Source organism: Dipodomys merriami, unplaced genomic scaffold (genome assembly GCF_024711535.1).
Source record: "Dipodomys merriami isolate MVZ:Mamm:240054 unplaced genomic scaffold, mDipMer1.0.p SCAF_576, whole genome shotgun sequence".
NCBI lineage: Eukaryota > Metazoa > Chordata > Mammalia > Rodentia > Heteromyidae > Dipodomys > Dipodomys merriami.
In genome coordinates this window covers 530,788-602,876 of record NW_027206153.1, presented here as the reverse complement: position 1 = coordinate 602,876, position 72,089 = coordinate 530,788, and positions in this window count along the sequence as shown.

Sequence of the window (72,089 nt, the reverse complement as noted above, 5' to 3'; positions counted from 1 at the left end):
TATGGCTGATGGAGGCATATTTTCATATTTAATTTAAATTTCTTAATTATATTTAATTTTAAATTACATATGTATATAATTTATACATAAATTTTATGTATACATTTACTTATATATTTATATAATTGTATATAATTTATGTATGCATATACATGAGCATATATTATATTATACATTATATTATACATATATTGCATTATAATTACATTAAATTATATAAATATATATGTATTTATACACAAATTATATACATATATGTAGAGGCAAGTCCACAGAAAATCAAGTTAGAATCATGTCTTTGTGGCTTAGCAAAGAATGACATTCACCTAAAGTAAGCTTCCAATATTCATGCAATCACCTAAGTAATACTCACAGGAAGGATTCAAATTGTGAAGATGGGATTTGTGCATTAAAGGGGAATTGGGGATGACCAATACCCACTATTTCTCTTTAGTGATGCATGTGTGCCAGAACTGGGACTTGAACTCGGGGCCTGGACCCTGACCCTGAGCTTTTGTGCTCAAGGCTAGCACTCTACGATGTGAGCCACAGCTCCACTTCTAGCTTTTTGGTGTTTAACAGGAGATAAGAGTTTCACGGACTTCTTTTCTGCCTGAGTTGGCATTGAACCATGATCCTCATATCTCCAGCCTCCTGAGTATCAAGGACTTACAGGTGTGAGTCACCAGTGCCCAGCTGACACACCCTTTTAAAGGTACAAAATTGAAATTATTGATTACTATACATACTCAATTATCCTTGAAAGAAGTATTTGATTCTGTAAACTTTTATTCAAAATGAAAAACTATCCAGGCACCGGTGGCTCATATATTTAATCCTAGAGACTCAGAAGGCTGAGATCTGAGGATCTTAATCTGAAGCAAGAAGAAGCTGGAAGCGGAGCTGTGTCTCAAGTGGTCAAACTAGCCTTGAGCAAAAGAAGCTCAGGGACAGCACCCAGGCCCTAAATTCAACCTCCAGGACAGGCACAAAAATATTTAAAACCATATTTAGATGCATGGAACTGAATGCCCTAAATTTAAGCCCAAGGAAAAGCACAAAATATATTTAAAAATACATTTAGATGCATGGAACTGAATATGGAGCTTATATATAAACCCCAACCCAGATGCCCCTCAGTAGATGAATGGATCAAGAAAATGTGGTATATATACACAATGGAATTCTATGCCTCCATCAGAAAGAATGACATTTCCCCATTTGTTAGGAAATGGAAAGGCTTGGAAAAAATTATATTAAGTGAAGTAAGCCAGGCCCAAAGAAGCATAGGTCCCATGGTTTCCCTTATTTGCAATATCTAGTATAGGTATGAGTCAAGCAGAAAAGGTCAGATAATGTGATGTTAGGAAAATGAACCCTTAAATATGTATTTTAATATTTTCGTTTCTTTCATGCATATGTTTCTAACGCATTTATAAGATTATTTCTTTGTTGCTTTGTATGTCCCTCCCCCACAGTGTAACCCCCGCTTTCACTATATTTGATGTCAGTATAACATGTGGAGGAGATGGGGGCAAACAAGTCGTTTAAGGACTCAGGTGGACCTGTTGCAACAATGAGAAGTACAAAATGTCATGTCAAAACCAGCTTTACAATGTCGGTGGGGGGAGGGAGGGGGGTATAATTGGGTGGGGGGAGGGGGGAGGCTGGGAAGGGAGGTGAAGGGTAAACAAAGGAGGAGGCTACAATGCTTGGTAAGAAATGTATGCATTATCCTGCCCATGTAATTGTAGCCCCTCTGTACAGTATGTTCTCAAATAAAATAAAATAACATTAAAAAAATAAATAAATAAATAAAATTAAAAAAAATAAAAAATAAATAAAAAAATAATCCCCACCATCTAGAGCCAAGTGATTTTTGACCATGCCCAGAAAAGACAGGCAGGTACTGGAAAAGGGACAATCTTTTTAATACATGAGACTGGAGAAATTACATATCTTGCGTGCAGATGAATAAAATCAGATCCCTACCTCTAGCAGTTTTAAAAGAAGAAATCAACTCAAATGGATCCATGATTTAAATAAAGTTTTGAAACTGTGTGATTATGATGTTTATATGTATTTCAATCAGGTAATACTTTATTTTCCTCACACATTTTCTTTTGAGACTAGGACTCAAATTTGGTATCTGATGTTTTTGCTCATTGGCTGGTAATCTATCACCTGAGGCATGCCTCCAACCCCAAAGACCATTGCTCTATGACAATTGTAAATTAGGGACAAGTACTTGGAAAAGCAGATTAGCACATTACTTACAGGAACTCACAAAGGATCAAGGCCATCACAGGCCAAGTCCCTATAGAATAATGAGATGGGATTGTTTTTACAAACAAATGACTCTCACACTCTTACCTTTCCTTCTGGCCTCCTCAATTAGAGCCAAGCAGCTTTTGGTTACATTCATATAGGTGGACTTTCTTCTCTAAAACCTTTTTTCTTATTAGACAACTTAAAAATAAAAATAATCCAGCTGCTGGTAGCTCACACCTGTAATCCTAGCTATTCAGGAGGCTGAGATATGAGGATTGAGGTCCAAAGCCAGCCCACGAAGGAATGTTTCCGAGACTCTTATCTCCAATAAACCATCAGAAAACTGGAAGTGGTATTGTGGCTCAAAGTGATAGATAGCTAACCTTAAGCTGAATAGCTCAGGGACAGTGCCCAGGCTCTGAGTTCAAGCCCCACGACTCACCAAAAAAAAAAAAAAAAAGCAAAAATACCTTTATGAGTACACAGATGAACAATAACACTTTCACTAAGCTCCCTTCAAAAAAAGGACAGAATACAAACATATATAGTAGCACAAAAGAATTTTTTAAATGAAGTTGTAAGTCATTTTTAGAGATAACAGGATATTCCTTCCACATACTAGAAAATGGGTTTTGCAAGATTGGCCAAAAGAAGGAAAATTGTAAGGAAAAAATAGTCTCATACAGTAGGATGCTTCAGAAGACAATATGGAAACAGCTATAACAAATTAAATCACATTTCTGAATCAGCAGTTTCTTCACTAAGCATTTAGCCTAAAGTATGCCAAGGAAATTGTAGAGCTGAATATAAAGCAACCAGAAAAGAAAAAAAAAAAACCCACAAGCATCTGTCAATATCAAACGGGGCTAGACACCTGTGGCTCACACCTGTAATTCCAGCTACTCTGGAAGCTGAGATAAGAAGATCAAAATTTGAAGCAAACCCAGTCAGGAATGTCTGTGAGATCTTATCTCCAATTAACCAACAAAAAGTAGAAGTGGAGCTATGGCTCAAGTGGTTGTGCTAGACCCCAGTACTGACACACACACACACAGAGCCATTGGGTTGCATCATTAAGTATTGCACATCCCTACAATATTATCCTGAACAATCTTTAAAAAGAATAAATTCAACATATCGCACTGGCACAGAAAAGCTTCTAAGATAAATGGTTTAGCTAAGAAAATCAAGGATCTACAAAGAACACCCTCATATTTTTTACGTGTCCCCAAACTGCTTTCCAGAAAGGAAAAGCTGTCACTTTGGAGAGAGGCTAGAGCTCAGGAGGAAGAACTTTGGTTGGCTGCTATTTGGTTTTGTGCTGTTGGATGAACTCCGGGTCTCATTTACATTAGACAAATGCTTTAGCATCAAGCTATACTTCCAGCCTTTGCTTGGTTTCTATGTCTTTTGAAAATTTTTTTTTTTGCGGGGGGGGGGTCCGGTCTGGAGCCTGAACTCTGGGCCTGGGCGCTGTCCCTCAGCTCTTCAGCTCAAGGCTAGCACTCTACCACTTGAGCCACAGCACCACTTCCGGCTTTTTTCTTTTTGCTTATGTGGTGCTGAGGAATCAAACTCAGGGCCTCATGCATGCAAGGCAAGCGCTCTACCACTGAGCCACATTCCCAGTCCCCTTCTAAGCCTTTTGAAAGGTTTAGTGGCCCACCATAACTAAGGATCATTTTTTTATTATTTTATTTTTTGGGGGGTGGGGTCCGGTCATGGGGCCTGAACTCTGGGGCCTGGGCACTGTCCCTCAGCTCTTCAGCTCAAGGCTAGCACTCTACCACTTGGGCCATAGCGCCACTTCCGACTTTTTTCTTTTTGCTTATGTGGTGCTGAGGAATCGAACCCAGGGCTTCAGGCATGCAAGGCAAGTGTTCTACCACTGAGCCAACTTCCCAGCCCTCATTTATTTATTTTTAAATCACCAATTGTAAAGAGAGAGATCATGCATGAAAAGCAATGGATTAGTTCTGACTCCAAGGATGAAAATGGCTTTCTGAACTTTTATTCAAAAATTAGCAAGAAGCTGTGTGCCGAGTCATGCCTATAATCCTAGCTACTCAGGAGGCTGAGATCTGAGAATCCTGGGCACACAAATCTGGGAGGCTGTTATTTCCAATTAAGAAGCACAAGAAAGTACAGGTATGGATAAAGTGGTAGAACACCAGCCTTGATCAACAAAGTTGAACAAGAGCAAGCAGAAGGTTCTAAGTTCAAGTTTCAGTACTGGCATGCAAGTGCGTGTGGGCGCGCATGTGCGCATGCACGCACACACACACACAGACACACACACACATACACACACACACACACACACACACACACACACACACACACACACACACACACACACACACACGGTTAGCAGCAATCTCGGAACTAAACTTTCAGACTCTTGCTGACTACCCTGGAGGAATGGTAGCACTTGTTTCTTCTCATCTTTTAGAAGAGGTCAAGGACTATTGGCTGCTACCAGTAGCTAGGCATCAGCAACTTGCTCAATACATGCATTAACAAATGGGAGTTGAATGAGTAAATGCCTGCCAAACGTGCCAGAAGGAGGTGACCGCCCTTCCCCGAGGGAGCTAAGGCCCTCTGTCCCCCAGAGAAGTGACACCTCACCCCTGAATCCTCATCTGGGACGAGGTGACTGTCGCACTGACTCCATTGTCTGGCATGATGGATGAGGAGGGTCGGAACATAAACAGAAGGCTTCTGCAGTGGTGGCTTCTACTGGCTTTCTGAACACATCGTGCAGCTGGCTGGCTGTCAGGTGCAGGGCCCAGCAATTTGTGAAAATCCCTAAGCAGAAGCAGCCTCTACAAGGCTGGTTTGGCAATAGCCCAGGGACCAGAGCCAAATTCTCACTCTCCTTGAAGCTGTAGCTCCTCCTGCACCAAAGCAGAAGAAGGAAGAGGCCCTAGAGTCTCTCTCTCTCATGGGACCTGAATATATCACTGTTGTTGAGACAATGTCCACCTGGGCGACCCAGATAGCTTCACCAGGCTCAGCCCTGCCAAGAGATACACAGGGATTTGCCACCCATCTCAAGATGCCATAATTCATGTTTCCAACAACCAGGCAGAGCTCTGCAGCTGATATGGCAGTCCAGGAAGAACAAGTATGACTGATGGAGCCCATGAGGCATGAGTCTATTCCCTAGGTTTGCTGTTTGTCAGTGAGTTAATCATGGACAAGCTGCTTAATCTGTGTCTCCATTTCTTAACTATAAATTGACAAGTGTGTGTGTGTGTGTGTGTGTGTGTGTGTATGTGCATGTGTGTGTATGTGTGTGTGCATCTGACAGTCTTAGAGCTTGAACTCTGGACCTAGGCACTGCTCCTGAGTTTTCTTGCAGATCAAGGTTGGTGCTGTACATAAAGCTCTTTATTTTTGGTGGTTAATTGGAGATAAGAGGCTCTCAGATTTGTCTGCCCAAGCTGGCTTCAAACCATGATCCTCAGATCTCAGCTAGAATTGTAAGTATAAGCCACTGGCCCACAGTTTGGCAATTTTTATAAAATACAACTGCTTTGATCATAGGCTTGCTGTGAGAAAGGAAGGAGATAGGCCATTTGTTGAGGCCACTGTGTAACAGGCAGTTCAGGAAGTAAAATGGGATCCTATTTATGATCAAAGAGATTGCATCTGGTGATCATATCACACATGGCTTTTTGAAAGGGTAAGGGATTGGGAAGAAGATGGCTAAAACATTCTTCACCAAATGGAGGTGGCCAGGAATGAACAAAAGGAACCACAGAAACAGGAGAAAAGGAAGAAGTGGTAACCATAGTCTGGCACCAGTGGCACATGTCTGTAATCCTAGCTACATGGGAGGCTGAGATCTGAGGAGAGTTCTGAGATCTGAGATCTCATCATTCAAGCTCAGCCTGGGCAGGAAAATGTATGAAACTCTTTTTGTCAATTAAGCACCAATCACATACACACACACACTCACACTCACTCTCTCTCTCTCTCTCTCTCTCTCTCTCTCTCTCTCTCTCTCTCTCTCTCTCTCTCTCTCTCTCTCTCTCTCTCTCTCACACACACACACACACACACACACACACCAGAGGTAGAGCTGTGGCTCAAGTTATAGACAGCACTCTGAGACAACATTCAGGCCCTGAGTTCAAGCCCCAAAACCAGCACCAAGAAGAAAAAAGAGAGAGAGAGAAACAGAACCATGCCCAGAGATTATGTGTGGTTTATGGGTCAGCAGGAAAACTATTGAATAGAGGACTAAGAAGATGCTTGTCTTAGAGTCTCTGAGTACCAGCAGAGCAATCCAACACTGCACTTCTGAAAAAGTCACTTGACAATACCTTGCTTAACACAGGGGGCAGAAGACGCTAACAGAGCTAAAAACAAGAAATCAACATCCCTGGCTCTTTCTCCCTCCTTTCTTCTCCAACCCTGCACTTTTAGCTAAGCCACCAGCTGCCCACAGAGGCTGATTCTCTAGAGAGATGCATGCATTCTATGGCTGTATCTAAAAAATTGTCCCCGGGTGTATTCATTTCTCCTGTCTCTGCATGGTGAGTGGGGAGCCAGACAGTTCTTTGCTTCCCAAAGTAACATGCGCTGCTACACTGGATTTGGCCACCAGGGGCGCTGTTCGCTGAGAGCCCTGCCCACAGAATTTCCACAGGCCACTCAAGTCCCTTCCCTGGGCCTTTGGCTTCCCTACCCCAAAAACTCAGCATGAAGGAATGATTGTCAGTCCACATTCTCTACAACCAGATGCTTTCACCATTATTCACCATATTCCACCCACCTCATCTATTAGGATCCCGTCCATCTTTCTACCATTTCTCTCACATATCTTTTTTTCTTTTTTGGCCCGGTCGTGGGGCCTGAACTCTGGGCCTAGGCGCTGTCCCTCAGCTCTTCAGCTCAAGGCTAGCACTCTACCACTTGAGCCACAGCGCCACTTCCGGCTTTTTCATTTGGCTTATGTGGTGCTGAGGAATCGAACCCAGGGCCTCAGGTATGCAAGGCAAGCACTCTACCACTGAGTCACCTTCCCAGCCCCTCACATTTCTATGACCTTTTTAATTACAAAGAAATCAATAGAAGAAAAATAAAGCCAAAACAAAGCATTACGAAACTCTGAATCCTTTCCATCTCTTTTCCACTTGGAGGAGTAACTGGTGGTGTTCAGGAGAAAGGAATTGAGGTTCTCATGAAACTACAAGAAGGAAAGAGGGCTGACAAGAGAAAGAAAACCATTCTCAAACATGAATGCAGGGCTTGAAATGCAGGACTTATTGGTAGAGTGCTTGCCTAGCATTCATGAAGCCCTGAGTTTGATTCCTCAGGACCATATACACAGAAAAAGCTAGATATGGGGCTGTGGCTCAAGTGGTAGAGTGCTATCCTTTAGCAAAAGGATCTCAGGGACAGTGCCCAGGTCTTGAGTTCAACACCCAGGTCTGACAAAAAAAAAAAAAAGAATCCAGCTAGGTGTCAGTGATACACACCTTGTAATCCTAGCTCCTCAGGAGGTTGAGATCTGAGAATCGCTGTGCAAAGTTTTATTCCTTTTGCCCAGGGACACTGACACACATTTATCTCAAGGAAAAGCAACAAAGACCTTTCAGTGATGCTGTAGGTCTCTAAGTTTGAAGCCTCCCCACCCCTACTTCTGAGGGACATGAAGGAGACACAAAGTACTGTGCAGATGGCATTATCTCTGAAGAATATCCGGCTATTGTGGGAAGGAGAGGCACAGGGGGTCAGGGATGGAGATGCTCTACAAAGCGCATTCTGTTGGAGATCAAAGAAGGATCGCTTCAGAGCAACTTCACATGTGGAGAATCCAAAAAAGAACTTATGTCAAGAAGGAGGAAACCCAGACTTCCCCTTTGTGGCCATCAAAGAGATGCCAGGATCTCTGCTGTGTGCTTTTCCATTTTATCACATACTGCCTGGTTCCTATAATAGCCCACACTATGTAACCTTCACCACTAAATGCCCATGAGAATTCACCTCATGTGAAGGTAAACTCTACTTTGTACTATGTGGGTTATGGACCTAAGCAGGATATAAATCCATCCAAGACATGCTTACAATCTGGATCAGAAGCAAAAACAAAAACAAAAAACAAAACAAAAAAACATGGCATGAATCTGAATGCTGGTGGCTCGTGCCTATAATCCTAGCTCTTCAGAAGGCTGAGATCTAAGTACCTCGGTTTGAAGCCAGTCTAGGCAGGAAAGTCTGTGAGAGCCTGATCACCAATCAACCAGCAAAGAATTGGGAACAGGGGCTGGGAAGGTGGCTTAGTGGTAGAGTGTTTGCCTAGCATGGCTAAAGCCCTGGGTTCAATTCCTCAGTGCCACATACACAGAAAAACCAGAAGTAGCACTGTAGCTCAAGTGGGAGAACGCTAGCCTTGAGCAAAAGAAGCTTAGGAACAGTGCCCAGGCCCTGAGATCAAGCCCCACGGGTTGGAAATGGAGCTGTGGTCGATATGGTAAAGTACAGTCTTAAGCAATAAAAGCCAAATGAGAGCTCCAGGCCCTGAGTCTAAGCCCTAGTACTAGCACAATTATAAATGTGCGTGCGTGCGTGCGTGCGCACGCGCGTGCGCATACACACACACACACACACACACACACACACACAAACACACACACACAAACACAAAGTTTAGAGGGAGGAAGAAATGAATTAGAAAAGGTTGAGAGACGGTTGAGATGATATGAATTCCTGCTGCTCTTGTCACCCCAGTGAGTCAGGCAAAAGTTCTATTTCCTTTCCAGCTATGCTGACTCACTTCTCTAGAGGTAGAGATAGGAGAACCATAGTTGAACGCTAGCCAAGACAAAATTTAGTGAGAACCTACCTAAAAAGGAGGAGGAAGAGGAGGAGGAGGAGGAGGAGGAGGAGGAGGAGGAGGAGGAGGAGGAGGAGGAGGAGGAGGAGGAGGAGGAGGAGGACGAGGAGGACGAGGACGAGGACGAGGACGAGGACGAGGAGGACGAGGAGGAGGACGAGCAGGACGAGGAGGAGGAAGAGGAGAGGAGGAGGAAGAGGAGAAGAAGAAAGGAGGAAGAAAAGAGGAGGAGGAGGAGGAGGAGGAGAAAAGGTGGAAGAGGAGGAAAAGGAGGAGGAGGAGGAAGAAAAGGAGGAGGAGGAGGAGGAGGAAAAGGAGGAGGAGGAGGAGGAGGAGGAGGAGGAGGAGGAAGAGGAAGGAAGGAAAAGACACTGGTGGCTCACATCTGCACTCCTAGCTATTCAGGAGGCTGAGATATGAAGATCAAATTCCCAGCCAGCCCAAACAGAAAATCCTCTGGGTCTAATATCCAACCACCCAGCAAAAGGCAAGAAGTAGAGGTGTGGCTCAAGGGGTAGAACGCCAGCCTTGAGCCTCAAAGCCCTGAATTCAAACTTTAATACAAATTCTTAAAAAAAAATCCAGACATGATAATGCATGACTATAATCCCAGCTACTCTGGAGGCAAAAGTAGAATGACTGTGGTCCAAGGTCAGTAGGAGTAAAAACATGAGACCCCTATCTGAGGGAAACAAAGAAAGAAAGAAAGAAACCCTAAAAGTAAACAGGACTGAGGGTATAGCTAACATAGTAGAATACTTGCCTGGTAAATGTGAGACTTTAAATTCAATCCCAAGGGCCACAAAATAATCAAGTTCTGTTTATGGTTTCTTAGGTATCTTTGGGAAGGTATGTGGAAAAGAGATTTCCCGAATAGAAAAGAGAACCCTCTGGACACTGGTGGCTCATGCCTGTAATCCTAGCTACTCAGAAGGCTGAGATCTGAGGATCACAGTTCAAAGCCAGCCAATGCAGGAATATCTGTAAGACTCATCTCCAATTAACCACCAGAAAACCAGAAGTGTGCTGCAACTCAAGTGGTAGGGCACTGAAGAGCTCAAGATCAGTACCCAGGCCCAGAGCTCAAGTCCCATGACTGAAAAATAAAAAGAAAGAAAAAGAAAGAAAAGGGAACCCTACCAGATTTTCCATGCCCCACTGTGATCCCTGAGGAACTGAGATTAACAATACAAGCTTGAAGTCATCCACAAAACCTCACACAAGTTAGCTGACAGTATCTTGCCTGTTGCCAGGAGTGGGAAAATTTGACGGCTTCTTACAAACAGAGAATTAGGGCCTTCGTAGGTGACCTTCATGTCTCTATGTGGGTTGGAGCCCCTTATTCACAAACCGGTCACCTGGATGAAGGGTTACCTAACAACTTCTCAATTATCCTTTGGTTGTTTTTCTTCATTTTGCTACTATTATGCAAGACTGGCACAGTGGATCTGGATTGGCAAAGGGGTTTTGTGATATGGAAGTCTGCTCCTCATGATCGTATTTAAGATAATCATTCCGGTCATAGATTTACCAAAAAAAGGCACTTTTTATTCCCACACCTATTTACTTCTCTGGAGCAGAAATCTTTACTCTACGTGTGGAAAAAAGAAAAAACGAAAGTGTTAGAAAGAAGGCAGGTCTGTGGGTTCTTGAAACAGTTTTTGATTCAACTTCTTGTGGTTATAATGATTTTTCCACAGATTATTATTATTATTTGTTGTTGTTGATGTGGGCCTTGAACTCTGGTCCTGGGCGCTGTCCCTCAGCTCTTCAGCTCAAGGCAAGCACTCTACCAGTTGAGCCATTGTGCCACTTCCAGTTTTGGTTTATTGGAGATAAGAGTCTCATGCACTTTCCTGCCCAGGCTGGCTTTGAACCAGGATCCTCAGATCTCAAGCCTCCTGAGTAGCTAGGTTGACAGGCGTGAGCCAGTAGCTAGGATTAAAGACTGTTTATTTTTTTTTTAGCCTGATTATACCCTCACTCCTAATTCCAGCTTAATTTTTTGAATCTATTTTCTAGCTTCCCTATCACCTTACCCTGCCTATATTATCCCAACTATGGATTCTTTTTTATTGTAATAGATGGCATAAAATGACAACCATTTAGTAGAAATCATATCTTGAATTTGTGGGTAAGGGGTTTGGAGGGTAAATTCATGCACACGTTTGCCAGTCCTGGGGCTTGAACTCAGGACTGAGCACTGTCCCTTGATGAAGGCTAACACTCTACCACTTGAGTCATAGCTTCCCTTCTGGCTTTTTGGTGGTTCATTGGAGATAAAAGTTTCATGGGCTTTCCTGCCTGGGTTGGCTTTGAACCACAATCCTCATATCTCAACCTCCTGAGTAGCTAGGTTGACAGGCGTGAGCCACCAGTACTTGGCTCATATCTTGAATTTTCAATGTGAATCTTTCCTCAGGCTGATGAATGGGATTTTCTCCTGCAAAGCTGAACAGAGATGGTACCTACAGTTCAGATCAGCCCAGCAATTCTGAGAGTTAATAACTAACCACTCTAGCACATTGTTGCTAGCCAAAGATATCCAGTAGCCAGGGTGAATTAAACACATTTTCCAACACACAATATTTTTTGCTTATAATCATCTTTTCACATACAGCTCCATTTCACATTAGGGAGCACCTGAGAAAACGCAAACAAGGCTGGGGAAAAGAATAAATAAAAAAACAATTACAATTCGGGCACTGATGGCTCACAACAGTAGTCCTAGCTACTCAGGAGACTAAGATTGAGGATCATGGTTCAAAGCCAGCCTAGTCTGGAGTGTCCCTATGACTTTTATCTCCAATGAACCACCAAAAAGCCAGAAGTGGAAGTGTGACACAAGTGGTAGAATACTAGCTTGAGTAGAAAAATTCAGAAACACTGCCCAGGTCCTGAGTTCAAGCCTCAGGACCAGAACATGCGCCCGTGTGTGCACACACACGTGTACACACACACACACACACACACACACACACACACACACACACACACACACACAATGGCTCACCATTTCCTTCCCAAGACACCTGGCTCCAGAAAGCACCACAGCATCACTGTTTGCAGTGCCCATGAGACAATCGGCATCCTATAAAAGACAAGCGATGTGTTTTGATGAAATGTTTGCTCTAGTATGTAAAGCATGGTTAGCTTGACAATGAAGGCCACCCGTATGAAGCACTAAGCACTGTCCTGTATGAAAAGTTTGCCATGTATGTCAATTCACTTCTTCCTAGCAGTAATTAGCTTGAAAGGAATGCCATGATACTCTTATTTAAGAGCAGAAAGTTGAGAATGAAGGAATACAGTAGCTCACTCATAAACAGTCCTTAAGATGGTGGCAAGCCTGTAACCTGGGTAACCTAGTTCTGAAATCATGTTCCAAAAGGAATGATCTCATCATAATGACCTCACATTTCTAGTTGACCAAGAATTCAGGGAGGGGCAACGATAAGTACCAGGGGCAGGCAGCCAATGTGATGATCTTGGTGATGGGCTGGACGTAATTGGTTGTGAAATAACCAAAAAACAACTTGGAACACATAGGAGTGAATTCACCAGGAGCATCTGCTCCATGTCTCAGCAGGAAACAAAATGCCCCATGGAAAGCCCAGTATTAGTAGCTCATGCCTGTCATCCTAGCTATTCAGGCAGCTGAGGTTTGAAGATCAAGATTTGAAGCCAGCCTGGGCAGAAATGTCTGTGAGACTCTGATCTCCAATTGACCAAAAAGCAGGAAGTAGAGCTGTGGCTCAAGGGGTAGAACACAATTCTTGAGTGGACTCAAAACAAGCAAAGAGACCCAAATCTAAGTACTTGCGTACACACACACACACACACACACACACACACACACACACACACACACACACACACACACACACACACACACACAAATTCCAACTGGAAGAAAGAAGTGATGGGTAGGAGGTTAAAGAATAAACAAGGGCCACTGAGCCATATGGAGATAGACAGCAAAAGAGAGCTGTGGATTCCCCAAGGCCAAAGGAGATGAAAGCTCAGAAGTGTTATCAGAGTCCACAGAGATTTGTGCACAAGGGACCGTCCATCAGGGACCACACAGATGGAAGCCATGATGATCACCAATGTCACACTGAATCAAGAAAGCAATAGAGAATGGCCTAGGCCTCCTTCCTGCCTCCCACTGACCCAGCCCATCAAAACACATCTAAGTGTGATATTTAACTGGCCCCTTTCCATGTGAGACCAACCAGCAAAACTCATCCAGGTGAAGTGTCCTAGAAGGACCAATCTCCCAGGAGAGAAAATGGGTCAGAAGAGCTTCAAAATAGTTGGAGAGAGCTGAAAACTCAATCACATAGAACAGCTTTGGCTGAGGAATGGTAACCAGTGGGAATAGAACCTTCAACGTACAACGTGAATGGTTGACACCCACAGAGAAAGGAGAGGTTCCCCTCTGCTCCACTGAGCAGCATCAAGCAGAGTTCTCGTGATTTGAATGAAGGTCAAGCACATCTCTACCAAATCTGTAGAAGAGTGTGCTGTAGCATACTGCTTTATTTTGTTTTTGTCTTCTCTGGAGGCTGGCACTGGGACATCAACTCAGGGTCTGGGAGTTGTCCCTGAATCTTTTTTGCTTTTTTTTTGTTTTGTTTTGCTCAGGGCTACCACTTTCCCACTTGGGCTACAGCTCCATTTCTAGCTGTCTGGGGAGATTAATTGGAGATAAAAATCTCATGATGGGCCTGGGGAGGTGGCTCAGTGGTAGAGGGCTTGTCTTGCATGCCTGAGGCCCTGGGTTCAATTCCTCAGCACCACATAAGCAAAAAGAAAAGAGCCAGAACTGGCACTGTGGCTCAAGTGGTAGAGTGCTAGCCTTGAGCTGAAGAGCTGAGGGAGAGCGCCCAGGCCCAGAGTTCAGGCCCCACATTCGCTCCCTCCCCCCAAAAAAATCTCATGATGGATTTTCCTACTAGGCTAGCTTTGAACCATGATCCTCAGATCTCAGTTTCTTAAATACTAGGATAACAGGTGTGAGCCACCAGTGCCCAGCTACAGGTGGAGGTTTTTGCAGGGGTAATTAAAGTTAACGGTATCATGGACCTTCTTTTGCAGGTTGGTTTTGAACTTCGATCCTCAGATCACAGTCTTCTGATTAGCCAGGATTACAGGTGTGAGCCACCAGCACCAGGCTATGCTGAGTTTCTCAGCCCACTGCTGAACTTTTATAAGAAAATCTTCCCTATAGCTATGGGTCCAAATGACATTTATAACATTTCCTAGTTTTGTAACTGTGCAATGTTTGCACAGGCCCAGCTGGTCTAATCTCACCAGAGATTGCTGAGCGAAATGTTGCCCAGAGCACCAGCCTCAGGTCTCTGCCAGTGTCATGGAGCTGAGCTCTTTTCTCACCTCTCCCTGACTTTGGAAGCAATGATTTACTTCCTGGCTACATTCAGCCTGACAGCTAGTATCTCATCACAATGCCAAACTTTGACCTCTCTGGAGGACACTGTCTCCTCCCAAGCCCAAAGATGGTATATTCAGAGGTCTGAGGATTCCTTCCTATGACATGTGAAATGAGAAATCTATCCCAGATGGAAAATTCCTGCTTTGAAAACTCGCCTTATTGGTGTTATTTAATTGGATGAGCAGTTGGCCCTATCTCTGCTGTTGGATGATTCTAGTGGTTCCAGGGCAGGGGGTTGTGTTTTGTCAGTCAATCTGCATCAGAGGTTGGCCCGGTAAATTCCTTAGCTTCTTTGAACCTCTGTTTCCTCTTCTACCAAGTGGGAGATGTTAATGCCAACAACTCAAAAGAATCCATTGAGAGAAGGTGTTGAAATCATCCTAAATTCTACTAAATAATGGCTGTTATGATCAATAAAGTTAATGATACACATTCTTTCTGGGAGAGGGGGTGAAATATCAGACAGACAGGAAAATATCAATCTGCTTTTACTTCCCCTTTTGGCTGGAAGAATGGAGCAAGGCTTGCTGTAGTTAGAACCCTCAGGAGAATCTGGATCATGCTAAGCAAATGATCTGCTCAGGGATGCAGGCAGCAAACTCCACTGAGCCATTTGGGTGAGTGGAGATGAAGTTCCAGGAAATGTACCACCCCCTTTCCCCTCCCCCCCAAATCACCTTTTTGGCCTTTCAAATGTTGCGAAGTTGGAGGCATAGAAATGGAGGGACAAAGGGTGAACCAATGCTGTAACAGTACTCAATGGACACTTTTAAATGAACTAGCCAACTTACTGGTGGAGATGGGAAGGTAGGGAACACTGCAAAAGACCATGGGAAGGGGTGACCACTGGCCAAGAAGAACTGTCCTCATGACTTTATTTATGGAACTGTAACCCCTCTGTGCATCATCTTTATAATAACAAAGAATTTTTTTCTTTTTCTGGCAGTCATGGGACTTGAACTCTGGGCCTGGGCGCTGTCCCTCAACTCTTCAGCTCAAGTCTAGCGCTCTAACACTTGAGCTACAGCGCCACTTCTGGATTTCTGGTGGTTTATTGGAGATAGGAGTCTCACAGACTTTTCTGCCTGGGCTTTCTTTGAACCGAGATCCTCATATCTCAGCCCCCTGAGTAGCTAGGATTACCGGAGTGAGCCACCAGCCCCCGGCTACAATGACATTTTTTAATGGTAGCAATTTTCAACTCCAGCTATCTGTTCCTCCAGATGCAGAATGAAACCATCTACTCTTTAAATGATGACAACTAATTTGTGTGTGGTAGTGGGCACTGAAACTTGAACTCAGGGTTTCATGCTCTTCTTTAGCTTTTTCTTAAAAAATCAAGATTGGTGCTCTACCAACTTGAGCCACACCTCTTCCTCTGGCTTTTTTGCTGATTAATTGGAGATAAGAGCCTCTCCAATTGGTCTGCTCAGGCTGGCTTTGAACCTTGATCCTCAGATCTCAGCCTCTTGAGTAGCTGGGATGACATGTGTGAACCAGAGGCACCAGACCTGACAAACTAATTTGAAAGTCTAAAATCTTCTGTGAGTCAAGCAAAACCATCGGTGGGTAACAATCTGGGGGATCTATAGCACAATATAATATCATAATATTGTCTCTTTTAAACACACACACACACACACACACACACACACACACACACACACACACACACATAAACACAAGCGAAGGCAGAGAGACCCATGTACCCAAACTTCCACAACCAGTTGGTATTTCTGTGGATGAAATAATCATGGAATTTTCTCCTTGATCTCTTTTCTACTCTACATTTGGCAATGGTCAAGGCTCCTACTCTAGTTGCCTATGTTCTGCATTTGTGTATTTTCTGTCCCGCTGAACTCTTCAAGAATCATTTCCAATGCAGTCTTCTGCCCAGTGTTTACTGGCAGTAATCATAGTTCAAAGTGATACATGCAGCTCAATTCTAACATGTTGAGGGAGCGACAGGCATGGGGTGACCAAACAACTCCAGCCCCCAGGCAGGACAGAAACCCAGTCTGAGCAACAACCTTTTGCTGATGACCTCTTTCTAAACAGCAAAAGCATATGATCATGCTTCTCTGCTTATGAAAATAGTACTGTTTGGGACTAAAATACACTTTCAGGTAGTTAAATGAATACACTGTATTGAGCACTGTTAGAGGCAGGGCCTAGACCAGAGACTTCCCATGAGATATCTTTGCAATCACCAAGTGAGGTAAACATTATCTTTGTTCCCCTTAGGTAGAGCAGAAAACTGAAGAACAGGAGTCGAGACAGAAGGAATAAGTCAGCCTGACGCAGAAACCAATGTGGTTCCCTATCCCACGTGTCTTCCATCTTTGGAGCAGCAAAAGAGACGTGTGGTCACACGATCACATGATCTTCTGGTCATATAATCATGTGGTCTCCTTCCTGAAGATGTGGAGGAGAGATCAGCAGAAAGCATCAGCTGACCTGTGCCATCTTTGTCTGTGAAACAAGATTAGGCAGGTGACCTATTCCAGGATTCAGGCAGCATGGATCCTGGAGCAAAATTCCATGGAAGGAATTTGGGGACTATATTTCTCAGTACTTGCCTCAGTCCTTGGTATTTCTTCATTTGACTCTCCTGGGAGTCTGGCCTCAAAGGGCATACCCAAATCCCCCCTATGGCAAGAAAGAAGGGACAGCATTGGACTTGTGCTTATGATATAACAGGATTATGAAAGAATTAATGCATTAGGGGATGAATGAAATGATATAAACACTTGGTAAATTGGTTCCAACTCTCCAGTGACATTTGATATACATAAGCAAAGATTTCAAAGAGAAGCTTTTCCATTTTAAGCTTAAAATAAAATCAGCAGAGCCAGGTGCCTGTGGCTTACCTCTGTCATCCTAACTACTCAGGAGGCTGAGATCTGAGGATCGCAGTTCAAAAACAGCTTGGGTAGGGCTGCCTATGAGACCCTTCTTTTTAATTAACTACCAAAAGAATCCACCAGGGCTGGGAAGGTGGCTCAGTGGTAGAGTGCTTGCCTTGAATGCCTGAGGCCCTGGGTTCAATTCCTAAGCACAACATAAGCAAAAAGAAAAAAGCCAGAAAGTGGGGCTGTGGCTCAAGTGGTAGAGCGCTAGCTTTGAGCTGAAGAGCTGAGGGACATCACCCAGGCCCAGAGTTCAGGCCCCAAGACCAGACCCTCCAAAAAAAAATTAAACAAAAGAAACCATCAGATGTGGAGATGTGACTCAAGTGGTAGAGTACAGGCTTGAGCAAAAAATAATTCAGGGACAATGTCCAGGACTGGTACAAAAAGAAAAAGCAAGAAAACAAACAAAAAAACAACCAATAATAAGCAGAAAGCCCACAAGGGTGAAAACAAAGGTGGGGTGAATAAATCTTTTCAATGCTAACAAAGCAAATGTTCCCAGAGAAGGATAAATGAGTAGATAAACCTATTGGGAGCTTCTATTCTGGATGCTTGGGTCTCTGCAGAGAACAGAAATTTTAGAAAAAGAAAAAGCAAAGAAAGATGGAAAAGGAAATAGGAGGCGAGCTTCACTCTGAAGCTTCACCTCTTCCTCTTCCTCCCTGTCACTCTAATACCTTCCTCCAAGTCCATTAATCCCCAGGACCTAGGTTTGCTCAGATAAAGGATTTGCAGAGAAAGAACTCTCCCTTTCTCTCCCCTGAAGAAGAAAAGTTCTTCCCACTTTCCTCTCTGCCAGTGTTCCCTATGTGATCTGCTTGACAAACAAAAATACACTGAATTTTTAAAAAGGGCAGTGGCAGCCCAAACAGCTATCTGTTCAACCCCAGAGAAATTTTCTCAGCCAGGGCTGGTTTTCTAAATCCCTCTTATCAATGATTGGCTCAGCAATTGGCCAGGTGACCATTTCTGGCCAATGAGGGAATGCATGTCAAGGGTGTAAAGGAGGAGGGGAGAAGTTTTCCGTCTCTGTGAAGCAGCGGCAGGCAATGTCTCCTAGAGCAAGGCCACCCATCTTATTCCCAAAGATGGACTTAATATGTTGAATAGATATGCCAAAATAAACCATGATGCATCCCCACCCAGCTACTCTCTGCATCTTACCTTGACACATCCCTCCTTCTGTACCTGCACATGATATATACCTGATGTGGTATATGTTGTTTATTTAAATTCATTTGTGCCAGGGGGTTCTGTTCATGGTAGCCAGAAGCCTCCAAAGTGATGAAACAACTCCTTTCCCCTCCTGACCACATGGATTCACTTACTGGCCCTAAAAGTTTGGGCAGCTTGGCTATCACCAAAGACTGTGAACAACAGAAGTGGGACCCAAAAAAAAGGAGGAAAGAGATAAAGCAGCATTGGGGGGAGGGGTGCGGCTATGCTCTGAGCCTCCCTCTCAAATTGAGAAAAAGGTGAGTCTTTCCAATACTGTATTCCAAGACAAGTTCCATGTAAGCCTCTAGCAGGGGACGAATCTTCAGCACAATGGACAGAGCTCTCTGAAGGAATGACTGAAGAGCTTCCAGCAGCTCTGCTGTACCCACTGAATAGCCCCGGAGTCTGTGAATCACTGTCTCCACATGATTTCTTCTCTTACTCAGAGATGCAAAGGTTGAGGCAAGACTGGTCACGATTTTGCTTGAAATGTGTCCCCAAAGTGTCTGGTAGATACATTTTGGTTTTTCTACCTTAGGCCTGAGTAAATGAGCTGTGATTCAAGACCAGAGGTAGTAGCCGCATCAGACTGTTGGTGTGAGCTAGTGATAACCCTTGCATTGTTAAAGCAGCATTCAAAAGAAGAGGAAGGAAGAAGAGTGGGTACAGAGATCCTAGGATCCACAAAGTCTAAGATATTTTTTGTCTGTGCTTTTTGGTGGATTAACTTTGTTTGTGCTGAGTAATAGCCTAAAGTTCATCTGTCATAAGTAGCCATGAAAGATAAATAAAGCCAGGAGCCAGTGCCTCACACCTGTAATCCTAGCTACTCAGGAAGCTGAGATCTGAGGGTCGCAGAGCCAGCCTAGGCAGGAAAGTCCATGAGATTCTTATATTCCATAAACCACCAGAAAACCAGAAGTGGCGCTGTGGTTCAAGTGGTAGAGCACTTGTCGTGAGCTGAAATGCTGAGGGACAGTGTTCAGGCCCAGAGTTCAAGCCCCACAACCGGCCAAAAAAAAGAGATAAATAAAAGAGTCCTGTGTGCTGGAATGAAAGCAAAAATGTTCAGCAAAAATGGAGGAGGTCTACACACACCATGAGTGGCCTAATTACTGTTGTGTTAAAATACTGGGGGAGAAAGAATTTATTAGATTCCTGCAAATAAAATGTTGAAGTAAGCACTCAGGAATCTTAACAACGATCATCTCTGAGGTAAATGAGACGCCATGACATAGAGATTCAGAGAAAGCCTTGTTTTTTGTGCCAGTACTAGGATTTGAACTCAGGACCTTGCACTTGATCTTGGCTTTTTTGTTTTCTTCGCTCAAAGTTGGCACTCTACCAGTTGAGCCACAGGGCAACTTCATATTATGTAAACAATGCCTACTCTCTCTGTGGTGGAGGCTGTGTGACTCTGATAAAGTCACACACCTTATCTGGGCCTCATGTACTTACTTGTAAGGTAAAATGATTGCCTGGATCAGGTGTCATAAATGATTGGGCCATCAAGTATTAAAATGGCTAGACAGGTCAAGAGGTCTGGAACTAGAGAGCTCTGTGCAAGTGCAAAGCAAGGTGTATACTCATTCATATGTATACACACATATGCACACACATGCATGCATGCACACACACACACACACACACACACACACACACACACACACCAATTTCTCATAGTATACTACTGAAGACGTATAAGGATCAATATTGTCTGGAAATGTGACTTAATGGTAGGGTGCTTCCCTATCATGCATGAAGTCCTGGGTTCAATTCCTCAGTACCACATAAATAGAAAAAGCTGGAAGTGGTGCCATGGCTCAAGTGATAGCATGCTTGATCAAAAGAAGCTCAGGGACAGTGTCCTAAGTTCAAGCCCCAAGACTGGCAAAAAAGACCAATGTTATCAAAAAAAACTGGTGTCCCAGAGGAGCCAGAAACACATATGAATTGTATGTGAAAATAGCTCATTTTATAGTCAGGCACCAGTTGCTCATGCCTGTAATCCTAGCTACTCAGGAGGCTGAGATCTGAGGATCATGATTCAAAACCATCCTGAAAACTCATGAGACTCTCATCTCCAATTAACCAAAAGGCTAGAAGTGGACTTGAGGCTCAAGTGATAGAGCAGCATCCCTGAGCACAAAAACTCAGGGACAGCACACAAGCTCCAAGCTTAAGTTCCAGGAACAATTTGCTGGTACTAAATCAAACCCATCTAACAAATCATCTACCTACAGGCTGCCTACCTACCTACCTCTTGCTAAAAAGTCATTGTAAGTTGGGCACTGGTGGCTCAGGCCTGTAATCCAAGCTACTCAGTAAACTGAGATCTGAGGCTCAAGGTTCAAAGCTAGCCTAGGCAAGAATATCTATGAGACTCTTATCTCCAATTTACACCAAAATGATGGGAGTGGAGCTATGGCTCATGTAGTAGAGTGCTAGCCTAAAGATCAACATCCAGGCCCTGAGTTCAAGCCCCACTTATAGCACAAAAAAAAGTGATTGTGGATACTGGAAGTCCAAAGCATTGAAGCCCTGATGGAGATACAGAACTCCATCTTCCAGAAAGTTCTACTGAGCTTCCACTAGCCCCCTCCACCAAAAGCTCACATTTCCTTTTCCCACTGGTGTCTCTTCCTCCCCCAGCCAAATGGGAGCTGGCAGAAGACCCTTGGGATAAAAATTCTGAGCAAAGCCAAACATGGGTGGCTCACACCTTTAATCTGAGCTGAGATCTGATTATCGTAGTTCAAAGCCCAGGTTAAAATAAAGCCTGTCGGGGCTGGGAAGGTGGCTCAGTGGTAGAGCGCTTGCCTTGCATGCCTGAGGCCCTGGGTTCGATTCCTCAGCACCACATAAGCAAAAGGAAAAAAGCCGGAAGTGGCGCTTCAGCTCAAGTGGTAGAGCGTTAGCCTTGAGCTGAAGAGCTGAGGGACAGCGCCCAGGCCCAGAGTTCAAGCCCTACGACCGGACCCCCCCCCCTCAATAAAAAGCCTGTCATATGACCATATAAGATGATGCTAAGTGAAATGAACTCCCCCCACCCCAAGATAGGGAAACAAGAGGTTTTATCTTTCTGCTGTTATTTTAATGTATGTATAATGTACTATGTGATTTTTTTGTTTCTTTTGTCTGTTCTTTCCCCATGGTATAACCCCTGGTTCACTGATTGTAGTGCCCTGCATCTTGTATATACAATTTTCTAATTTGGGGAAGGGAAGAGAAATAACAAAATGCTGAAAGAAAGATACAGGTTGACACATTGTAACAATGAGATGTACAAGAAATTTGTTGAAAATGAAGTTTACAACTTCTGGTGGAGGGTGGGGAGGGAGGAGTGGGGAGGTAGGGAGGGAAGGGATGGTATGGGAAAAACAGAGGAGGAGATAACAATGCTTCCATGGGAAATGTACTCATTACCTTACTCATGTAACTGTAACCCTCTGTACAGTATCTTTACAAAACATATATTAAATAAATAAAGGTTTCATAATATATATTTGAAGATATATCTGTATATATACATAGCATATATATATGAAAGTGGAGCATTGGCTCAAATGGTAAAGCACCAGCTGCAGATTTCCACCCTAGAGGAGCTGTGAAAGGTGCAGGCCAACTGTCTCACTGCTTCAGACTCAGCCTGAGTGTTTTTACTTCCCATATGTTTACCTTACCATAGGGTCAATGTGCTGGTGAAAGTGGTTTTGCAGGGCTGTGGAAACACCATTTCTACTTCACATGATTATAGAGATGAGGAAACCTCCTAAGAGCATGCACACTACCATTATTACCTAAAGAACTCAATGAATGCTTTGCACCCCTGAGAGGGAAGGCAAGGACTATAAAACTCACGCCACAGCTCAGCCATCAAGGTTATGGAACTGAGTGTTGGGTCACACAAAAACGTTGAGAATGGCCTGACTTCTGTACTCCTCACCTCCTCTTAGTATCCCCTAATAGCTCGATCCCTTCATAAAGAGAATTCCAACAAGTAAGAGCTAATTCAGACGTTAGAACCATGATTGCATCTATTTTTATTATTATTTTGTGCTTGTCCTGGGGCTTGAACTAGTATCCTGGGGCCTGGCTAGTATCCTTGGTCTTGTTTTCTTTTTGGTCTTTTGTGGACCTTGAACTCAGGGACTGGATGCTGTCTCTGAGCTCTTTTTGCTCAAGGCTAGCACTCCACCACTTTGTGCCACAGCACCACTTCCAGTTTTGTGGTGGTTCATGAGTCTCATTGACTTTCTTACCAGGGCTGGCTTTGAACTGCAATCCTCAGATCTCAGACTTCTCAGTAGCTAGAATTACAAGCATAAGCCCCCAGGGCCTGGCTGACCAACAGAATTTTGAAGTCTCAAGTTCTGTCCATTTCATTTCCATATAGCTCACCTTAGTCTGGTGTCTAATTCCATGTGATTCCTGAGTGAAATACAAATTAGAATTCATAAACGAGCTTATGCTGTTTGAATGGGCATCACCAAATATAGCTCCATGCTATATATTTGGAAAGCTGTCTTCATGAATCTTTTTATCCTAGTACTCAGAAATCACAATGGTGGCCTGGAAATAATACCAAGATACAGAGGACAAACTGACACTTTTGTTCACAGTGTCTTTAATTCTATTCAGGAGAAAGGGATAAAAATCCTAGAAAAAGCGGGCGCTTGTGGCTCACTTCTGTAACCCTAGCTACTCAGGAGGCTGAGATCTGAGGATCACGATTCAAAACCAGCCCAGGCTGGAAAGTCTGTGAGACTCTTATCTCCAATAAACTACTAGAGAAACAGGAAGTGGTGCTGTGGCTCAAGTGGTAGAGCGCTAGCCTTGAGCTGAAAAGTACAAGGACAGCGCCCAAGCCCAGAGTTCAGGCCCCATGACTGCCAAAAAAAAAATCCTAGCCATCATCCCTTCTCCTGGCATGTTTCCTGGTGCTCATATGATTTCACATGGAACTCCTTAATATACCTGTTTAGCACGCAGAATGTTTTATATCAGAGATGCAGAAAGTGAGATCACTGTGATCTGAGCACAAACACACACACACACACACACACACACACACACACACACACACACACACACACACGAGTTCACAGTTGAACACTTAATCCCCATCCTCTCAGTGTTAGAATGTGGTGACTTGGGGAGGTGTTTAGGCCAGGAGGGCTCTGATCTTTTGGAGAGATTAATGCTATCAGAAAGGAATCTAAGGGGAGTCTGACTGCTGGTGTCCATGTTCAGCAAGTGTCTGTCCCCATCCAAAGATGCTGTGTTCCAAGCACCATGTTGGAAGCCAACTGTAGCATCATCTGACAATTGAGCCTTTGATCGCTGGGCCATGAACTTGTCTCCATTTTCAAGGCAATAAAACACAAGTTTCTCTTGTTAATAAAATGTCTAGCCTCTGGTATTTTGTTATAGTCATACCAATGGACTAAGATGACAAAGATGGGTCCCAGAGCTATGTGGTACACTGTGGTGGCTCTCCTAAATATCTAACAATGTGGAAGTGGGTTTGGAGCTGGATACAGGGCCCAAGCAAGAAGGGTTTAGAGATGAATGCCATGAGGAGTCTTGCTTTTTTGTAAAGGAAGCATTAGGCAATAGGTTCTGTGAGGATAAAATGGTAGGGAGGGAAAACAACTGTGTTCTCAGCAGTTGCAGTCAGGACTTAGAATCAGCTGAAATGGAGCCTCAATTAGACATGCTGAGCAAAGTGTGAGAAAGAAGCAAGAGGAAAGGCCAGCCTTGCTGTGACGTTGCAAAGATGCTGGGTGAATTCTGTCCCTCTCCTCAGATGCTATAGAAGGCAGAATGTGTGGGGTGATGCTCTGGAATTAGGCAGGAGAAATCTCTCCAGGCTGCAAAGGTTTGGGAACCTATGAGGCTTCTCTGAACAGCTTCTTGTAAAATGCAAGAAGAGACAAATTATCAAATGATCTGAAGCCCAGAATTTACACTCAGGAGGGAATGAGCATGGAAAGATCTGGAAAGTTCTGAGACTGTCCATGTAAAGAGTCAAAATAGCATGTTCAAGCTGAGCACTAGTGGCTCATACCTGTAATCCTAGTTACTCAGGGAGGCTGAGATCTGAGGATCACGGTTCACTAGTGGCTCATACCTGTAATCCTAGCTACTCAGGGAGCCTGAGATCTGATGATCATGGTTCAAACAAGACTGGGTATACAACTCGATGAGACTCTTATCTTCATCTAACCAGCCAAAAAGCAAAGCCAGAAATGGAGATGTGGCCCAAGTGTTAGAGCACCAGCCCTGAGCATAAAAGCTAAGCAAGAGCTCAAAGTCCTCAGTTCAAGTCCTAGTACCCATGCAAAGAGCCAAAAATGGAGGTGTGGCTCCAGTGGCAGAGCACCAGCCTTGAGCAAAATAGCTAAGTGAGAGCACAAAGTCTTGAGTTCAAACCCTAAGACCAGCATGCACACATGCATGCACACAAGTGTGCACATACACACACACACCTACACACACATAAACAAAGTGTGCTGAGGACAGAAAAGCAAAGTTGTGACCAAGTAATCATATGGAGATTAGCAAAGGATAGAAAGAAGCTTCTAGAAGGCATTTCAGAGATTTCTAGGGTTACCCATCCCCTCACAGGCCCAGAGTACCTGCGGGACCTACGGGGATCCTTGCCCAGAATTGTTCTAATTTCTGATCCCTACATTCTGCCACAGCACTCCTCTGCCACACCCCCAGCTGTGGCTCTGAGGGCCAAGATGTGCCTCAGGCCACCACAATGTAAGGCTTGTTTGTGTACTGTCCACATACAGTGAATTCCACAGGCAATCTGAAGGTGGGAGCTATGGGGGCATGGCTTCCTCCGGCCAGATTTCAAAGGATGCTTGCAACAGCCTTGAAGACCAGGCAGGGTCCTACTTCAGGAACAGAGTTGCTATAGAGAGCAAGCTGTTGACACTGGAGTCTTATCAAGATCTCTGCTAGGACAATATTGAGAGGACTGATGGAAGACCTGGCTACACACACACACACACACACACACACACACACTCACACACACACACACACAAGCACAGAGCTACAATGTACAGCCTCAGCCTAAAGAAGTCATAGGCATGAAATTTCAGCATGAGCGGAACCTTGAGCATCACCTAGGAAAGTCTTCCTGAGGCCTTGAGTGTCCACGAAATGGAATCATTAAGATGACCCATCTCCAGCCTTGAGATTTAATGTTGCTTACACTGTTGGATTTTGGAGACTTAATGGCTATTCCTTTCTTCTGTTCTATGTAGTCCTCTAGAAATGAGGATGTGCATTTTTTGGGGGGGGATCCAGTCATGGGGCCTGAACTCTGGGCTTGTGTTCTGTCCCTCAGCTCTTCAGCTCAAGGCTAGTGCTCTACCACTTGAGCCACAGTGCAACTTCTGGGTTTTTTTCTTTTTGCTTAGGTGGTGCTGAGGAATCAAATCCAGGACCTCAGGCATGCAAGGCAAGTGCTCTACGACTAAGCCACCTTCCCAGCCCGAGGATGTTCATTCTATGCCAGTCTGCCATTGTATTTAAAACTATACATTAGGTTCTGCTGGCCTACAGCCTCAGAAGGAAGCGTGATTTAAAGCTGGTCTGTATGTGACTTAGGTCATACTGGGGATTTTAGACAAAGTTGATGCTGTAATAAGTGACAAAGTTTACATTTTTGTGGGTGCAGGGATGGGGAATACTAGGATGAAGTTAATGTGTCTATTTTTTTTCTTGGGGGTTTTTTTGGTCATGGGGCTTGAACTCTAGGTCCAGACACTGTCCCTCAGCTCTTCAGCTCAAGGCAAGCGCTTTATCCCAGAGCTACTATAGAGAGCAGGCTGTGCCAATGGAGTCTTATCAAGATCTCTGCTAGGACAATATTGAGAGGACTGAGAGGACTGATTGAAGACCAGGCTACACACACATACACACACACACACACACACACACACACACACACACACACACACACACACACACACACAAGCACAAAGCTACAATGTACAGCCCCAACCTAAAGAAATCATAGGCATGAAACTTCAGCATGAGCAGAAACTTGAGCATCACCTAGGAAAGTCTTCCTGAGGCCTTAAGTGTCCACGAAATGGAATTTCATTAAGATGACCCATCTCCATCCTTGAGATTTAATGTTGCTTACTCTTTTGGATTTGGGAGACTTAATGGCTATTCCTTTCTTTTGTTCTATGTAGCCCTCTAGAAATGGGGATGTCCATTCTATGCCAATCCACCATAGTGTTTTAGAACTATACATTGGGTTACACTGGCGTACAAACTTAGAAGGAAGCGTGATTTAAAGCTGGTCTATATTTGACTTAGGTCATACTGGGGATTTTAGACTTTAAAGTTAATGCTGGAATAAGTGACGAAGTTTACTTTTTTGTGGATGGAGGGATGGGGAATACTAGGATGAAGTTAATGTGTCTAGTTTGCTTTCTTGGGGTTTTTTTGGTCATGGGACATGAACTCTAGGTCCAGACACTGTCCCTCAGCTCTTCAGCTCAAGGTAAGCACTTTATCACTTAAGCCACAGTACCACTTCTGGTTTTCTGGTGGTTAATTGGAGATAAGAGTCTCATGGAGGACTGGGAAGGTAGCTCAGCGGTAGAGTGCATACCTTGCAAGCATGAGGCCCTGGGTTCGATTCCTCAGCAGCACATAAACAGAAAAAGCCGGAAGTGGTGCTGTGGCTCCAGTGGTAGAGCGCTAGCCTTGAGCTGAAGAGCTGAGGGACAGCGCCCAGGCCCAGAGTTCAGGCCCCATGACTGGCAAAAAAAAAAAAAAAAAAAAGAGTCTCATGGACTTTCCTGCCTGGGCTGGCTTTGAACCATGAACCTCAGATCTCATTCTGAGCAGCTAGGATTACAAGTGTGAGCCACTGGTGCCAGGTGAGTTAATGTGTTTTGCAAGTAGAAAAGACATGAGTTTAGGGGCATCAATGAGTGCCATTGTCTGAATATCTGTCTTACAAAATATGTGTCTCCCTCGAATCCCTCCCTGGTGTGGGGGGAGGGGGCTCTCACCTGTTAGGAACCATTTGGCCATAAGGGCTGCCATTTTTAAGGGACTTGACAGAGTAGAAAGTTATATGCTTGACAAAGAGACAGTCTAAGATGGAGGATTCGTTACAGCACTTTATTGTCCAACATTGAAATTAATATTTTATGTATGATTCACTTCATTTAGAGATATAATTGGTTGCTGGGCACAAATATCTCATATATTTTAGCCTAGCTACTCAAGAAGCTGAGACCTGAGGCTTGCTATCCAAAGCCAGTCTGGACAGAAAAGACTGTGCAATTCTTATCTCCAATTAATGAGTAAAAAAAGGCCAGAAGTGAGGCTGTGGCTCAAGTGGTAGAGCACCAGCTTTATGAGTAAAAGATAAACGACGGTGCCCAGGTCCTGAGTTCATGTCCCATAACTGGCACCAGGAATAAACAAATTTTAAAAATGTCTTAAATATATAGGAGAGAAGAAGGAGCCTGGGAAAAGCAAGAGGACAAGGCCAACGGGACTGGAGAAGAATATAGAGATTGCTAAGCATAAACTCCATTATTTGAATGGGCAAATGAACAGCCAGGAGATAGAGACAAGGTCACAGAGCTGATGGAGATTCTAGTCTAGCCCATGCTGTCTCCTGTCTCAGTACAAGTGCATTATGGTCAGTTATAGAGCAACCCTGCTGTGCTCAGGACAGGCAGCAAGCCCTACCTCTTCTGTGTACATGCAGACTTCCAGGTTGTGTAGGTTAAGAATCTGGACAGTAAAGTGGATTTTAGTTCCTGGGTATCTCAAAAGGAACTCACCAAGGCTAAGTTTATTCCTACAGAAGAATGCACCATCAGTCAAAAAGTTGGCAAGCAACCACACAGAGCAGGCAGGCTGGCTGTTCCCTTTCTGTCCCTGATCCAGAAGGCACCACCCCTCTGCTCCCATTGGCTGAGCTCAGGCTCACAATGTGGAAAGGGATGCAGATGTAATTAAAATTCAAGGAGCTTCTCAGGTGCTCAGGAATAGGAAGTTTGTAAGTAAAGTGTACTTAACAAGGGCCAAGCCACCTGGCCAAAGCAGGAACCCTTCAGAAAAACAATTCTCACCAGGCACTGGTGGCTCACACCTGTAATCCTAGCTACTCAGGAGGCTGAGATGTGAGGATCACAGTTCAAAGCCAGCCTGGGCAGGAAAGTCCATGAGACTCTTTATCTCCAATAAACCACCAGAAAACCAGAAGTGGCGCTGTGGCTCAAGTGGTAGAGCTCTCACCTTGAGCTGAAAAGCTCAGAGACAGTGCCCAGGCTCAGAGTAAAAGACCCATAGTGGACAAAATGGAAAAAGAAAAGAAAATCTCTCAATATTAACAGAAATGAAGAAAACTCCTTTGATAGAAAAGACTTTTTCTCACATTAGTGCTAATAGCTCATGTCTCTAATCCTAGCCACTCAAGAGGCTGAGACTTGAGGATCAAGGTTGAAAACCAGCCAGGGCAGACAAATCCATGGAAAATTTCTCGCCAATTAACCAGAAAAAGGTCAAAATTGGAGGGGTCAGTCGAATGGCGGGCAAAGCACTAGTCTGGAGCAAAACAAGCTAAGCAAGTGCATGAGGTCCAGATTTCAAGCCTCATTGCCAGCATAAGCATATTTCTGTGTCTGCACATTTAATAGATCTTTGGAGGAGAGAAGGGTGAAGGGCAAAGTCTGAGTTGCAAGTTGCCTGCTTCATGCTTTAACAAAGCCTGATCCTTGGTCCTATGTGTGTGGATATCCTTGAGCTGCAGGATGACGTGGGCCACAATGGTGACCTCTGTGTACAGACATGTGGTGCATGCCATAGGAACTGCATTGTTTCTGCCCTTCTATGTGATGCCTCTGCATTTCCAAAGATCAGAAACAAAGGGAAGATTACTAGGAGCAGAGAGAGAGAGAGACAGAGAGACAGAGAGAGGGGGGAGTGGAAGAGGGAGAAGGAGAGAGAGAAAGAGAAAGAGGGAGCACTGCAGAAACAATGCCTGAGATGCAGAACATTAAAAGGCAAGTCATATAAACCGGCAAACCTGTACCAACACAGCCATAAAACACCCACGACTGCTATCATCCACAGCCATGTGTCTGCATCAGGCTGTTCTAGAGCCCATGTTATAATTCCTGGAGAGTGTGAACCCATCCTTAGCCAGAACCTGATTGCCTTCCTCCTCCTCCTCCTCCTCCCTTCTCTCCCCCGGCCACCCAGAGTGGGCCCCACCTGCTGAGATGAGAAGGAAAGAGGAAAGCAGCCTTGGTCTGTCACCTATATGGGTTTTCCAGACAGCAGGACAACAGCACTTGGAATTCCCTACCATCCATCTATCCTCTCTACCAACCCCCACCTCCCACCCCAGGGACACATCCCTTGTCACATGGCCCACGAGCTGCTCCTCCCAGGTGCACTGCTATTTCTTCGGTCCTGACCCTCCTACAGCTCCTTTCCCCAGCAGCTGCCACAACCAAGAAGCACCCAGAAGACCTGCTTTTACTTATCACTTAGTGACTCTTGTGAGCACCTTGCTGAGGGCTACATCTACACTGCCTTCAGTGAGGTATGACAGGTACTATGGCTTCAGTGCATTGACAATCAGGAAACCAAGACAGCTAGAAGGAGATCGAGGTGTGTAAGCGAATGGTCAGACTCTGTGCCCTTTTGTGCAGGTTTGCATTTTAAGCAGAATCACAATGATCTTCTTTGGGGAAAAATAAATAAATCAGTAAATAAATCTTATGGTGGAATTTTTAACTTATACTAGTGAACTGACAAGGATCTATTGACCAAAGGGCATTCTCTGGGCTACATGAAAGCAATGCTAGGACCATCTGAGCCCCAGAAATTATCTACTTTATGCTGAATGGAGCCCCTGAACATCATCCTACAAAAGTAAATTGGCCAAGATCCACTTGCTCTTACAGAAACCGTTCTGGCTCCATTCATGGGGGTTGCAAATCAGCCATCCATTGTGGATCTAGAAGGGTCTAGAAGGTCTCTATCACAGGAATGTTATGAAGTGAGGAGTGGACATGAGGTGGTGGAATGGAGGAGTGTGGAACAGGTGACATGAAGGGCAGGCAGGCTCAGAAACTGGCTGGATGTGTGTGTCACACTAAGTGAATGGCTTCACTCAATGAAACCTCTTTGCTCTCTCTGAAAAGTTGGGATTCATAATGGTCTCCTCCCTCTGGAGGAGTCATGAGCATTGAATGAACTAGTGACTGAGAGTATGAGAACATACTTTTGAAATTGTAAGTGATATGTATATATGTGTGTTTCTGAAGAGTATAGAATTATTAATTTTTTTGTCGGTCATGGGGCTTGAACTCTAGGCCTGGGTGCTGTCCCTCAGCTCTTCAGTTCAAGGCTAGCACTCTACCACTTGAGCCACAGCGCCACTCCGGGTTTTCTGGTGGTTAATTGGAGACAAGAGTCACAGACATTCTTGCTTTGGCTGGCTTCAAACTGTGATCCTCAGATCTCAGCCTCCTGAGTAGCTAGGATTATAGTGGTGCCTGGCAGAAAATAAGTTTGTTTGTTTGTTTGTTTAAGAAAAGCATTTGCTCCTTTAACCTAGAAATTCTACCACTAATAAATCACCCTATAGAAAGAATCGCATGTACTTTCATTACTGAGTTACAACTGTGCTATTTCAGATCCTTTTTAAAAGGCAAAAAATAAAACAACAAAAACTAACCTGGAAACATCATAAACTGTCCAACTAGATAAATATATCATGGAGCAAGCTGGGTGCCTGTGGCTCATGCCTGTTTTCTGAGCTACTCAGGAGGGTAAGAAGTAAGACTCGTAGCTCCAAGCTAGCCATGGCAGAAAAGTCCTTGAGACTTTTATCTCCAATTAATCACCAAAAAGCCAGAAGTAGAGCTCTGGCTTGAGTTGTGCTATGCCAGCCTTGAGCAGAAAAGTCAAAGCAAAAACTCATTCTCTTAGTTCATGTCCTATTACCAGCACACACACACATGCACACACATACATGAAAGAAAGACTCATGACCAGCAAAAAAAAAAAAAAAAGAAGAAGAAGAAGAAGAAGAAGAATCTCAGATTTGTCTGCCAGGGCTGGTTTTGAACCTTGATCCTCAGACCTCAGCTTCCTAAGTAACTGGGATTACAGGTGTGAGCCAGCAGCACCTGGCCTAAACATCCATCTATCTTTTTCTTTCTTTTTTGTCAGCCATAGTTCCACTTCCAGTTTTCTAGTGGTTAATTGGAGATAAGAGTCTCATAGATTTTCCTGCCTGGGCTGGTTTCTAACCACAATCCTCAGATCCTTAGTCTTCTGAGTAACTAGGATTATAGGTGGGAGCCACCATTGCCTAGCCTAAACTTGTTTTTGTTGTTGGTGGTGGTCATAGGGCTTGAACTCTGGGCCTGGACTCTGTCCCTGAGCTCTTCAGCTCAAGGCAAATTCTCTACCACTTGGGCAAGAGTGCCACTTCTAGCTTTTTGCTGATTAATTGGAGATAAGTGTCTCTTGGACTTTCCTTGCCTGGGGTGGCTTTGAATCATGATCCTCAGATCTCAGCCTCCTGAGCAACTAAGATTACAGGTGTGTGCCCGGCCTAACCATTTCTTAATATGGGTCTTGGTAAAAAAATATTCAAAGCCAAGTATGGTGGTATGTGCTGGCAATCAGGAGAATCAGAAGTTCCAGGCCAGTCTGGGTTATATAGTGAGACACTGTTTCAAAATCAAAACAAACTAAGGAAAAGTATATAGGTGAAAATATTCTTGTAGCCATCTTTGGAAAATAAACCCAGCCACATAGCAATGTGGGTTTCAGAGAAAGCACTAGTGATGGCAGCTTCAATTTGCTGTCTGAAGTGTCTGCCTGGCAAGGGGCTTGGATGGTGGTGGTCATGGTGGTGGTGGAGGTGGTGGTGGTGGTGGTGGTTGTGTGTGTGTGTGTGTGTGTGTGTGTGTGTGTGTGTGTGTGTGTGTGTGTGCGTGCATGTGTACATGCGCACACTCATGCCTGTCCTGGGGCTTGAACAGAGTCTGGGTGCTGTCCCTGAGTTTTTTCACTTAAGGCTGTTACTCTACCACTTGAGCTCCATTTTGGCTTTTTAGTTAATTGGAAATGAGTGTCACAGACTTTTCTTCCTTGGCTGGCTTTGAACTGTGATCCTCAGATCTCAGTCTCCTGAGTAGCAAGGATTATAGATGGGAACCACCAGGACTTCGCTTCCTCTCCTGTTCTTTGAAACAGGGTTTTGCTATGGAGTTCCAGGTGGCCTGGAACTTGTAATTCTCTTGCCTCTGCCTTCTGATTGCTGGGATTACAGACACACACCACCTTGCCTGGCTCTCTGTTCAGGAAGACATTTGATAAGCCTTCCTTCCTTCCTTCCTTCCTTCCTTCCTTCCTTCCTTCCTTCCTTCCTTCCTTCCTTCCTTCCTTCCTTCCTTCCTTCCTTCCGTCCTTCCTTCCTTCCTTCCTAACTTTCTTCCTTCCTAACTTTCTTACTTCCCTCCATCTCCTTTAACTTGGGGCCTTGTGCTCTTACTGAGCCTTTTTTCTCAAGGCTGGTGCTCTATCACTTGATCCACAGCTCTGCTTCCAGTTGTTTGCTGATTAATTGTGGAAAAGTGTCTTTCAGGTTTTTTCTGCCTAAGCTGGCTTTGAACCGCGATCCTCAGATCTCAACCTAGTGAGTAGTTAGGATTACAGGTGTGAGCCACCAGCATCTAGCCAAGATTTTTCAATAATTCTCCAAGGACTTGGTTTGGAGGGCATTTCTTGATAAATGTCCTATCTCCATCCCATGACCACAATAGCATAATGGTTGAAATACGTGGATTTTAAAAATTATTATTCTTTTTTATTCTTTTGCTTTTTTTATATGCCCTCAGGCTTGGAGACAAGTACTGAGTGCTGTCTCCTCCAGGTGTCTTTTGTTCAAGGTGAGCATTCTACCACTTGAGCCACAGTGCCACTTCTGGCTTTTTTGTTGTTGTTGTTCAGTTTTAGGGCCCGAACTCTGGGTTTAGGCACTGTCCTTTGAGCTCTTCAGCTCAAGACTGGCACTCTACCACTTGAACCATAGCACCACTACCAGATTTTTCTGCTTATGTGGTGCTGAAGAATTGAACCCAGGGCCTCAAGCACGCAAGGCAAAGCACTCTATCACTGAGCCACTGTCTCAGCCCCATAAGGAGTCTAGAAGTGGATTTTTTGTTGTTGTTGGTGGTGGTTGTGGGGCTTGAACTCTGGGCCTGGGCACTATTGCTCAGCTCAAGCTCAAGGCTAGCGCTCTTCCACTTCTAGCTTTTTTTGAGTAGTTTATCAGAGATAAGGTTCTCACAGATTTTCCTTCCCAGGCTGCTTCAAACTGCAATACTGAGATCTTAGCCTCCTGAATAGCTAGGATTGCAGGTATGAGCCATGGTGCCTATAAATTGTTTTATTATTATAAAGGTAATGTACAGAGGGGTCACAGTTATGTAAGTCAGGTAATGACTATATTTCTTTTTGGACACTGGCACCCAAGAAATATTTGTTTCAAAAATTCAACAATTTTCTGAATCTAAATTCTCCTTCCTTTCTTCTTAGCAGGCAAATCTTTATCCTGCTCTTCATGCATTAGAAGTTAGTAAATTAGAAATAAATGCACAGCTGTGTGGCAGTAGGGACAGAGGAAGTTCAGAAGAGAAGATAAACACGTCATCGAAACATCTGCTTAATCATCATCAACAACAACAGTAACCAAGCCTACACAATTGGATCAGTGATCTTAAAATGGATCACAGAATTAAAGGCAAACTAAAAATAAAATATAATTGAGTGCTGGTAGCTCACTCCTGTAATCCTAGCCACTGAGGAGGCTGAGAGCTGAGGATTGCAATTCAAAGCCAGCCTGTATTTTGGAGATAAGACTCTTATCTCCAATTTATCATAGTAAATGCTGGAGGTGGCACTGTGGCTCAAGTGTAGAGTGTTAGCCTTGCACAAAAGGAACTCATGGACAGCATTCAGGTCCAGTTCAAGCCCTAGGATCAAATACATATATCCAGAGACAAACATAAGGGAAAATCCTTGTAACTCTAGGAAAAACTTTTTTTTTATGATTCTTTTATTAATCTTATGTGGTACCAAGGAATCGAACCTAGGGCCTCATGCATGCTAGGCAAGCACTTTACCACTGAGCCACATTCCCTGCCCCTAGGAAAAACTTTTTGTTTTGCGGAGGTGGTCTTCGTGGGCTTGAACTCTGGGCCTGGGTGCTGTCTCTCAGATCTTCAGCTCAAGGCAAGTGCTCTACCACTTGAGCCACAGTGCCACTTTGGGTTTCTGGTGGATAATTGGAGATAGGAGCCTCACAGACTTTCCTGCCCAGGCTGACTTTGAACCATGATCATCAGATCTCAGCCTCCTGAGTAGCTAGGATTACAGGCATGAGGCACCAGTGCCCAGCTTGTGGTTACTTTTTTCAGTTATTAAGGTGTTATACAAAGGGTTTACTATTTCATAAGTCAGGCAATGAATACATTTCACTCCTTTCTTTGCTTTTGCTCAGTTTCTCCCTCCCAGCCGGGCTGCAAGTTACACAGTTCATTTTCCACAGTGTATACTGACTTTTGATATAGTTATTTTTGAGATAGGATCATGATTGTCGCTAGCATAGACCACATTTTTTTAATATATACTGGTGCTTGAACTCAGGGCCTGTAACTCTGTTTTTTCTGCTTAAGGATGGACCTCTAGTGTTAAGATAATGGGACATAAGAAACTCTTAGGTTTCCTGCCTCAGCTGGCTTCCAACCTCTATCCTTAGATTTCAGTCTCCAGAGTAGCTGGAATTACAGATGAAACCCACAACCCTGGAGCCTGAGATTTCTTTAAGAAGGGCTCAGTGATGGGGTAGACAGATGGAGATATTGATCAAGATGCGCTGTAGACCTGTGGAAAGTCACAACGAAACTTGCAGTGATGTACGTGCTAATTTGAAAAGTCATTGGTTAAGAGGAGCAGGGGCGGGGCTTAAACCTGGGGGTAGGGCTTGATTCCCAGGGCCCTGCACCTTTGTGCTCCAGGAGGCTAGAAGACTGGATCAAGACCCTAGGAAAACATCTGCCACTTGATAGACTAGTGCCTCTCTGGAATGGCAGCTCAAGTCCCCTTCAGCCCAGCCCAGCACTTGTGGCTAAGCCCAGACTATGGCCCAGCCTGCTGGCACAGCTGGTGGCCCCCAAAACGCTGAAGAGGGATTGCCAGAGCCCTCGATATGTAAAGAAGATGCGAGCTGGTGTTGGACTGTGATCCGCCTTTGCTTTGCACTCCCCTAGCTCTGGGTTCCTGCTCATGTGGCTTCCTGGTGCTAAATGCTGAGGAGGGAGCCAGGCAGGTGCTGGTGGCTCATGCCTGCCCATAATCCTAGCTACTCAGGTGACTGAGATCTGAGGGTTTCCAAGAGACTCTTATCTCCAAGTAACCCCCAGAGAGTCAAAGTGGAGCTGGGGCTGGGGATACATGGAACAGCACATCTCCTGGAAAATTGAATTGTCTTAAAGTGGTAGAGTGCTAGCCTTGCGCAAAAAGACCTCAGGGACAGTGGCCTGGCCTTGGGTTCAAGACCCAGGACTGACAAAAACAAAAAACCCCTACCCCCCAAAAAAAACTGATGAGTGACAATGTCAAGCAGATTTGCAATCCCTAACCATGGGTGTGTTTGGCACATAGGAGCCTTTGACCCTCCACCCCAGGCACAGGGAGGGCCTGTCCCAAAGTGGCAGCCCTGGAGGGCAGCCTGGCCTTGTCTGCTTCCCACTCCAGGGTCTTCTGCTCTTGAGGGCCCAGGTCACTTTTGGAGCTCTTGTGACAGATTCTTTTATTCTCTTTTCTTGGGGGGGCAAGTCTTGGAGCTTGAACTCAGGGCCTGAGTGCTGTCCTTGAGCTTGTTTGCTCAAAGCTGGTGCTCTACCACTTGAGCCACAACTCTACTTCTGGCTTTTTGCTGGTTGATTGAAGATAAGAAGAGCCCATAGCTCTGTTTCCCCCCTCACTGTGAGATCCTTCTGGGTCATGTTACCCTCTGCCTGCCCTCCCCCCCAATGGATTCTGGGAGAAGCACTACCCCATGTGATGGGGTCTCTTAGCTGGGGCTCCTGTCACAAGGTCAGAGGTTGGCTCAGCACAGAACACATTAGCTTCTCATGGCTCCTCACTCTGTGGAGTCCAGGGTCAACACAGCTGCCAGTGGAACATCCTTGAACCAAGCCCTCTTCCCCTCAGCCATGGCTTTAACAAGGTTTTGTTTCTCTTTCTTTCTTTCTTTCTTTCTTTCTTTCTTTCTTTCTTTCTTTCTTTCTTTCTTTCTTTCTTTCTTTCTTTCTTTCTTCCTTTTGTCTGTCTGTCTGTCTGTCTGTCTGTCTTTCTTCCTTCCTTCCTTCCTTCTTTCCTTCCTTCCTTCCTTCCTTCTTTCCTTCCTTCCTTCCTTCCTTCCTTCTTTCCTTTCTTACTTTCTTTCTGATAGGGTTTCACCCTTCTGCTTGATTGAGATCTTCCAAACCTACACTTCTCACACAGCTGTGATTACAGATACTAGCCACCATGCCTGAACTGTGTCTCTTCTTCTAAGGTCACTGACCCCACCATTGCAGCCCCACCCTCTCCTTCCTCCTATCAGCTCCCTTCATGCAACTCAGTCCTTCTGTTCTACCTTCTTTTCTTCTCTCCCTTTTGCTCCCCCTTTACACTCTTCCCTTCTTTTCCTCCCTTCTCCTCTCCTATAACCCTTCTTTCTCCCCTTCCCTTTTCTTCCTTCTTCTCCTTCTTTCCTCCCCCTCTCTCTTTTCCTTTCTTCTCCCCTCTCCTCCTCTCCCTTCTTTCCCCTCCTCTCCTTTCTCCCTCCCTTCCCCTCCCTCCCCTCACCTCTCCTTCCCTCCTGGGACAGGCTTCACAGAGTTCTCTGGCTGCCTCTGGCCTCCAAGGCCTGCCCTTTGTGGTCAGCATGATGCATTTGCCCCAGTCCCGCAGAGCTGCAGCTTCCCTTCCCTTCCCTTCTCTTCCTTCCCCCCTCTTCCCCTCTCCCTTCCCCTCCACTCCCCTCCCCTTCCCTTCCTTCTCCCTCTTCCTTTTACACCTTCTTGTCAGTCCTAGAGCTTGAACTAAGGGCCTGGGCACTGTCTCTTAGCTTTTTCACTGGTATTCTATTGGTATTCTACCACTTGAGTCACATCCCTTACTTCCATTTTTTTGTTGATTCATTGGAGATAAGAGTCTCATGGACTTTCCTGCCTTGGCTGGCTTCAGACTTTGATCCTCAGATCTTAGCCTCCTGAGTTGCAGCTAGTATGACAGGCATGAGCCACTAGTGCCTGGCTCTTCTTTTTATTCTCTTTGTGTTTAACTGGTTCTCTCTCTCTCTCTCTCTCTCTCTCTCTCTCTCTCTCTCTCTCTCTCTCTCTCTCTCTCTCTCTCTCTCTCTCTCTCTCTCTCTCTCTCTCTCTCTCTTTCTCTCTTTCTCTCTCTCTGAGTCACATGATCCCATGATCCATAATGATATAAAAGGTTCTAGAATTTTCCAGAGGCAATCTTCTGCCTTGCTTGTGATCTGAGAAGGTCAAGTTGAAATTTTAATTACTGAGGGAACTCAAAGAGAGCATCATTGCTCCCATAGATTAGCCCCAAAATTGAGCGGTGGAACCCCAATGTACTTGTGTGGGCCAGGATCCCAGAGGTGCTTATTCACGTAGTTCTGCCACCTGCTTCAGGCCCCAAGGGCCTGGAACTGGCTGGGGGTGGAGGTGGAGGCATGTGGAACCGCTGGAGCCATCTGCCATGCTGTGCTGGCTCAGGTCATATGCAGGGTGTGTTTCTGTGTGTGTGTGTGTGTGTGTGTGTGTGTGTGTGTGTGTGTGTGTATGTGTGTGTGTGTGTGTGTGTGTGTGTGTGTGTTTCTTTCCAGCACGTGGTCTTCAAGGCAGCATGGGACTACAGTATGTATGTTCTGAGGAGAATTGGAGTTAGCATTGCATTGCAGCATGGCTGTGCCCTGCACAGACCTGGTGCTGCAGCTAGCCTAGGATCAAAAGGATGGGACATAGCTTGGTATGGGTGGCTCACACATGTAATCCTCAGAAGTCTGAGATCTGAAGATCACAGTTCAAAGCCAGACTGGACAAGAAAGTCCCTTTGTATCTTATCTCCAATATACCACCAGAAAAGTGTAAGTGGAGCTGGTGGCTCAAAATGACCGAGTGCTAGCCTTGAGCCAGAGGTCAGGGTCAGTGCCCAGGCCCTGAGTTCAAGCCACATGACCAACGAGAGAGAGAGAGAGAGAGAGAGAGAGAGAGAGAGAGAGAGAGAGAGAGAGAGAGAGAGAGAGAGAGAGAGAGAGAGACAGAGACAGAGACAGAGACAGAGACAGAGACAGAGACAGAGACAGAGACAGAGACAGAGGCAGAGACACAGAGAGAGAGAGAGAAGAGGAGGGGCCTTGTCTCACTACATGTTGATGGGAGAGGAACACCAAAGGATTTATAGCCCTCCCAGGCCATTTTGTGTTCCTCAAGTCTTAGGTGCCTGGTGCAGTAAACAGAGTAGACATTCCTTGTCTTGGGGTGAAGGAGTACACGGGGCCTCTGCCTCTTGCACAGGCTCATCTCTGCAGTGGGAAAGGATCCATTTATGTGTGGGCTGGTGGGTTGCCTGTGGGCCTGGGGTGGTCCAAGTGCTACAATGCCAGCCTTGAGCAAGAAAGCCAAGCAGCTGAGTGAGTCCCTGAGTTCAAGCTTCTGGAACCAGTGTGTGTGCATGTACCAATCACACACACACACACACACACACACACACACACACACACACACACACATACACACACACCAATAATAAAAGCACAGGTCTTCGGCTATAAGCTGTCCCTCAAATACAAACAGCAAGTAGCTCTAGGACCCCTCCATCCAGCCCTGCCTTTCTGGTGTCTGCAGATCCACATTGACCTCAGTGTTCAGAGCCACCGGCTAGTGTGACAGGCACAGGCAAGGGCTCCAAATGCTCTTTCCCCCAATTTCTCAGTTGACATTGAATCCAAAATGGTGATATTAGGGAGTGAGCCACTGGGAGGACCTTATGGAATGGCATGGGCCTCTGTTCCAGGGGCCTACAAGCTCTCATTTGCCTTTGCCCCCATGACGTGGCTCAGCCACAGCCATCCTCCAGGGGAGCAGAGAAGTCCCTCTCCCTGCTGGAGCAGTTGTGTTTGTTGTTTAGATGAGATCTATGTCATCTTCCTTGGTGGTGCAAGGGATGGATCTGTAGGTGAGTGGACAGTCCTTGATTTATGATGGCTGAACTCTCAATGGCAGTATCCCACCATGGGACGAAGACAAGAGCAGTTCACTTTCACCAGGTCTTGCTTGGTCCCCTGGCTAGTGATGTCCAAGACATTGCATGGTGACAGTGAGCTTACATATCCCCGGGGAAATCAGTGGACCCTCTGTGGTGTGCTGTGTTGCTAAGCAACAATGCCTGGGAGGAGGTGGATGAAAGGCATCTTTGACTTACACTCTGTCAAAATGTTTGACAGGAGACTTGGGATGTAACCCTATGGGAAGTCGGGGTGTAGGCTTTGCATGGAGCATCTGTATATAGTAAGAGTTATCGTCAGCAATTTGTTCCTGAGTTATGGAAATCTAGTCTGCTATCTGTCAGTTGGAGACCTGGGAAAGGCTGAGGGTGAATTCCAGCCTGAGTTCAGATTCTCTGAGACTTGGAAGACCCAGAGGTGCCAGTCCCCGTCCAAGGGGAGAAGAGCAAGGTGTCAGCTCCAGCTGGCAGGTTGAGAGAATCAAGCTTCTTCCACCTTTGTGCTCTATTTTTGGGTTGGATGACGTCCACCTGCACAGCCCAACCTGGCTGGACTCTGCCCACCAAGTTAAATGCCAATGCCATCCAGAAACTCACAGGGAGGCCAGAAACCACATATCTGGGCACCCTGTGGCCCAGTCAAGGTGACACAGAGAATCAACCAAGGCATGACACCTGAGGAGAGGGAGACGGTAAGGGATGGTAGTACTTTTCTAGCCTGTCACGCCAATTCTCATGGGCTTGGTAACTTTAAATAACAGAGATTTATTCTTTGTTCAAACCAGGTGTCAGCAGGCCTTGCTTGCTCTGAAGGCTTACCTCTTTCTAGAGGCAGGATCTTACTAGGTTACCCAATACTTCCTTAGTCTCCTGAGTGCTGGGATTACAGGTGTACAACAACAAACTAGCTCTGTGGCTTCTTAATTTGATGCAATCCCAATTGTTAGTCCTTGCTTTTTTGGGGGGAAGGTGTGTGTGTAGGTAGTGGGGCTTGAACACTGGGCCTGAGCGCAGTCCCTGAGCTCTTCAGCTTAAGGCAAGCGTTCTACCACTTGAGCCACAGCACCACTTCTGGTTTTCTGGTGATTAGTTGGAGGTAAGAGTCTCATGGACTTTCCTGCCTGGGCTGGCTTTGAACCATTATCCTCAGATCTCAGCCTCCTGAGTAGCTAGGATTACAGAATTGAGCCACCGGGTACCCGGCTAGTTCTTGCTTTTATTTCCTGAGCTATTAGAGTCCTTAGGAAATTATTGCCGTGCCTACATCTGCCCCCTCCTCTGTGCTTGTGTTTGAGCTCAGAGCTCCATACTTACTAAGCTGGCATAATAGTGCTGCGCTACACCTTCCATTCCCCATGTCCTGGCTGCTTTAGGGGCTCTGTTGTTGTTGGAACCACAGGAACAGGCTGCCCCATTCCAATTCCCTCTGTACAGATGGAGTTTTGAGGGCATTTATTTATTTATTTATTTATTTATTTATTTATTTATTTATTTATTTATTTATTTATTTATGCCTTGGCTGGCCTGGAACCATGATCCTCCCAATCTCAGCCTTTCATGTAGCTTGAGATGACAGGCATATGCCACTGTACCCAGCTCTGGGTTAAGGTAGGGTATCTTGAACTTTTCTGTCTAGTCCTCCTGTTCTTAGCCTCCAAGTAGCCAGGATTCCAGGCAGAAGCCACCACACCTACCTGGTGGTCTTGAAGTGTTTCCTCTAATATTTTCAAAGCTTCAGGTCAGACCAATTTTTGAGGAAGAGATGGGAAGAGACTGAATTCCTAGCCTGGGAATTGGGTCCTGGTTAAGGTAAATAAAAAGCAGTGCCAGGTGCCAGCAAGTCCTGAAGGGAAAGCAGTGGTCTGTGTCTTAAGTGTGGCATGAGTCTGTTCAGCTGCAGACAGTTCTGAGCGGACAGCAACCCCACAGCCACTTTTGGAGAGGAACAATGGCTGTGGTCATCTTTCCAAAGTGTGGATTTGGATGAGCACATGGCAGCTGCCCTTGAACACAGCCAGTGTCTTTGTGTCTGCTCTGGGTGCTGAAGCAGTGTTCTTGAACTGGAGGACTATATGGGTGCATCAGGGAAGGGTTGGCAGTGTAAGAAGAGGGTGGAACCAGGAGAGCATGTGTGACAGACTGTTTTTTTGCTTTGCTGGTTTGAACTCAGGATGTCTTGCTTGTTAGGCAGGTGCTCTGCCACTTGAGCCATGCTTCCAGCCCTTTTTTATTTGAGATTCTTTCTCAGATAGGGTCTCATGCTTTTTCCTGGGGAGCATTAGTACCCTTTTTCTCAATGGTAACTGGGATTAAAGGCATGTGCTACCAAGCTTGGCCAAGGAATTCCAACCCCCCACCACACACACACTTTTAATAGCAGATAACCACCTAGTTGTCCGGGACTGGGAGAAGTGTCTCATGCTGAGCTCCCACCCTTCCTTCTAACATGCCCTTGGCTTGATGGGAAGAGGTGCTCAAGAGGGGCTTTGACGTGGACCTTCTTTCTCCACTGCCCCTGTTCCGGTGGTCCTGGTTCTGCTTGTCACTGCCTCACTTGCTCCTCCCAGGTCGAGGGCATGGTGGGAGTCCAGGCCCCCGACTTCTGCCTCTGGAACCCCAGCAAAGTCCCCCTCTCCTTCCTCTCCCCTGCCCGGCCTTCCTGGCCGAGCCTCCCAGCTGGGCCTCCCAAACTGCTTCACTCCAACCTGGGCCCAGTGAGACTGGAGACGCCTCCCTCCCCCCACATCCAGACCCTTGCTCCACCAAAAGGAGGCAGCCAGGAGGAGGTTCTGCATCCTGTGGAATTGGCAGGGTTCTTGGTGATTGCATCCAGGACTCTGGGGCGGGGCTGGGACTCCCAGCTTCATTGTCAGTCACCCTTATGAGCCCCGCCCTAGGGGAGGGGTGGGCAGTGGGCAGACAGACAGGGCTGGGGACAATCAGAGACCTTTGCTAGGAAACTGGAGACCTATGCAAATTACAGCGAGAGGGTCGGGGATCCCAGCTGGCCTGCCTCAGAGCTTAGCTTTCCAGGGGCTCAAGTCCTCTTCCTCTCTCTTCCTCCCTCTCTCCTCTCCCTCTCCCTCTCTCCCTCTCTCCCTCTCTGGTCCTCTTCTCCCTCACTCTTTCCGTCCCTCCCTCCCTTGCTCCCTCTCTCTTCCTCTCTTCTCTCCCTTTGTCCCTCCCCCCTCCTCCTCTCCCTCCATCTCCCTTTCTCTCCCTCCCTCCCTCTCCTTCCCTCCCTCCCTTTTCCTCCCTCCCTCTCTCTCTCCCTTCCTATCTCCCTCCCTCCCCCTTCCTTCCTCTCTCCCCCTCTTCTTTCTTCCTCTCTCCTTCTTTTTCCCCTTCTCTCTTCTTTCTCCCTCCCTCCCTCTTTCCCTCTCTCTTCTCTACTTCTCCTCTATCTCCCACTCCCTCTCTCTGTTTCTCTTTTATCTCCCTCCCTCTTGTCTTTCTCACTCCCTCTTTTTCCCTCTCCATCCTCTGCCTCTCTCCCCTGTCTCCCTCTCCCCCTTTTCCCCTCTTCCTCTCCCTCTTTTCCTCTCTTACTTTCCTCTCCCTTCCCTTCCTCCTCCTATCTCCTCCTTCTTTCCACTTCTCCAACTTTCTCCTCCCTCCTCTCTCTCCTTCTCCCTCCCCTTCCCTGTAGATACATCTGACATGAAATTCCATGTGCATGGGGGGAAGGGATGTGTGCCAGCACGAGTTTATGCCAGAAAGGAAACAAGGCAGACTTTTATGACTCAAACCCCACTGGGGGTGAACTCGCCTTCACCCATCTTAAGTGGGGAGCTTGCTCAGTACAGCTTTTCCAGAACTTTTGCCAGGGCTGCATGCCAGCCATATGAGGGCCAGATGCCAGCAGCCCATTAGCCACGAGCCACCAGCCTGTGTGTACCTGTTCAGCCTGTCCCCTGGGCTCGGCGGCCCTGCCTCCTGAACCAAGGATGCCTGCTCTGTTCTTGCAATTGCAACATCTTCCATTAATAAAACCAGGATGGAGGTTAATTGCCTACATCGTTCATGAACAGCTCCATAAAATATTTATGAGGCGCATACAGGGGGAGGAATGGGAGTTGCTTGCTTGGTTTGGGGCTACAGCTAACATATGGCGAGGGAGTCCGCAGGAGAGGAAGTGTCTTAAGAATTGCTGATGTTCAGTTTGGAGCTGGCGGCTCACTCCTGGAATTCCAGCTACTTTGGAGGCTGAGATCTGAGGATCATGGCCTGAAGCCAGCTGGAGCACCAAAGTGAGACTTTTCTCTTCAATCAACCACCAAAAAGCCAGAAGTGGTAGAGCACCAGCAAAAAAAAGAAAAAAAATAGAAAAAAAAAGTTCAGAGACAGCACTCAGGCCCTGAGTTCAAGCCCCAAGATTGCACAAAAAAGGACTTTCTGATGTTGAGCATTTGGAACTCCTCTTTGGGTGCTGTCCTAAAGTATTTAGGAGTCTGAGTTGGTCCCTTGCTGCTAGACATGTTGCTAGTGACGTCAGGAGCATTTGAGTTTAGCTACTGCATTCCAGGATGAAATGAAGGGGAAGGGGCACTGAGTCTAGAAGAGCAGACATACACCATCCATGCATCTCACCAGCGTGGCTCATTCCACACCCAGTGTCAGACATGGGTACACCCTGCACAAGCTCTTTCTTTTGAGAAGGGGTCTTCCTATGATGTCTAGGCTAGGCCGTAGAATTCTTGAGTTTAAATATTACTATACCTTGGTCTCTTGAGTTGCTGATACTACAGGCATGTACTACCACTCTTGATATTATGCAATCTCATTGAACAAAACAAAAAATCTTTGAAGCCAAGTGCCAGTTGCTCACGCCTGTAATCAAAGCTACTCTAGGAGGCTGAGATCTGAGGATCATGTTTGGAAGCCAGTGTGGGCAGGAAAGTCCTTGAGAGTCTTATCTCTAATAAGCCACTCGGAAAAAGCCAGAAGTGGTGCTGTGGCTCAAGTGGTAGAGTGCTAGCCTTGAGCACAGAGAGGCTCATGGACAGAACTCAGGTCCAGAGTTCCAGCCCCAGGACTGGTAAAGACAAACAAACAAAGAAAACAAACAAAAACAACAAACCTTTTGGTCCCAACTGGGGTATAGAAACTGGATTGAAATGTTCAGTTAGTCCAAGCTGGCTTGATTTGTTTTTATTTATTTTTTAGTCAATTGTGGGGCTTGAACTTGGGGCCTGGTGCTATCCCGGAGCTTTTGTGCTCAAGGCTATCACTTTACAACTTTAAGACACATTCTACTTGCAAACACTTAGATCTCTTTTTTATCTTTTTTTTTGTGGTGCTGGAAATAGAACCCAGAACTCCAGGCATGCTAGGCATGTGCTCTCCTACTGAGTTACCTTACAAGCCCCCAGGCTGGCTTTAAATTCCTCCCGCCACCTCTGGGTTTCTGGGATTATAGGCATGCACCACCATGCCTGGCTTCATATTTTGTGAAACCACCAAACAAACCCAAATCAAGAGACCTCCTTCTAAACAATGGGCTTGTCCTGCCTACGAATATCTGGGGAGCTGGATGTGGGCACGTCTGAAATTCTAACACTTGGGAGGTTGAGGCAGTATCATGAGTTTGAGGTCTGCCTGGGCTACATAACAAAACATCCTCTCAAAATACAAAATGAAAATAAGAACAAGGTATGCATTTTTAAAAGACTTTTGCTTGGGTCTTTAAATAAATGTAACAGATTAGTTCTTACAGGTACAGCAGAAACTTCCTGGATAAAGTCCCAGGAGCACAGCAGAGAGGAGAGAGACTTAATAAGTGGGACTACATCAAAATAAAAAAGTTTTGCACATAGTTATTCACCTAGAAAGACAGCTAGCAGACTGAGAGAAGATCTTTACCAGAAATACATCAGACAAAGGCTTAATAGCCAAAAAAATACAAGGAACTCAAGAAACCAACCTCTGTTAAACCTAATATACCAATCACTAAATGGGCAAGGAAGCAAAAGAGGGAATTTCAGAAGAGGTAAGAATAGCAAAGTAATACAGGAAGAAATGCTCATCATCCCTGTCCATAGATAAAATGCTCATCATCTCCCAACATAAAGGAAATGCAAATCAAAACAACCCTAAGGGCTGGGAAGGTGGATCAGTGGCAGAGTTCTTGCCTTGCATGCATGAGGCCCTAGGTTCGATTCCTCAGCACCACATAAGCAGAAAAAGCCAGAAGGGGCGCTGTGGCTTGAACTGAAGAGTTGAGGTTCAGTGCTCAGGCCCAGAGTTCGAGCCCATGACTGGCCAAAAAAAAAAAAAAAAAAACAACAAGATACCATCTCACCCCTGGTTATACTGGCCAGTATTCTGAATTTGGACAACAAATAATGCTGGGGCAGGGGTGGGGGGAATGTGGGAAAAAAGGTACCTTACAGTACTTCTGGTGGGAATGTAAATTAATACAACCACTCTGGAAAGCAATCTGGAGGTTCCTCAAAAAACTAAATGTAGACCTTCCCTATGACCCAGACATACCCAGCATCTACCCTGAACATCATGATTAGGACAATTGCACATCCATGTTTATTGCCACATTATTCACAATAGCTAAGATATGGGAACAGCCCAGATGCTCCACAATAGATGAATGGATCAAAAAAAAATGTGGTGCTGGGTGCCGGTGGCTCATGCTTGTAATCCTAGCTATGCAGGTGTTTGAAATCTGAGGATCACAGTTCAAAGCTAGCCCAGGCAGTAAAGTCCATGAGACTCTTATCTCAAATAAACCACCAGAAAGCTGGAAGTAGCTCAAGTGATAAGAGTGCTAGCTTTGAGCTGAAGAGCGTCTAGGCCCAGAATTCAAGCCCCATGACCACCACCACCAACAACAACAACAACAACAAGGAAAGTGGTACTTGTGTACAATGGAATTTTACATAACCATCAGAAAGAAGAAAATAATATCATTTGCAGGGAAATGGATGGAACTAGAACAAATTATGTTAAGTGAGGTAAGCCAAGATTACAGAGACAAATAGCGCATATTCTCCCTGATAGGTGGATTAGATCTGAAACACAGTGGTATATGACAAATTATACAGAATTCTAAATACTCACACACAGTGAGACCAAAAGAGGATCGCCTTAGGAGAGAATCACCAAAGTATATTACCCAAGCACCTCTTTTTATTTATTTAATACACATACTGAAATGAACTCCAAAGATATGGAAATAACTAACTTTTTTCTTAGTTTTTTTTATTTATATGATGACTCTATGTTCTTTACCTTATAGATAGTGTATTCACATGAACATCTGTGGAAGGGGAGGGGAGGCCATAGAATCTGAGGGAATAGGGTGAAAAAGTGCAGCAGTGAGTGTACTAAACATGGATGAAACAAACTATGCAACTCGTGGGTGCAGATAGAAGGGAGGGAATGGGAGAGGATGAAGGAAACAGATGATACTCTGTGAAAGGAAATGCACTTATTACCTGGCGTATGTAAATGTAATCCCACTGTATATCACCTCTAAATTAACAAAGTAAATAAAAAATGTAACCAGTTCCAAATATTAAAAAGTGGCAAAATCAAGGCACGGATGGTTCATTCCTGTCTTCTTTGCTACTCAGGATGCCGAGATCTGAGGATCACGGTTCAAAGCCAGCCTGAGCAGGAACGTCTGTGAGACTCTTCTCCAATTAGCCACTCACAGAAGCTGAAAGTGGAACTGTGGCCTGTGTAGTAGAGCACTAGTCTTGAACACAAAAGCTCAGGAAGAGCACCCATGCCCTGAGTTCAAGGCTCAGAACACACACACACACACACACACACACACACACACACACACATACACACCAAAAACATGGCAAGAAGTGTTTCATTGGATTTTTTTGTTTTCATGGTCTCTTCAGGCTCCTGCTATTCACCTCTGTGGACACTAGGTGGCAGTGCTCCCCCGATAATAACCCAATGGCACCAAAGTTTAGGGGCTTTTCTGAAGACTCTCCAGGTTGCTAGCTCATCCTTACATCACCTAGATTGAGCAAGAATCCTGTCAAGATGGCTTAGCAAGAATCTCATCCTCAAAACATGATTCTCTTTAATATCTTCTTGAAGATTTTTGAAGCTCTGTGCTAGGAGGAGCAAAGACTAAATATATTTCCATCTACCTGCGGTCAATTTATCTACACATCCATCCCTCATCCATCTCTCCACCATCTGTCCATCCGCCCATCCATTCATCATTATTCCAATCCCATTTACTCATCAGTCATCCATAATCTATTCACCCATCCACTATCTACACATCATCCATCCACCCACCCATAATCTATCCATCTATCATCCATGCTGATCCATCCAAAATCCACCCATCCATCCATTCACCCACTCACCAATTCATCTATCATCCATCTTTCTACCCTCCATCCCTTATCCCTCTCTTTACCATCTGTTTATCCATCCATTCATTCTCCATCTGTCCACAATCCATCCATCCATCTATCGATCTATCCAAACTTGGAGCATTTTTTTTCCCAGAAAGTGCTATATGAATTTGTTTTTTAGGTATAATATGTTAAACATTCATGTCATTGAAGAGAGAGCATGTTGAATATTTCACATCCTCCCTGGGAGATAATTGGTATCTCTCTAGGAACTGGTGGAGTGAAGACGGGGGATGGTGGCAGGAAGCACTGACACACCAGCAACAGTTTTCATTAAGTTTTTTTTGTCAGTTGTGGGGCTTGAACTCTGGGCCTGGGGACTGTCCCTCAGCTATTCAGCTCAAGGTGAGCACTCTACCAATTGAGCCACAGCACCACTTCTGTCTTGCTGGTGGTTCATTGGAGTTAAGAGCTCATGGACTTTCCTGCCCGGGCTAGCTTTGAAACATGATCCTCAGATCTCAGCTTCCTGATTAGCTAGAATGAAAAGCTTGAACCACCAGTGCCCAGCTGCTATAGATACTTTTTCAGAAAGTCCTTGCAATTTTGCCCAGTGTCAGCCTCCGACTAAGATCCTTCTACCTATGTCTTCTCTGTAAACAGGATGAGAGGTGTGCCCTGATGTGCTCGGCCCCTTTCCCGTTTTGCAGATGGGTTTCAGGAAGAAATCTAGACTCACAACAGTCATGTCCTTGGCATGACCTTAACTAAGCTCTGCTTATCTTGCAACTCTGAAATTAGGTTCAACATCCAGCCTTCTCTTCCCAGAGAGGTCGTTCTGTGAGGCTAGGTGAACCCTTAGGGGTTTGTTCATCCATGTGGACTGCTGAGCTCCAGGTCACAGCACTGATCTCTAGGTGCATAGGTCCTTGCTGAAGTTGGAGTAATGCCATCTTGTAGCAATCCATTACTTAGCTGTTGGACCAGGTGAACTGCAGCACACAAGACGTCCTTCCCTTGGCTGGATCCTGGGTGACAGCAAGCAGGGTGCAAGCAGAACATCCCATATTTCACCTGCAGCTACTCTGCGGGCTTGACACTAGGTGGTGCTCTGACCTAGATTTCCGTTAAAGACAGAGTCACAGGAGAATTTCAGGGTGGTGGTATATGGGTGTCTGTCTTCCAGGGTCCTGGTAATGACTCTCTGGATGGCACAGGCCAGGGGCTCATAGCTGTCTCCTGCTCTGTAAGTAACCCCTACTAAGACGTCCAGTCAGCCCCGATCAAACCAGTTCACAGGCCCCCAGCTCTGTGTAGAGCTTCCAAGGAAGTTCACACCACAGTCTGCCCTTCCACTGGCAATACATGCAGAGCCTTGGGCTTAACTGGATGGCCTTCCACATAGCTCTGTCCCAGGGCATCCTGGGGATCTGCTGAAGGTTAGAGACCCCTGCCCAAGCTCAGGGCTACTTTCTGGCTCACCAGGATCCCTGCGAGAGAGGCTGGCTGTCTCAGACCAGGCAGGCCCCAGGTTGTGGCCATGGCAGGGGGAAGGAACCTGCGACAGGGCAGAGGCCTGTGCTTCCTTCTTCACTGATGCCCCAAGCACCTGGGTTGGCCGTTGCCTCAGGAACAGTCCCATTCCCTCTGAGTGTTGTTCTGTCCCCTTTTTCACCTTTGTGGTGGCACAAAACCATTCTTCCCATCACCCACCAGCATCACCAGTGAGGGGCTTGTGACCTAAGCCCAGCGAATCACAGCAATCCAGCCTCTCTCAAGAGTGATTGGGGTGATGGACATTGATGCAAAACTTCTCAACAAAATTTTGGCCAATCGATGTCAACAATTCATCCAAAAAATCATAAACCACGATCAAACAAGATTCATTTCAGGGATGCAAAGCTGGTTCAATATACGCAAATCAATTAATATTATTAATCACATCAACAGGAGCAAGAATAAGAACCACATGGTTATCTCAATAGATGAAGAAAAAGCATTCGACAAGATCAAACACCCCTTTATGATGAAGGTTTTGGAAAAATTAGGAATCCATGGAACATTCCTCAATACAATAAAGGCTGTATATGACAAACCTACAGCCAGCATTATACTTAATGGTGAAAATTGACACCATTTTCTCTTAACTCAGAAAAAAGACAAGGATGTCCACTCTCTCCACTTCTCTTCAATCTAGTATTAGAATGCCTAGTTACAGCAATAAGACAAGATGCAGACATGAAGGGGATCCAAATATTGAAAGAAGAAATAAAACTCTCCCTGTTTGCAGATGACATGATCTTGTATTTAAAGAATCCCATAGACTCCATTCCCAAATTACTCAAGCTGATTCAAAACTTTGGCAAAGTAGTAGGGTATAAAATTAACTCCTAAAAATCAATGGCTTTTCTGTATGCCAACAATGAGAAAATTGTGGCAGAAATTAGGATAGCAACTCCATGTGTAATAGCCCCACAAAAAATAACATACCTAGGAATTAACTTAACGAAAGAAGTGAAGGACCTGTATGATGAAAACTTTAAAATCTTGAAAAAGGAAATTAAAACAGAACTTAGAAAATGGCAAAACATCCCATGCTCCTGGATTGGAAAGATTAATATCGTAAAAATGGCAATACTTCCCAAGGCTATCTACAAATAATTTAATGTGATATCTATCAATATTCCAACCTCATTCTTCAAGGAAATAGAAGAGGCAATCCAAAAATTCATATGGAACAATAAAAGACCCCGAATAGCAAAAAAGCTCCTCAACGGAAAGATCACTGCTGGAGGAATATCAATACCAAATTTCAAACTCTACTATAAAGCCATAGCAATCAAAACAGGTTGTTATTGACATAAGAACAGACCTCAGGACCAATGGAATAGAATTAAAAACCCAGAAATGAACCTACAGACCTATAGCCATCTAATCTTCGATAAAGTAGCTAAAACAAGAGAATGGAAGAAAGACAGCCTCTCCAGTAAATGGTACTGGCAAAATTGGTTAATTACTTGTAGAAAACTAAAGCTAGATCCTTATATATCACCTTGCATCAGAATCAGCTCCAAATGGATCAAAGACCTTGAAGTCAAAGCAGACACTCTGAAAATATTACAGGATGGAATAGGAGAAACCCTAGGTCTCCTTGGCTCAGGCCGAAATTTTCTGAATAGAGACCCGGAAACACAACAAATAAAGAAAGGTTGGACAAATGGGATTGCATGAAGTTGCAGAGCTTCAGCATGGCAAAGGACATAGCTAGCAAGATCAATAGAAAGCCCACGGACTGGGAGAAGATCTTCACTAGCCATACAACAGACAAGGGTCTCAAATCTAAAATATACTCGGAACTGAAAAAATTAAATCCCCCAACAACAAATCCTCAAATAAACAACTGCCCAATAAGTAAGTGGGCTAAAGACTTAAAGCGAAACTTCTCTGAAGAAGAAAGATGGCCAATATACACATGAAGAAATGCTCAACATCCCTAGCCATAAAAGAAATGCAAATCAAAACAACATTGAGATACCACCTCACTCCAGTTAGAATGGCAAAAATCAAGAACTCTAACAACAACAGATGCTGGAGGGGATGTGGACAGAAGGGAACCTTACTTCATTGTTGGTGGGAATGTAAACTTGTTCAACCACTTTAGAAAGCAGTATGGAGGTTCCTCAAAAGACTTCACATAGAGCTCCCCTATAACCCAGCAATCCCACTTTTGGGCATTTACCCAAATGTTTACAAACAAGACCACACTAAAGCTACCAGCACAACTATGTTTATTGCAGCATTATTTACCATAGCTAAGATATGGAACCAACCCAGATGCCCCTCAGTAGATGAATGGATTAAGAAAATGTGGTATATATACCCAATGGAATTCTATGCCTCCATCAGAAAGAATTACATTGCCCCATTTGTTAGAAAACGGAAAACCTTGGAAAAAATTATATTAAGTGAAGTAAGCCAGGCCCAAAAAACATAGGTCCCATGGTTTCCTTTATTTGCAATATCTAGTAAATGTATGAGTAAAGTGGAAAAGGTCAGGTAATGTGATGTTAGGAAAATGAACCCTTAAATATGTATTTTAATTTTTTTTTCTTTCATGCATTTGTTTCTAATGCATTTATAAGATTATCTCTTTGTTGCTTTGTACGTCCCTCCTCCACAGTATAACCTCTGCTTTCACTATATTTTATGTCAGTATAACCTGTAGAGGAGATGGGGAAAAACAAGTCGTTTAAGGATACAGGTAGACCTGTTCCAACAATGAGAAGTACATGTTGTCATGTCAAAAACGAGCTTTACAACGTTGGTGTGGGAGGGGGGATGCGGGCAGGATTGGGTGGGGGATGGGGGAGAGGCTGGGAAGGGATGTTAAGGGTAAACAAAGGAGGAGGCTGCAATGCTTGATAAGAAATGTACGCATTATCCTGCCCATGTAATTGTCACCCGTCTGTACAGTGTGTTCACAAAAAATTTTTAAAAAAATAAAAAAAAGAAGTTACAGCAAAGAAAAAAAAAATAAATAGGGATACAGGTGGACCTATTGCAACAATGAGATATACAAGACGTTATGTCGAACATGAATTTTACAACTTTCGTGGGGGAGGGTGTGAGGGGAGGGGAGGATTGCGTGGGGAGGCGGGGGGAGGATGGGAAGGAATGAGAAGAGGAAGCAAAGGAGGAGGCTACAATGCTTGATAAGCAATGTACTCATTATCTTGCCCATGTTATTTTAACTCCTCTGTACAGTATTTTCACAATAAAAAAAGTATTTTTTAATGAAAGAAAAAAAGAGTGATTGGGGGCTCGGAATTTGGCTCAGTGGTACAGTACTTGCCTAGCTTGCATGAGGCCCTTGGTTTCATTCCTCAGCACCACATAAATAAACAACAAAAAAAGAGGGATTGGTGCAGGAGGTGGGTGTGTGACCAAGAGGAGCCAATAAAAATCCCTCTGCAGACCCAAGGTGGGCCAATGGGAATACCTCTTGCTCACCTATGAAGGGCCAATGGGCATTTCTCCTGCAGACCCAAGGAGGACCAATGGGAATGTCTCCTACAGACCCAAGGAGGGCCAGTGGAAATGCCTCTGCAGACTCTGTAGCTCTTGCAAAGACAGTCTGGGATTCCAAACTGGTTGGTCCATGCTTGCCATGAGTATGACCAGAGGCAGTTGGTGTCATGGCTGAGGTTCGAAGGTGGGAACTGAATCCCAAGTGAGGAGAGTGGGTCTGTGGTGTGGATAAATGCTGCTACCATGGACTAGAGTGGGTCAGGTATGGCAGGAAGGCTCCTGAGGCTGAGGTTCACCTCCATCCTGCTCTGTGATCTGGCATCTTCTGCCGTGGCCTGGTGCAGCAAGTTTGCCCTTGACCTTGAATGCTGGAGTAAGAACCTTCCATGTCTTGTAAACCAGCCCACCTCAAGTACCCTATCATCATGGTAGCTCGAACCACAGGAGATAGTCCCCAGACATCTGTAAGGGCAGTGTAGATAATGTGAACTTAGAGCTGTAAAAATCCGTGGGAGAATCTCTGTCCAGGAGAGACTGGAGGAGGAGGAAGACTGCTTTGTTCTCTGCAAAGCTCAAGCTGGACTTTGAGGGGCCAGCACTCCTCTGCAAGGGTGGTCTGTGGAGCTATGGAACCTTCCAGCAGGGCTGGTGACAGTGGCCTTTAGATCCCTCCTCAGCTGAGATCCTCAGGTGCCTGGGGGATGGGCCCCAGCCGCTCGGCTTCCTAGGAAATCTCAGCCTGCACTGTTGTCATTCAGGCCTCAAATCCTAATTTATATCGCTGGGAAGGTAATTTATACACTCATTAAATTCCTTTTTACTGCTGAGTTTTGAGTAACAGGTGTGTAATTATTTTCAGCTCTCCTTTCAAGAAAATTCTAAACTGAGGGCTGTTAAGACCTTAATATTCTTCACCGTTGCCAGGGATGGTATTTTTCCTGGATCAAATTCATCCCCTCTGTTGGGGCTGACATTATTAGGTTACAGATTTTGCTTCAGGGGGCTGGAAGGTTTAGCCGTGTGTGTGTGTGTGTGTGTGTGTGTGTGTGTGTGTGTGTGTGTGTGTGTGTGTGTGTAGGAGGAGAATAGCCAAGGCTGGCCATGGCCCTGGCCCTGTGTGTGTTGCTATTTTTATTTTTACAGCCTGGTCACTTCTTTATTAAGTCATGGATGTTCCTTGCAGACCTACTATGAGCACAGCTCCACCAGGATTGCATGACACGCACAATGGAGACAAACTTATCCAAGTACAGCAGCTAATGAACCTTAGGGGAGATTAGTTGTGGGCGGGAAGCGGGGAGAACGGGTCCTGAGGCTTGAACTCAGGGCCTGGGCACTGTCCCTGCAGCTCCTAGTCTGGCTGACCCTGGCTGATGCCTTCACCTTGGGCTTCAGGGTTCTCAGCCGGTAGTTGAGATTATATGGGCCCGGACAGTTAGCATCTGGCCCTGCCCCGCTTCCTAGGAGCAGTGGGGCATGGAGCGTGGTTGCTTGCCAGGGAAGCCCAGCTGGCTTCCAGACACCAGCTCTGCAGTGGGCTGGGCATGGGCCACACCAACCAGGTTTCACTTGGGGAGGCTGGGCAAGGCCTGAGTCCCAGACCTGAAAAGGCCCAGGGCTGACAGCCTGGCCAGCAGCCCCACACCATGGGCAGGCAGTGGAACCTGTAAGAGGCACGGCCTAGAGGCAGAAGTGATGGTAATGGGAAAGAGGCCTAGAGATGCAGTGCATTTGGGGCGTGGCCTAGAGGAAGGGAGTAAGAGCATTGGGGTCTAGAGAAGAAAGTAAGGCCATGGGGGTGTAGCCTAGAGAAGAAAGGCTAATGGGGGCGTGGTCCACAGGGAGGAAGTGAGGTCAATGGAGCGTGGCCATGCAAGGGCTGTTAGGAGCCTGGCCCTGCTCATCCTCTGTCTGTCTCCAGCGAGGTGAAGCCATTTTGCCCCACCTGATGATCTCCACCACAGTGTTCTACCCCTCCACAACCCAAAGCAACAAGGCCAAGTGGTCAAGAACAAGAAGAAACCCTTCATCCTGTAGGCCAATTACCTCAGGTGTTATGTTACAGATGGGAGGCTGAGGAGCACGTGGGATAGCACTGGATCAGGGTGTGTTTTGGGATACACACACATACATGCAACATGGAAGCACACGAAAACACATGCATGCACACACAAGCATGCACACATGCACATATTAGCATATGTACATGCATATACACATGTGCACAGACACAAACACACATAGAGTTCATGCACACACACATGTACACACACACATGGAGGCTTGTTTCCTCCCGCCCCTCCCCCCATTTCCATGTCTCTCTTCAGCTCCTTGTCGGTTGCATTATCAGGAACTGCTTGATAAAGGAACTCTTTTGGGTGATGACAAGAATTGATTTCCAATTCCCTGCAGAATGAGTTCATCATCACAGTGGCACAGGCAATTTAGCTCAGATTCCAGGACTGCCTGGGGTTATAGCTCACACTGACAGCATCCCTGTCAAGCCCCAGGTGGACTTTGACAGGGAGGGGAAAGAGACATTCTCAGAGGGGTTTGTGTGGGGGTGTGGCCAAAAGGACATGTCTGCTTCAGGGTCCCCCTGAGGCCACTGGTAGGAAGTAGTCTCCCAGGCTGCCTTCCATGAGGCTGTGGGAAATTCAGTCTTGCTCAGCTTGATCACTCAAATGTGCAGCTGACAGAGAAAGGATCAGTTTCCCCTGTTTAGGAAGCCCTCAGGTAGTGTCCATGGAGGGTTAAAGGAGGTTTACAGGAGTTTGGGAGGTGGCCTGCATGGGCTGGACCACTGACTATAACAGGCAAGCTGATTGGTTGAGACCACATTTCAAAGATAATTGGAGTGAGGAGAGCTTGAGTGTGGCATGAGGCCCTAAGTACAACCCCAGTATGGCCCTCAAAAATATTTCAGACAAACCAATTTAAATATACATATATATATATATGTGTGTGTGTGTGTGTGTGTGTGTGTGTGTGTGTGTGTGTGTGTGTGTGTGTGTGTGTGTGTGTTTCTACTGGCCCTGGTGCCCTGTAATCCTAGCTATTTGGGAGGCTGAGTTCTGAGGATCGAAGTTCAAAGCCATCCTGGGCAGGTAAATCCATGAGGTTCTTATCTCCAAATAATCACCTAAAAGCCAAAAGTAGAACACTAACCCTGAGCAAAAATGTGAAGGGACAGCAACCAGGTTCTTATTTCAAGCCCAAGGACCATCCAAAAAGAAAAAAAAAGAAAAATGACTGATTCTCATTGTGCATCAAGTGACAGGTGCTTCAAAGCCACTTTTGTTGGACCCACAAATGAACTATAAGTGGAGGCAGAGTCTCGTGCTGCTAACTCATGTTGTATGTGTCTCTGCTCTGAACCATTTTTCCAGCAATTGCTTTGCAATCACCATGGGGTTCAGGAAGGACGAGGCAAATTGATAACTTCTTAATGACAAGGGATGAAGCCACCCCTGAGGGCCGGCAGAGCCCCCCAGGACAGCTCACCCCGCAGGACACAGGACATGTTGATCCTGACCAGCTGTGACAGCCATCATGCCTCTCCAGAATCCACCAGAAACAAGGACCAGAATTATCACCCCCCCAGGCCACACTGGGACTGGTGGCCATTTTAACATGGCATACCTTTGTCCTCAAGTCTCCTTATTTTTTAATTTTTGCCAGTCTTGGGGCTTGAACTCAGGGCCTGGGCACTGTCCCTGAGCATCTTTTGCTAGTGCACTACAACTTGAACCACAGTACTGTTTTTGTATTTTTCTGTGTAGTTTGTACTGAGGAATCAAACCCAGGGCTTCATGCATGCTAGGCAAGCACCCTAACACTAAGCCACATTCCCAGCCAAGTTTCCGTATTTAACTTAAGGCAAATGTCTGTACCCCAAAGATAGCTGAAGATGTACCCAAGCTGTCTTTCACCCCATGGCCACCATGGAAGAATTGAACTTTACATGCCCCTCACCGTGTCTCTTTATTTGGAGTGGAGCTCTTGGGGTTTGGATCTGGGGTGTAAAACACTGTTTTCCAGAGGACAGCTAGACCAAACCAATCAATGGGTGTGTGGGTGGATTGGTAGTGATAGGCTCCCATATAAGTAGCCAAGGTAGTGTGGCTGTGCCGCCTTATTTACACTGATTATATAGATGCATGAGGGGAGATCATCACATAAGTAGATACTATGATTGTATCACCCAACATTCAACAGTTGGTACTTCGTGTAACAACCTCCCTGCTCATGATGCAGGAATGAACATCTGCTTGGATCCCTCCCATCCTGCCACCTGTCCGGAGTTCTGGGTGCAGTGAGCAGTGTCAGTGTCTGTCTATGTCTCAGGAAAACCACATTCGTAACGCTACCTCCCTAGTGGCTGGAATTGCAGAATTACAAGATATGTACACACACACACACACACAAACACACACACACACACATATACATACATATGTATGTATATATATGCATATACATATATGTATATATATGTACATGTATATATATGTGTGTGTGTGTGTGTGTGTATGTGTGTGTGTGTGTAAGTATTTGAGCTTCAGTTTGTGGGAACAGCCAAGACCAGTTACTGGATGATGGAAGAGTTGTGCTGTGGGCAGGGCACCGATGGCACCTTCTTTGTCCTGTGGCCAGAAATTCCCAGGGGCTGAGGCCCCTACTAGGCTGTCACTTGGAGCCACTGCTAGTCTCCTTCCCATAGGGATTCTGCAGAATGTTTTGCCTCTGTGTATGTGTGTAGGGATGGCATTCATGCTATGGTCTCCTGCCACTCATTTATGCTCCTCTGGAGCCTCCTTTCCCAGTGTGGAGGATAGCCAGAGAGGAATCTTTGAAATCAAAGGCACTTGGACTAATGGCATAATTGCTCTGTGAAACCATTTGCCAAGTAATTATAGACTATTGTTAGATTGATCTAGCTTCTTTTTTTATCCCTGCTAAATAATGAGGCTTTGCTTGGAGTGATGGGTGGGAGCAATCATACACACACACAGTTAGACAGAACAGAAGTCCCCTCTTTGCCACCCTTTTCTTTTCTACGTTCTTTAATGCAATAGCGGAGATGAAACAGCACCCCACCACCACAACCCAGCCCCAAGCCAGCAGGTGAGTGAACAGGCCCGTGGGGACCTCTGAGTTCTTACCCCTGCTAAGGGACATTTTTGGTATTAAAATGCACTTTCAAGAAACAGCAGCTGGAGAATTTGCTGAGACTGGCAGTTCCTGTAAGGATAGAAGTTCCTTGAGGCCCCGAGGTTAGAGTAATGAAACCCAGGAGTTTTCTATGTTGCTCTTTTGAGCCTCTCCCTCCCCCCACCAGTGCGCTTCCTTCTTCCTCTGCTCCTCCTCCTTCTATGCCCTGAGATCCTGTCCTTCATGTGCTCGCTGCTCACAGCAAGCCAATGCAGATACATAGTACACTATTCACTTTTAAAACATGGTTAATAGAGCTCCATTAGGATAAATGAGGTCTGTGGAAAACAAGAGCATGCATTTCGGTGTCTGCTTAGCACATCCATTGTGTCCGGATGTGGTCCTCGGAGCCACTGCCCGGGGAGAAGGGGTGAGCTCTGCCCAGAAGAAACTCCATGTGCAGGGGTTGGCGATGGGAACCAGAGGCACACAGGGGGGATGGGACTGGGGTGAACTTAGTGGTCAGAGCCCATGGCTGCAAACAGCCATCAGGGAAGATGGTCACCTGTTGGGGAATCAGAAGTGCTCTGGCCATGGCAGTGGGTCGGGAGTTGGGAGAGTGAGGTCATGGTGTGACAGTGGGTATAGAGTCTGGAGCACCGTGGCCGTGGCAGTGGGTAGGGATCGTCCTTCACAATGACTAGCAGGGCCCTGGCTCCCCACATCCTAAGAGTGAGGTGCAGCTGCTTGTCACCTGACCCCACTTGAGACCATGGACCATAACCTGATCTCTCCTAAGACCAAGAACTGTCGTTCCACTTCAGAAGCCACCTCTGGCCAGATCTGAATGCACTGGTGACCAGGCCCTGCTTTCCCTCTGCTCACCTCCTCTCCTCCCGCCCTCATCCTTCCTGTGGAACCTAAAGCAAACATCTGTCTCCAAAGATGGCCGAAGAAATACAGAAGAGCTGTCATTATCTATTACCTGTAACAGACCCCCATCTCTGCCCTTCACTACACATCTTTATTTGGCTCAGAGGAGCAAGTGGCCCAATGGAATGTGGGGCTTCTGGTGCTGTGGCTTGGGGTCCCTGGCTCTGATTTATGCACTGTGTGACCTTGGGAGATCTACGGTCCACAATGACCTTCACACTTCATCCTTTCTCCTTCCTGGGAGCCAGCGCTCCACAGAGCCGCTTGCTGATGATGCTAGAATGGGCCCAGCCTGTCTCACTGCTTATGGTGACCCATTCTGAGGGAAGGGGGCCGGGGCTGTGCTTGATAGCACTCACTGGAAATCCTAGCACTTGCATGTCTGAGGCAGGAAGATCAAGAGTTCTAGGACAGTCTGGGCTACTTACAAAAGTCTGAAAGGTGCTTCTTATGTCAGGGAGCCAGCTGAGACTGCCTCTGGTCTGAACTATACAGTCACTGGAGCTTTACTCCTCTTCCTGCTCCTCCTCCTCGCCTCCCTTCTCCTGCTCTTACTCCTCTTCCTCTTCTTCCTCCTCCTTCTTCATGCCAGTCCCGGTGCTTGAACTCAAGGCTTGGGTGCTGCCCTTTAGTTATTTGTTTTTTAATTTGGTCAAGGATGATGCTCTACCACTTGAGGCACAGTTCTACTTTCAGCTTTTTGGTGGTTAATTAGAGATAAATGTCTTATGGACTTTCCTGCCTGGGCTGGCTTCAAACCATGATCCTCATATTTCAGCCTCCTGAGTAGCTGGGATTACAGGTGTGAGTCACAGATGCCCTCGCTGTGATTTGACATCTTAATGGAGTTGGTGGAAGGGTACTAACTACTTTTTGTTCTGATTTCTGAGTTTGACACTTTTATTATTTATTAAAAATGATACGATTTCCTTGTCTCAGCATTTCTCCTGCTTCAGGGGGTCTATTTGCATTTGTAAAGTTCCAGAGTCCTTGTCAGTTTTCTTCCATTTGGAAATAGGTGCCAGGAACGTTGTTGGCCTATGTATGTCCCACATGTAGCCTCAGCTCTTGTTAATGATGAGATTTATTGCAGTAAAATTTATCTGCTCAGTGTCTTTTTTTAGTAAGACCAGGGAGATTGCACAACTCTTAATCCCTTCTCAGGAAATCAAGCTGTCCCCTATCCTCAGTAAGGAGCCCAGGGGTGATGTCCAGGAAGAACATACATCGATCAAGACTTTCCAAGGGTAACTTAAATTATTGTTATTATTATATTTTGGTGGTACTAGGATTTGAACTCAGGGCCTCGCCTGCTAGGCAGATGCTCTAGTTGAGCCTTGTTACTGTTCTTACTGCTTAGGTTAAGGATGGGGCGTTTGCTTTTGAAATAGGGTCTCATGTTGTTGCCAGGGTTGGTGTGAACCTCCTATTTGTATGATACTCCCACATGCATAGCTGCCACGACAACCTGCCTATTGATTGAAATTGTGTGGGAGTGTGTGTGTCTGAGCTAGCTTCAAATTGAGAGCCTCCTGATCCCTGTCTTTCAAGGAGGAGCTAGATCCCACCCAGCTGTGATGTCCTTGATTGCTGAACCCATTGGTAGAGCCAGAGCCCTCACGATCCAATCACTTATCAAGGCCCCACCTCCTGACAGTTCATTCAGCTATGATGTCATTGTTGGATGAGCCCATTGGTGGAGTCAGAACCTCTATGACCCAATCACCTCTCTCTTGTCTCCAGATGGCAGCAAGCTTTCAACCCAGGAGCCTTTGTACCATATTCATGCTTCCCAGGTGAAGAAGATGACATAAAGGGATAGCAGGGATGGCTGGTTGCAGTCCTAATGGACCAGTTGATCAAATCAAGAGGACAGCAGAGATGGTGACTCAGAACTCTAAACCTAAGGTGTGAAAATACCTATCCTGGAATCATCCACTAACAGATTTTGTCTGAGTGAGAAGTTAATGTCTGCAGTGCCTAGCTTCTTTTATTGGGGTAGAATCATGTATTTGGGGCTGTCAGGGAGGTGGGGAGACCTATGGAAGATGAGGCACAGAAAACATGCCACTTGCACATTGCAAAGTTCGGGCCAATGGCTCTTCTTTCTCCTCTCATTGAGAGTCAGCCGTTGGATAGTAGGCTGGGGAAGAAATATTCAGTGTCATCAAAAAGCCAGAAAATCCCCAAGCCAAAGCATTTCGACGCACTTCCAAATCTCCTCTTATCAGGCTGGTTATTTTTCTTGCCATAACTATTAGCAGGTGTTTGGCTGTGTCCATTAAAAACCATTTCGTGTTCCCTTGACAAACGAGTTTTTTATTTAGTGCTGTAAGCTCAATAATACAGCATCTCATGAGAACTATTAAAATGGGAAATGTCTTCTGGGCTGACAATTGTGCTATCGATACATACCGAGTACTACATTAAGGAGAGCCAAATGGACCAATAGCTCTTATGGAAAAGGCTTAGCAGGGGGCCCTGGCTGTGCCGCAGCTTCCGTGCTGGCCTTGGGGGATGCATTTGAAAGAGTCCTCCATAGATCCCCGGCAGTCCTCCATCTCAAGTGGGGTGGAATATGGCTTTGGCTGCCTGAGCTGCTCAAACTCATGTTTTTCAGTGTGGTGGAGAGCTGTGTAGACTAAACTCCTCTCCTTGCCTTTTCAGGCAGGCCTAGAGCAGTTTCACTCTGGACTGCAGTGCCTGGGACTCCAGAACTGCAGACCCTCTGCCCCCTTACTTTCCACCAGTCTGAATCTATAGGTTTTGTCTACTGATTCTTAATTGTTCCTAGGACTTTTCCTCCACTTCTGTCTACTGAACACCATTTTGTGTAAATCCTCTTTTCCATCCTCTTCATCACCACCCCCGCATCCCCCCCTCCTCTCCCATTGATAGGGCTTGAGAAGTCCTAGCCCTGATTGGTCAACTTGACTGGATGGAGAGACTTGGGGGAGACTGGGGAGGCTCACTTCTGCCCATGTCCATGATGGATTTTGAAATGATCCAATCACATCAGGGTGATGATTGTAGATGGATTCATCAGATCATGATGTGATCAGTGTAGATCTGATTATCAGTGAATTCATCAGATCATGATGTGATCAGTGTAGATCTGATCATCAGTGAATTCATCAGATCATGATGTGATCAGTGAATCTCATTATTGATGGATTCAGGATTTGATTAGACCCTTGGGAGCTGGTGGAAATGATGCGGTCTGGGTGGAGGAAGTGGGTGGCTGGGAATGTCTCCTTGGGAGTTGTATCTTGCCTGTCCACTTCCTGCTACTGCTTCTCCTCACTTCCTGTCTACCAAGACATGAAGTCCTCCCCCCCCCAGCTGCCATGATGTTTGGGAACCTGGTGCTGAGCAACCAGGGATGGAGCCCTCTGAAGTTGTGAGCAGGAGATACCATTCTTTCTTCAATGTGTTTATCTCAGGGCTAATCACAAAGACAAGAAAAATTTCAAATTTCAAATATACACACTGATAACTCCCTGTGAAGAACTTATGTTTCAACCATTTTTTTTGATTGGTCATGGGGCTTGAACTCTGGGATTGGGTGCTGTCCCTGCACTCTTCAGCTCAAGGCAAGTGCTCTACCACTTGAGCCACAGCTCCACTATTGGTTTTCTAGTGGTTTATTGGAGATAAGATTCTCACAGACTTTCCTGCCTGGGCTGGATTTGAACCTAGATCCTCAGATCTCAGCCTCCTAAGTAACTAGGATTACAAGTGTGAGCCACCGGCACCTGGCTCGACCATTTTCATTTCACCCAGTGTAGAGCTCAGAGGCCATGATCCTCCTATCTATGCTTCCTCCATAGCTGGTATTCTAGCTATCCATCATCATGCTCAGCTTGTTTTTGTCCTGGTTTGGCCACAAACCACAATCCTTGATCTCTGCCTCCTTAGTAGTTGAGATTGTAAGTGTGAACCACTGTGCTTTTCTTTTTCTTCTTCCTTTTCCTGGTACATAGCCAAGGCTGGTTTCAAACTTACTGACTTCCTGCTTCAGGCTCTTCATCACTGTGATTATAGGGCTGCACTTCCGTGCCTGGCTGAATGTAGTTTTCTTTGGGGTGCTTACCAGCACTTAAACAATATTAATGAGGATTAATGATGTTGTAAATAGGTGTTTAAAATAAATAAAATAGGTGAAAACAGTGATTAGGGAAAGCTACAGTGGGTTAATAACTGAGGTGTTCCATGGTGAGCCTCTCCAAGATTATTTTAGCAGCAAGAAGGAAACATTTTGTCACAAACAAAATCAATCTGTAATCAGAAGATAATTTGCAATCAGCTTTGCAAGTGAAATTGCATTTTCTTGTGGTCTGAGGGTGTTTTGGGAACTGCATGAGTGAGCCGATAAGTGAGTAATGGATTGGAAGGTGAGGGTGAGGGCTGGTTTCATCAGCCAGGTGTTCACAGGGAGGGAGGGGGTGCCTCCCCCACAGCGATTCTTTAGAAGGAGCCACACATGGACTCTGCTGAGAGTAGAAATGCCTGGAGCCTGGCAAGTGCACTGGTAACACGCTCTGCAGGATGTGTACGTCTCCTCAAAATTCACTCCACCTCCTGCCCCATTGCCTTGGTGATTCTGTCCTGGGGTTTGAACTCAGGGGCTCATGCTTGCTATGTAGGTGCTCTACCACTTTAGTCACAACCCTGGTTCTGTTTGCTTTCTTATTTTTTAACTGGATTTCATGGCCTTGCTCTTTTCTTTCTGAACTGTGATCCTCCTGTTTATACTTTCTGTGTAGCTGGAATGACAGACAGGAGCCTCCATGCCTGGCTTATTGACTGAGATGGGGGGGTCTCATAAGATTTTTTGGCTTTCATCAAACTGTGATCCTCCTACCCTAGCCCCCAAAGCAGCTGGTATTACAGGTGTGAGCTCCCATTCCAGCTAGGTATAACTCTGTATGGGCAGTGACAAATGCTTCCCATGTTTCCCACTTAGGTTTATCTTGAAACCAAAATGAGGGTGACATGGGATTTGGGCAGGTGACCAGCCAGTCACACAATTACACACATTCTCTAAAGAAACCACAGATTGTCAAGTTAGCAATTACTTAAAAAACAAAACCAAAAACCTCTTGACCATAAAGACTGAATTCAGAAAGGACTTAGTGTATTTCAAGCAGTGGCTTAAAAAAATCTAGCAATAAAATGGAAAACAAATCAAAAGAGGATGGCAGGCTCCCATCTTTCCTCTTGTCATGTGCAGAATGTGGGTACTAAAGCTCGGAAGCTTCCAGAGCTAGTTTTCAGGGGCAGCTCTGCTTTGGCCAGCTGGCTCTCTTCATGCATTATGCAGTGTTTTCCCTTTGCCCATTCTTGTCTTAAATACTTATGAAACTTGTTTAGACTGCGCTGATCCAAGAAATAAAATAGAATTATCTGAGCAGAGGCAATGCAGGGGTTCACCACCGTGATTTAGAAAGCCAGCTTGGAGGCGTGTGTTAGAATATGAGGGAATTAATTTGCTGAGTTCCTGGTGATGCACTGCTGTGGCCCTCACAGTTTTCTGCAAGTAAACAGGACAGGGTTTCATGCTCATCCTCCTCGTGCCTGCTTTGGTCTCAGATTTTGTTGGATGGAACTGGGTTCAAGGTTATGCATGACTGGTCATGAATGGGCTCTGGCTAATTTGTTTCTTTCACTCATGTGTACGTCTGCTTTGACAGTCCTGAGTTTATATTCTACTCCAAATCAGTAAATGTGGACTTCTTCCAGAACATTCTCAAGATTCCTACCTTGGATATGGACTTCTTCTAGAACTTTCTGACAATTCCATCCTTGGGAGTCGATTTTGGTATCTGTTGTCTATGACAGTTTCTCACCTCTTTCAGAATGAGTGGAGGGGAAAGTTTGGAGGGTCACAACATGGAGGGGATTAAGGAGATGGAGATGTGGATTAATGACAGTTTGGTAATTACTCATCATATGTGTGTATTGGCTTATGTACAGTACCCCACAAATAAGTACAAATATTGTATCTTCACTAAGAAGAAAAAAAAGCAGTCAGGTGCAGTGATACATGCCTGCAATCCCAGTACTTGGGAGGAAAGGTGAGAGGATCTTCAATTTGATTGAGGGCAGCTCAAGTAGTAGAGGCTAACTTTGAGTGGAAGAGCTTAGAGACAGAACCCAGGCCCAGAGTTCTAACCCCATGACCGACAAAAGGTTAGCACTCTACTACTTGAGCCACAGCATCACTTCCAGTTTTCTCACCAGAAAATTGGAGATAAGAGTCTCACAGAATTTCTTACTCAGGCTGGTTTGAACCATGATACTCAGATCTGAGCCTCCTCAGTAGCTAGGCTTACAGGCATGAGCCACTGGCACCTGGCTGCACATGTGTTTTGAACCCCTAAACTAGAGCTCAGCCTCTGTCCTCCTGGTTCTCTGGAGTCTCATGGACTTTCCTGCCCAGGCTGGCTTTGGACCATGATACTGAGATCTCAGCCTCTTGAGTAGCTGGAGTTACAGGTGTGAGCCACTGGTGCCCAGCTAGTCTGGGGGGGTGTTGTATTCCTGGTTCAGGGAGGTGAAGAGGACCTCCCCCCATGGCCTCCCATGACCCAGGCACCCCAGGGTTCCTTTGTGTCTGCTTCCCTTCTGCCTGGGAGGAAGGTGGGCAGCTTTTCTCTGCCAAGACTGGAATGTGATGATTTTGGGCCTGGCGGGCTCTGCCATGGCTGCGGACACTGCTCAGCCCCGGACCATTGCCATGGACACTGCAGTAGACATCACCACAGCATGCAAGGGCAGATAACAAGGCCTTACCTGTGAGGGTGGGCAGAGCACTGCACTGACAGGCTGAGTCCAGATGCCCTGCTCTGCCATGTCTGTCCCTGGGTCTACCTGGTCCGTTCTTGCCCTGGTCCCTAGACAAGAAGAGACATGCTGATGGGGAGCCATTCAGCCAGGCAGAGGATGGTGGTTGTTTGAATATGGATGCGGAGGACACAGGCAGTGACCAGAACTCGACTAAACCCCGAGATCATGGACAGAGGAGATGGTGATCAACCCTCCTCCCTGAAGGTGGGAGAGGGGCCTGCGGGAACTCTCTAAGGGAATAGGGCCAAGTGAGCTGACTCTCAGCTATAGTCTGGGTCTAGAAGATTCTCCAAAGGCCCCCACATGGAAAGATTGGTCCTCAGTCTGGGAGCTGCCAGAAGAACATGATTTAATATTTAAGCATCTCCAGGAGGAGTGGTGTTTGGGACCATGTTATCTCTCTCTCTCTCTCTCTCTCTCTCTCTCTCTCTCTCTCTCTCTCTCTCTCTCTCTCTCTCTCTCTCTCTCTCTCTCTCTCTCTCTCTCTCTGTCTCTGTCTCTCTCTGTCTCTGTCTCTGTCTCTGTCTCTGTCTCTGTCTCTCTCTCTCTCTCTCTCTCTCTCTCTCTCTCTCTCTCTCTCTCTCTCTCTCTCTCTCTCTCTCTCTCTCTCTCTCTCTCTCTCTCTCTCTCTCTCCTAGCTGCCATGAGGTAAGAAGGTAAGAAGTCTTCTCTGCTACAGGTAAACCCACAGCAATGGGACTGCTGCCTTAAATGGAAACCTATGTGGCAGTGAACCAAACTAAACCTTCTCTCGTGGTGAATGATCCCACACGGGGATCTGGTCACAGTGCTGGGGAGCCGGTGCATGCAGCCCTACACTGGACATCCAGCCCCCGAGCTTCTCCAGGGTCCTTACAGGCTCAGAGCCCCAGGGGTCAGAAACCATGGATGGACTAGGATGGAACAAAGGGTCAGAGCCCCTGCCACCCCATTGTTCCCTCCCCATCCCCTGCATCTCCATGAAGATGTCTCCTGTTGTGCTTGTGGGTTTGGGGAGTCCCAGTGTGGTGCTGTTATTTGAGAATTAATGTCTTTCCCTTGGAAGGAATAAAAAAAACCAAACATGTGGTGACAAAGAATTTGTTCTGCTCTTTAGGTGGTAGGCACAGATTCCTCACCAATTAGCAGCATCCTGTTCTAGTGGAAGATGGGTCCCTGGTGGAGCTGGCAGCCACCCTGGATGCGACAGCGAGAAGCTCCTGATGGCCCATCTATGCTGTCTGCCCTTCCAAAAACCCGTCCCTCCCTCCTTCCCCTCTGCAGCCCTCCCCCTCCCAGCAGCCTACCTGCCTCCCTTGCTTTAAAATTTATTTTTAAATGCTCAGCACTGAAAAGTGGCAGCTATCTCCTGCCAGAGCCTGCCGGCAACAAAAGGGAATCCAGAATTAGGAGGCGAGGAAATTAGGAGGCGAGGATGCGGAAAAATAAAGACATAAGAAAAAGGATGGGGTTGGGATGTCTGCAGTTTAAGACTGCAACCCCATTTATTTTCAACTTTCACTATTATATGCTATTAGAAGTCAAGAGGTAACATAAGGTTACCAAAGTCTAGAAAAACAAGGAAAATTTCAGTAAAAACAGAGTGCAATAAAAAAAAAAGACAAGGTCAACTGTAGAAAGTAAAACAATCTCTGCAGACATAACAAAGAAATCCCAGGCACCTGGTGGTTTTTAAGTAACCCAGTTTCTTGTACATGCCCCACATTGAGCATTTGGGTCAAGATGACCTTTAAACTTTACTGTCGGCTCCCAACAATCTCCAGCTCTTTCTATCTATCTTTCTTTCTTTCTTTCTTTCTTTCATTCATTCTTTCTTTCTTTCTTTCTTTCTTTCTTTCTTTCTTTCTTTCTTTCTTTCTTCCTCTTCTTCTTCTTCTTCTTCTTCTTCTTCTTCTTCTTCTTCTTCTTCTTCTTCTTCTTCTTCTTCTTCTTTGTTTATTTATTTTTTAAAATTTTTTGTTTATTTATTTTTGCTGGTTTGGTATCCCTTTTATTGACTCATGTATTGTGTGGACATAAATTTTGGGTGTTTGGGGAGTTACTGGGGTCCTGCTTGAAAGGATCCTTCATGCCCATTCCAGGGGACCACCCAAAGGCAAGCAGGCACAAGAGAAAAATTACTACAAGGTGTATTAGAGAAGCCATATTTCCCCGAAGAGGGAACACATGGCATCCGTCCCTATTCAGGTAGCAGGAGGGGCTGGGAGTAGGAAGTGAGGTGGGTGTTTGCTCAGGTGGGTCTGGGTGGAGAGAGGTAGTGGCCAGCTGTAGGGCGGGAACTCCAGGGCAGACAGTAGCTCAGGGATGGGTGGAGCTGAGGACCAAAAGTGGGCATAAAGCTAACTTCACTTGGGAGCTGGTTTGAGGCTCAGCTTTCCAATACGGCTTCTTGCATTGGTCTGACACTAGTGCTGATTGCTGGCTGGCTAATCTAAGTGTGTTCACTTGGTGGAAGACTTCTCACCTGGAAGCTTCTGTTTATATTTGCTGATGGCCCAATAGCCAGAGCAAAGTGCATGTGCAAAGGGCAGAGTGCATGTGGGAGGGTGTGCAGGGAGTGAATTGAGGAAGTGAGATTCCCTAGCCAGCTGTGAAAGGAATCATCAAACAAGTTGTTGAAACATCTCCAAAAATCTGAGTGGCTTCCTCCAACTAAGGACTCTTCTTATTTTTGTCCATCATGGGGCTTGAACTCAGGGCCTAAACACTTCCTCTGAGATTTTTTTGCTCAGAGCGAGTGCTCTACCATGGTAAGCCACAGCTCTACTTCCAATTTTTAGGTGGTTCATTGGATATAAGTCTCATGAACTTTCCTGCTTAGGTTGGGTTTGAGATCGTTAGATCTCAGCCTCCTGAGTAACTGGGATTACAGGCATGAGCTACTGGCACCCAGCTTGAGGATTATTTCTTGCCTAACACAATTCCAAGCTGAGGAAACTCAGCAGGAATCTGTTGCTCTGCCATGGGCTAAGAACTTTAGAGCCCATGGCCTGTTATCAGTGTCCACCCTTTCTGGAACCATGGGCCTCAGGAATTCTCCACTGCTCTGTACAACACTGGAAAAAGCAGAGGATGGAGGACTAAGGAAATGTTTTAGAGATCAAGTGTGGAAATGTTGTATGGCAGCTGTAGCTGTTGCCAGGTCAGAGGGGCTGGAAGGTTCTAGAAAGAATTCAAGGATAGATGGAGAGGAGACACGAGTGGGAGCAGGCTTACTAATACAAAGTGAAGGCAAAGGGCGAAGGCGGCATAATAATGAAGGACTAATGGCCTTGAGGGTCCAAGGACCCTCGATCATTTCCGGGAGCTTAGAGGTGGTCATGTCTGGAAACCCATGTCCACAACTTCAGGGCTGTGCAGCACCAACACCGGCATGTTGGACAGGACTTGATGGTCAGACTAGGACTGTCCCCTTCCAAAGCTGTGGGGATGGCAAGTTAGCAAGACCTCGTTGTATGACACGACTCATTCTATGAAGGGCAGCAGGTCAAGATGTGACTTTTTCTTTTTTTTGGCTATTGCTGGGGTTTTGAACTCGGGCCTTTCCCTTCTAGGCAGTGCTTTACCAGTTGAGCCACTCCCTCCATGCTTTTTTTGCTTTCTTTTCTAGATTGCATCTCTTGTTTTTGCTTACAGCTGGACTCAGAGCAAGATCTTCCCTCCTGTGTTTGCTGAGGAGCTGGAATGCAGTTACCTTTGGCTTATTGGTTGAGATGGGGAATCCTCTTTTTTGCTACACTGGCCTTGAATTTAAATCCTCCTGATCCCTACCTCCCTTGAGAGCTTGTTTTATGGCTTGTTCTAATGTAATTCGTAACCCTCTGACATTCTGCCAAGGTTTTAGAAACTGACTAAGATGTTGGAAATTAAACAAGCTCTACCTGAAGATGAGCTGTGAATTCCAATTGTTGTAGGTGTTACAGGTGTTCTGTGGTCTGTTTTTCTTTATGGAAGGATGTGAGTATTTTCTGTGGCTTACTTCCTGATTTCTTATAAAGTTTTTAATTCATCTTCAGGAAATTAGAGTGGTTTAGCCTGAAAGCTAGTGACTCCTGTTAGCCATAGCCAGAATAGAGGACTGATTTCCATTTGTCCAGACTGCCTCTGGTATAGATGGGGAGCTGGAGTAGTATGAGGGATGTTGTTTGAGGGTAGTCCATTCTTAATCCTGGGTCCACCCCCTGTCTGTGGACTGGCTCAGGGTCCATCACTCCCACGTGTCTGTGCTGGCAACGAAAACGTCGATGGGTTAGTCGGGGGAATTTGAGCAACCGGGCTCCACGTGGCACCCAACGAGCACCTGACAGGGACCTCCACCGATCAGTGAGCCCAAGCTCGGTCCTAGCCACATGCTACCAATGCACTAACATCACAGGCTTCTTCTTCTTTTAATTTAAAGTTTTTATTTTTGTAGAGAGATTACCAGTGAGTTGTTTATTTTTCTTGCCCTTTTCCATATTTGATGAGGGAAGAGTGCCATGGCAGTAACAGCTGTGATTCATTGAACCTTTATGGTGTCTGGCTCTGTATGCAGCACCGTGTTGTAGGGTCTTCATGATCAAAACAGCCAGGGTGGGAGGGGGGAGCTGGGTTGTCGATGTCAGCACCCCATTTCCACACCTCAGGGGTGGGAACCCCTCCTGGCCAAGGCCCCATGGTACAGAAGTGTTTCTTGTAGTGGAGACCGCACCCTCCCACTTTGTCTGTCAGATGGAGGAGATCTGAAATTCATGTTGGCCCAGCCCTGGTGCCTCACACCTGTAATTCCAGCTACTACAGAAGGCTGAGATCATGGTTCAAAGCCAGTATGGGTAGGAAACTCCTCAAGACATTTATCTCCATGGAGCCAACAAAAAGCCAGAAGTGGAGCTGTGAAAGTGAATGAAAATGTTTTGGGACAGCGCCCAGCCCTGAGTTCAAGCCCCAGGATTGGCACAAAGAAAACAAACAAAATTCCCATTGCACAGAGAACTGTTTTATCAGTGATACCTTGTGGGAAGTGCTGTCTCCTCCTGCTTTTGAGTGAAATCGGGGTCCTGTGAGACAGGTGGGTCCTGTGCATCACGAAGCTCTGCTGCCAGGGGCCCAGGGATGGCTGCTCGGTGTGTGGTGTGCCTGCCACCACCGGGGACAGAGGAGCTGCTTCCGCCTGGATCCAGAACTTTCCTAGACTCACAGGCTCTCCTTTCTCCTTCAGGTAGAGGAGGGTTATCTCCCAGACTTGTGGAATTTTCTATTTGTCGTCCTGAGCAATACTTGCCTGCTGCTCCCTGCTGTGAACATTTTCAGGTGGCAGTGGGAGAGCCACACAGCCTGTGGTCATGACTCCATTCACTGGGACGTAACAGGCCTGGGCTTCTTGGAGAATGAAGAATTCAGAGATGGGGCCTTCTGGCTCTATCAGAGGTTCAGGTTGACAAATGGAGACGTGGCAGGCTGAGGTCTTTTGTTTTCAGCAATGGCGGGGTAATATCTGCACCGGAAGCAGCTGACAGCTGACAGCATCCCAGTGTTGGCCCTTCACCCCTCAATTTCATATCCTCCACTCGAAGCCACATAGCTCTTCCCTAAGCTATATAATGGGACACACAGCTCTCCCAAGAAAAGACAGGGCTCTGTGCGAACATGTGCCTGGGTGAGTGTGTGCACACTTGTGTGAGGGAGAAGTTTCCACCAATCAGAACAGATGCATCTCAAAT